The sequence below is a fragment of the Gadus chalcogrammus genome, chromosome 12, assembly GCF_026213295.1.
Source record: "Gadus chalcogrammus isolate NIFS_2021 chromosome 12, NIFS_Gcha_1.0, whole genome shotgun sequence".
Taxonomy (NCBI): Eukaryota; Metazoa; Chordata; class Actinopteri; order Gadiformes; family Gadidae; genus Gadus; species Gadus chalcogrammus.
This window is the reverse complement of record NC_079423.1, coordinates 29,303,124-29,373,323: the sequence shown is the minus strand read 5'-3', so window position 1 is coordinate 29,373,323 and position 70,200 is coordinate 29,303,124. Positions and strand designations below refer to the sequence as shown.

The following is a 70,200-nucleotide window of genomic DNA, read 5'->3' as shown; positions in this document are numbered from 1 at the left end:
ACAATACATCTATGCATTCAGTTCAATTTTACGCTGGTTTGTAAACTGCCAACTGAAGAAAAATGGATTGTCATAGCGTATTTGATAAACTACTGTGTAGCCTCTCTTTTTTCCATCTTATCGGCTGAATCGATCATAATCAATCAATAATAACCGCTCTATAATTAGCATTATCGTTGTATATAGAATTGCTGCCTAAGAATTTGCTAATGAATTATCTGATGTGCAGAAAAGCGTTTAGGTTGGTTCAGAGTAGAGGGTTCACTCTAGTTAGATTCTCTCTAAATGGCCCTGGGTTGGTTGAGTTACATTTGAGTACCTTTGGCGCCCCCTAGTGCATCAGCGACTCCTGAATTGGTTTTCCAATTAACTGATATGCCTTTTAAGAAGTGATTTAAAGTCGGGACTTCTAAAATATGTATGGTATTTCCTGTTGATTCTCTGTGCGAAAAAAGTGTGGATTATTGTGGTTGGTTCTCGCTGCAAGTTTGAATTCAGTTATTCTTGCTAAAGGACTTAGTTTTGTGCCTTGACTCCTGTTTTGTCCCAGCGCCTTGTTCTTTAGCTCTTTGTGCTAATAGATAGCTTTACTATAAAAGCAGAAAGACAAGGATTTTCTGGTCTGTGTGAGATTCTGAAGCCAGACAGTGCCTTGATAAGCTTTGCATTAAAGTACCCTATGTGGAAATGTGAAAACATTTTGCTTACAACTTTCCTGGAGCCTATTTTTAGAGATAGAGAGTGTGAGTGTGAGTGAGAGTTTGAGTGAGTGAGAGAGAGAGAGAGAGAGAGGGGTTGTATAGAGGGAAAGGAAGGGCTATCTTATATATGAAGATTTTAAATAGATTTTAAGAAAGAAACCTTTCAGATGATTAAACTAGATTCTGCCACAATCCCTGGTATCTAGTTGTCCTTTCCACTCCAATACACAGAGGTATTTGTCTACAAAATAATCCCTCTCCTTTGAAACATGAATGAGGTATAACTCTAAGCTTGAAGACAACATTACTATGTTGTTGATAGGCTTCCAACCACTCAGCATTTATGTGAATCCCCACAGTATGCATCAACAATTGTATAAATCCTTTTTTTAATGTGTCAGGCAATGTATTTTTCTTGGTTTGTTTGTCTGAATGAGGAAACAAAAGGGCTCATCAATTCCCTGTAATGTCTGAAGACTGATTAGGCAACCTTTATTTAATAAGGGAAATAACTACAAGTTTATGATGCTTTTACACGAGGGATGCCAATAAGTAACAGGTATTTTTTTTCACAAATGCACATTTGTCAAAGTTTGCTCTGTCTCTTCATCGTTGTTAATAAAGAGCTTCTTTTGAAAATTGTAAACAATGAATGTTGCTATACTTTTTTTCTTTTCCTCTCAGAGACAGCAGCTCTAGCCCATAGATTAACTCTTTCTTTTTTCATCACTGGTGATGAATCACAAAGCTTGATCCAAGAGAAAAAGGTAAATCATTACAAATATAACCTCCGCAACATGGGTGTAAAAAACAACTTGGTTCTTATGAAGGTAAGTACTTCAACTGTGCTAGAAAAAGCCTACCATCCTGAATGCTTACTGTTATTTCTCTCCCTCTTAAAATAAAGATGTTTTTTTTTTAAAGCGGACTCCAAGAATCACACAATTATTCCAATGTACCTGTACTTCTGCTGTGCAAACGACAATAAATATCTTGAATATTGAAAAGTTGTAGTCTTGTACTCATTACCTTGACTAAATTGAATTGTGTGTGAAAAACAGGGAGACATGAAAAACATTCAAGTTGGTGGCCCTTGAGGACTACAATTAGCTACTGCTTAACCGAACAAACAACCCTGAACAGGGATGAACACAGCTTCCTGCCTAGACTCAAACTGTGGTGCCCCGCTCTTCCTCATCAACCTGTAGCACAAGGCTCTCACGCTGACCTGCACTGTCAGCTTGTCTTTATCGGACACTGAATGAAATAACACATACAAATTCATCAAGCTTCAATTGTACTGGGTTACTCGCATCGTCACATCTATAACATGTTACTACATGGAAAGAAACGTTAGGTAGCTTGTTAGGGTTGTTAGTGTGTTCCTTAGCCTAGATGTTGATTTGGTGCAGTTAGATTGTTTGTCTTTTCTTGACTGACCTGAACTGCCAGCTTGCCACCCAGCTGATGCATTCCCTCAGGAGGTTCTCCTTCTCCTGGTTTCCTGAGCCTAGGGGTCGTCGCCAGGGGTTAGAATCCTTGACTGATCTGCAAGTAGTATAGTTGTAGGTAGATAGTCCTAGTTAGTGGGGTCAAGGTAGTAAATAGGGTATAGTTAGTAAGTTGTATGTTTGTAAAGTTAAGGTGCTATTTTTTTTTTTTTTTACATAAGGTACCTGGAATTTAGCACATCAAAAAGGTGATTTACTTTGGCTACACAGTCCAGCCTGTATCTTTTTGCCTCTGCTGGCAGTCTCTGCAAGGTTACCATCGCAGAAATGCCTGGATCACACAGATACGACTATTGAATAGTGGTCACAGTACTAATAATACCTTTAATTTAGAGGCGACTTTCAAGAACCCAAGGTCACCTTACAGAGCATATAGTCATCACATTTTTAAAAAACAAGACATTTGGGAAAAAATAAATAAATAACCATAAGCAATAAGAAATAATAAAACAAAAACAAGAACAAAAAAAAAAAATAAAAAAATTCAAAACAGTGATCAGTTAGACGTTTGTGTGCGAGTTTGAAGAGGTGAGTTTTGAGTAGTGTGACTGAAGGTTGTAATGGTGTCTGACTGTTTTATGGGGGAGTTCCAGAAGCCTGGGTGCTGAACAGCTGAATGACCGGGCACCCATTGTAGTGAGTCGTGATGTGGGGATACATAGGTGGGGATACATAGTAGTCCAGCAGAGGTTGAGTGGAGGGAGCGTATTCTTGGAGGAGGTCGCAGAGATAACTGGGGGCTAGGTTGTGGAGAGCTTTGTAGGTGAGGAGTAGGTTTTGTATTGGATACGGTAGTGTACTTGAGCCAGTGAAGTTGAATGAGGACAGGGGTGATGTTGGTCAGATGATTTGATGCGGGTGATGATTCCGGGCGGCTGAGTTCTGAATGATCTGCAGTCTGTTGATGAGTTTGGTGGGGAGTCCCAGCTTGGAATATTACTGTCAGATACTGTTCCCCCTCTGTTCCATAGGAAAGGAGGCTCACACATCTTTCAAATTCATACTGCTGACTTACAGTCATTATCTGACAGTAATATCCCAAGCTGTCAGGATGCGTTCCCCCTGTTCTAAATGGTCAAATTGAATGAAATCAGCCTGAAAATCACAGCACTTATCTGCTGTGGGGAAATAAGTCAGCAGTATGAATTTGAAAGATGTGTGAGCCTCCTTTCCTATGGAACCGAGGGGGAACGCATCCTGACAGTATTATTCTAAGCTGTCAGGATGCGTTCCCCCCGTTCTAAATGGTCAAATTTAGTGATATCAGCCTGAAAATCACAGGACTTATCTGTTGTGGGGAAAGAAGTTAGCAGTATGAATTTGAAAGATGTGTGAGCCTCCTTTCCTATGGAACAGAGGGGGAACAGTATTATGAATGAGCACACTTCCTTCAAAAAGTCCATAACATTCAAAATGAAAAGTCTCACAAAAATAATATTTCTTATTGATAGAAATCTACAATACAACATCTTCAGATAAAACTCACTAAAAAAAGTCAGTTTTGAACCTTAGCTCTCTCCCAAGTGCCTCTGTGGTACGAGCACAGCAGCTCGTGGGCGAGCTTTTTGTGTACGCGCGCTTCCTTCGCCCTTCCGGTAATTTCGGACGGGGGCGGGGACTAGGGGAAACACATCTCGACGGGGAAACAGATCTCGACACACCATTTTATTGGCTCTCTGGTGGATAGAAGAGGGATGCCATGTGTCCGCGCCGATTCATTCACTCCATCTGTTCTGCGCCCACCAAGTAGTTCTCCGACGAAAACTTTGAACTAGCATTTTTTTTCCATTCATTGATCAATTTTATAGCCATTTTATAGTCATGGTTTCGCCTAGGGATCAGATCTTGTTCATCATATTTCTACTTCCGGACTTGGTGCAGCCGGCCGGTGAGTAATATTTTATTGCAATATTAATAATAATTCGATCTTACGGAGCCCCTCTGGTGACATCTGGGAAAAATAAATAAATCTGTTTGCCCGATTTAGTGATCTGTTTTCCCGACTTAATAATCTGTTTTCCCGATCTAGTGATCTGTTTTCCCGATTTAGTTATTGTTTGCATGATTTAATAATCTGGTGACACAATTTAATAATTAAGGGAACGAGATAACTAATTTGTGGAACAGTTTAATAATTGTGGGAACAAGGATCATTATTTGTGGCCACAGTTTAATAATTCGTGGGAACGAGATACTTATGTGCGTTTTATGTTGTGGTTGTCTATTGTTGCAGCAGGGTTAGACGCATGTCGTTCTATTTTAACCTCGGAATGAATACATAACATTCTAAAGTCACTTGCTGTTAGGCAAGGGGTTCTAATAAGTAAGAGGCAGCGGCTGCTAAAAATGCACGGGTACAGCCGAAGATAATATGATGACCTCGGTGACGTGATAGAGGATGGACCTCGTTTTGACAGCTACACCAGCTGCGACAATAGATAACACAGCCACACTCAAATTATTAAACTGTGGCCACAAAATATACTGTGTCCTTCAAATGATTAAACTGTGGCCAACAAATGTAATTATCTTGTTCCCACAAATTATTAAACTGTGGCCACAAATTAATTATCTCGTTCCCGCAATTTATTAAATTGTGGCCACAGATTATCAAGTCATGCAAACAGATCACTAAGTCGGGCCAACAGATATATATTTTTTTCCTAGATGTCACCAGAGGGGCTCCGTACGATCTCGCTAATGACGCTCATATTTTGGGATGGGATGAGCCTTTACTGGGAGCAAACTGTGCCTGCTTTGTAAAGGCTTTAATCCGTCATTGGGACGAGTGACAGAGAGGAAAAACAACGCGTGCGTGTGTGCGTGTGCGCGTGCGCGTGCGTGCGTGTGTGTGCGTGTGTGTGTGTGTGTGTGTGTGAAGGTTCTGAATAATATACTTGGTTCTGTGGCAACCCGCCACGTTGAATCGAACCAACTCCTACCCAACAGGACACCGATTAACGTTGGATAAGCCTAAAGAAGGCAGGTTTATTACCGAACATAGTCTCTCCTAACAAAATAACTAAACCTACCTCGGGAGGAATCAGCGGTCCCCCTTCTTCGTGGGGTGGAAACCCGTCACTCCACGAGGACCGGTCCTCTCCTTGCAGGAGCTCCCGGGCTTCGGGAGAGCCCCGAAATGAGGGAGAAGCGGACTATTTAAGCCCTGCTTCTCCACTGTTCTTCAGGTGCTCTCAATCTCCTTAATTGGCCTGGCCCGGGGTTGCCACACATCCTCCACCCTTTGCTGAAGCCTCGGATGGCCTTTCGAGGGGCGGCGGCCCGGCAGCCAGCATGGCTGCTTCTGCCCGCGTGGCGTCGTTTTGCGGCCCTCCTGTCATCCCGCGACCCTCGTCTGCCCGCGGCCTCGTCTCCCGCGACCTCGTCTCGGGCCGCGTCGTCTCTGGCATAACAACAAAATTGTTATGTGCACCCCTGGCAATTTCCATGTCACAAAACAACACAGACAGAGACACAGCTGCTGCGTTAGGCTAGCCATCATGATCCAAATGCATTGTTGGAGACATAACATTACTTTTAAAAGTAGCCACGATAGCATTCAAATAAACTAATCATAGCATAGCAATGCAATGAGGTTAAGAGTAGATTTAAAGTGCCCCACTGTCATAGCTGTTCTAAGATGCATTGCTTTTGTGTTTTTCTTTTCCTAGGACAAAGAAGCAAAGAACCTTTGCCGTCCTATTCCTTGGGAAAAGAGACACAATGCACTCCACAGTAATCAGAGTAGGTAGCGTAGAAGAGGATTAAAGAGTGGTGAGGGAGGAGGGAAGTGGAGGAAAGTGGACAGTGCTATGCACACACTTTATTAGCATGTACGCTAACAGAATAGCAGTTAAGATAGTCAGTTTGATTGTGCATCCGGTTTTATGTTGAGACTTGTTGAGTTAGATCTAACTATGTTGAGTTAGATTGTGTTAAACACTCAGGAATGTCTGTACTGTGCACTGCAGTTTGTTTTTGCATTGCACTTTTTTAATATTTAGCACAGGAGAGATTTATGTTGGGACTTACACTGAAAACAGGAATTTTATATTGTGTTAAACTCAGGAATGTCTACTGTGCACTGCAGTGTTCGTGGCAATTACTAGCATACTGCTGCTAAACTTTTTGCTCATGCCGTTTTTCTTATTTTTAGGATATCATGCAGTTGGGAGCAATGTGACCCTTCGAACCGGGTATGGAGACGATGACCTCGTTAGTGTTGATTGGAAGCACGGTGACGACCTTGCTGTGACCGTGATCGAGCAGAACATTACCGCCTACCGCAACTTTAAAGGTAAGTTGCGAATCTTACCGGTCCATATGATGTAACAGACATGTCCCATGTCGTTAATCGTAAATTATAACTTGTATTTTTGTAGGTTGCATATTTCTGAACCTCACCAACGGAGATCTGACCCTCATCGGTGTGACTGAGTCAGAGAGTGGGGAGTACACCGTATACCTCAACGGCAAAGACCGCAACACTAAGCAGCACTTTATCAAAGTCATCCGTAAGTATGGGCCATGCGCGTATAGCATTGGATGACTTTCTATAGTACAATTTAGCAGTTTCGGGTTGGCTGGTAACCGAAAGGTTGCTAGTTCGATTCCCGTGGCTCCTCCTCCTAGCTGAGTGTAGAGGTGTCCCTGAGCAAGGCACCTCTCCCTAAAGGAAGGTTGCTGGTTCGATCCCCGGCTCCTAGCTGATTGTCAAGGTGACCCTGAGCAGGGCACCTCACCCTAACTGCCACCTTAGGGAAGAAATGCTAGTTCGATCCCCGGCTCCTCCTAGCTGACGGCGGAGTCGACCCCTCAGGGCGACAACCAGCTCGTCAGGAGCAGTCAGGGTGAGACGCCTCGCTCAGGAACACCTCGACACCCAGCTAGGAGGAGCCGGGGATCCAACTAGCAAACTTCGGGTTACCAGCCAACTCGCCTCTACCTCCTGATCGACTGCCGCCCTGTGACTAACGACTAACTGCCAACGTGTCTCTGTGTACAGAGCGCGTGTCCGTCCCCACGGTGACGGTGAACTGTTCGTCCGAAGGTGAACTCATGAGGTTCTGTCTCTACACCTGCGCCGGCGACACCAGTCAATCAGAGCCTGTCAGCTACGAGTGGAGCCTCCCCAACGGCGCCCTCCTCTCGGCCTCCAACAAGACCATCAAAGTCACCATGGTAACCGGGTGTCAGTGCGTCGCCGTTAGGGGTGGGACTAAATATCGTCACGGCGATAAATCGTTGCCCTTCTACCTGTGATACGAGAATCAACACACTGGGGCCAAATATCGATATAATATTAAATAAATTATATTTATTTTTTGGTATTTTTAGGCTGTATTCCTGAAGAGTTATACCTGGCCCGCGATACGATAATATCGCGATACAGCGATCCTGCGATAATCGATGTATTGTTAGACAATTCGATAACGATACATCACGATGCATGCCTAACGATGAATACAGAATGACTGTGAAAGGGTAAAGTGCTGATTTCCGTCTTTATTCACGGTCCAAACTGAGTTTTTAAGTTAAGAGTTTCCTTCATTCATGTGTAGAGCGCCACATGGAGGAGCAGGGAAATATGTTTAGAGCGCCTTATTTTATACATTTTAATATCGATATTTCCTGTCGATCTCTAAAGGAATAAAGCATATAAGTGTGTATATATATATATATATATATATATATATATATATATATATATATATAATTAAAAATAGGAAAATATTAGATATTTGGCACCAGTGTATCGATTCTCATATCGCACGAAGTAGGGCGACGATATATCACTGTATCAATATTTTGTCCCAGCCCTAGTCAGTTGGGCTCCGTTCCAACTATGGCTCCCTCGCCACAACCCTTCCTCTTGGGTAGGGCTCCATTCCAACTGTGGCTCTTCTTTTTCCCCCCACTCTCCTTGTAGTCTCTGACCGGCCTCCCTGACGAGTTGTTCTGTACCATGAAGAACCCTGTGAGCAACGCCACGTCCACCTTCACGCCCCCCCCCAGAAGCACGGCCCTGGCCACCACCACCACGGCCCCCCCCACCACCACCACGGCCCCGCCCACCACCACCACGGCCCCACCCACCAGCACAGCCCCACCCACCACCACCACCACCACCACCACCACCACACCCCACCCCACCACCACTTCACCCCCCAGCACGGCCCCCCCCAGCCCTTCTGCGGAGTGCAACGATTGTATGTACACTTTCCTCCTCCTTCTTCCTAATGTGAGCGATGCTGTTTTAGCTTGTTTAGCTTTATAACCTGTGCTGCACTTTCGGGTGTCCCTGAGCGAGACGCCTCACCCTGACGGCTCCTGACGAGTTAGCTGTTGCCCTGAGGGGTCGACTCCACCGTCTGTGTGGGTGTGGGTGTGGGTGTGTGTGTGTGTGGCAGTATTGTCAAGCGCTTTGAGTAGCCACTGGTTAGAACAGAGCTGTATAAATGCAGTCCATTTAGCATTTTAGAAACGTGCTTTGCATGCAATTTATATTTTTCTTTGTCGGATGTCTTGTCTATCCATAGATTTTGTTGCCACCGTGACCTTGGCGGTGATCTTGGCGGTGATCTTGGCGATAATTGCAGTTATCTGCGTTCACAAGCACATGACAGGTGCGTATTGCACGTGGTTTTATTCATGGAGTGTTCTTTGAGTTGTTTTGTATCTCCCATTCGTTTGAACTCTTGATTGTTTGTGCCAAATGAAATTGTTTTATGAGATTTGTTCTTGTCTTCAAGGGGTCTGGATCCGGAAAAAAGGTCAGAAACTTAAATACCACTTAAATCCTATTGCATTTACATTCAGGGCGTTTAGCAGACGCTTTCATCCAAAGGGACTTACAATAAGTACATTTGTCAGAAGAAAGAAACAACAATATCTCGCTGTCGGAACAGTAAGGATGTTCATAGAACCCAGTGCCAATCACTTACAATCACTAGGTTAACCCATTCCCCTTACACAACAAAGCTAGGATACGATGCTAAGTACTATTTTTAAGTAACATACAATAAGTGCGTACATAAAGTGCCAGGACGTACAAACATACAATAAGTGCGTACAAGTACAACAATAATAGTACCACTGAAATTATCATTATGATGAACCATGTCTGACTATGTACCAACCGTTTCACCTACTGCATTTGAGTTGCTATGAAGTCAACTAAAACCGCTCTCACATTTGCATATCCTTGTGTTTAAAGATCAGTTCACTCTTTCCAAATTTATTATTTGTACATCTTTCATTAGTTTGCTTTAAGGTGAGATTGAGTATCAGTTTTATGTATCGCATCTCTTAATTTGTATCATGACCAAGACTATAATACATTATTAGGCGAGCTCTCTCTCCCTCCCTCCCCCCCCCCCCCCCCCCCCCCCTCTCCCTCCCTCTCCCTCCCCCCCAACCGTTTATCGTCGTTCAAACCATTTAACACACTTGTATCTTCCATAATATCTAAATGGAATTTCGATATCATTTAAACTTTCTTCTGAATCACAGTTTTAGATTCATACCGCTTCGTTTAACTGTTTTCATTGAAGACGTCTGCCCATTCTGATACACCTACTTCTTATGACATCGTAACTAAATCCTTTTTCAACCGTTTACCATAGTTCAAACCATTAAACAAATCCACACAAACTGAATTTCGATAGCGTTTATACTTTTTTCAGAATCAGTTTTAGTTTCAAACCGGCATCATTTTCAGTTGCTTATAATAATTTTGGTAACCATAGCAACGCCGGTAAACAAACACCGCGAAGCACAATCCCTACAGAGCTCCCTGCGCTACGGCCATCCGGAGGCGCAAAGCTTTTGGCCGTGATATATTTAAGCAATAGATCACGAAAGGCTGTGGTATGTGCTCATTATACAACTGTTAGGGGCGTTGTCCGGCCCCGACGCGCAGCGGAGGGCCGGCGACCCCCTTCAAAAACCAAGAAAGTCAAAGTAGCCGTTTTATTAAAGAAGACAAAAAAGTAGTCCCTCCTGGCTGCCTTCAAAATGCACGACGGTCGCTATGCAACACACTTTAGCGTCCCTCCGAGAGAAGGCTAGAGCGGTTCGCCGGCAATTTATCCTATGGAGCAGTTCACTCGCCGTGTGCCTAAGCCTTCGTTAGTCTCTCCATCGCCTTGCTCACTCCCGGAGTAACAACATTTACACCCTCTCCATCATTCAACATATTTTTTACTTTGTAACTGTTTCTACTTCCAGGCGCGGAGTGATATGCAAACTTTCACAAAATGATCGGGCGTCATAGCAGTTATGTATACGCTCATTATACAACAGTTAAGAACCAATCAGATTGCTGGATTTAAGCCACCCGTTGTATAAATGATAATATAATACTATTATATTATCTCACACACACGCGCACGCACGAAGTGACGTTTCACAATCCCGCTGAATGCTTCGCGCTTTTCATTCAGCGGTCACTTTAATTGTTTCCAACCATTTACATTTTCTTAAATGGTGTGCATGTTAACATTGTTAACTCCATTTAGACTCGAATTCAAAGTTCAAATCCCTTCACTTGATCCCTTCACTTGCCATTTAACATCTCTTTATGTCTTAAACTATCTTTATTAAAACATATTTTCAACCTCACTTTGCACTACATGAACTCACTGCATTTTCTGCAGGAAATGCATTTTCTAGTTGTAATCGCTACTGATGCTAATTAATGTACATATACTATAAGTATAAACTACTGTTACTTTTTTTATCCATAGTTCTAGAAGTCTGGGGGAAACTAAAGGATGAAAGGAATGGTACGTCTTCATTTGAGTGATTGAACTCTATACTCATTTACACTTGAGATTTTTGCTGATGGTTTTATCCAAGACTTATCTTCACTCTGTTCCAGGGTCTTCCGAAGATGGGACCAAAGATGGAAGTCCGAAACCTCTGCTTAACCAGACTGAGTAAGTCAATGTTTAGTTTTATCCGACTTCGGGGGGACATTGCAGCTCCTTAAACAATTTGTAAAAGCCCAAAACTCTTATCAGAGTAGAACTGAATCAGGGCCACACACACACACACACACACACACACACACACACACACACACACACACACACACACACACACACACACACACACACACACCACACACACACACACACACACACACACACACACACACACACACACACACACACACACACACACACACACACACACACACACACACACCTTAATTGATACTAGCTGGATTGTGGGAATGAGCAGATGTGTCTGACAGAAAGTTCAACATTTTAACACTTCCTTCTGGTTTATCAGGAACAACGGGGCACTCATCACGGCCACGCAGGACGAGGATACTGCTGTCTGAACAACCCCAAGGATCAATTACTGTCCACTACATTAAGGCTATTGCAGTAGTGCACTTTATAAGAACACACACACAAAAATCAAACCATTTACACTTGATTCAGTTGCCAACCTGAATAATGACCTAATACTATGGCGGAAACTAGAAATCCCTTTACAAATGCCATGTGTCAGTTGAAGTCTATATATTTAAATCTATATTTATATGTAATAATTTATCAGAACTTGAGGTACGATGCCAGTATTTCCCACCAGCTCTTCTAACGTTGACAAACTCCTCAGGGACTTAAATGCACTCAATGCCTCAGGTATGAAAATGTGAATTGTCTATAGAAGCTAAGACAGACGTCAGCAACTTTTTTTACACCACAGACCTATACTACCTTAGACGATATCTTCAAAGCATTAAACTGGTTGATATTTGTAGCATACGTGCTATATTCTGCTGTTCTCTCCCCTTGCCAACATGCCTGATGCTATCCGACCCCTTCCTAGTGTGTAAGGAGGTTTTTAATCTACTGTACTCAGGATTGATTGTGCATACAAAGATTTTTTAACAAATTGTGTATTTGAATTTGCACTTTGCCTATATATGAAGTTCACTTTACAGTCTGTTACCTGGGCCAATGTCTTTTGAAAGGCCTGCTGTTAAATCTTTGTACCTTTTTTTTTTTTTTACATACTCGTTATTTTCTTATTATGATGCCTATCGTTATCAGAGCGATAAATGCTGTAAGGTGAGAAACGTGAATCGTGTGAAAATACCGTTTTGTATTTTTTTTGTACTTGTCTATGTTTGCTTTAGCTTTCTTCTAAATCTTTAAGACATTGCACTTTCTAGAATGCATATTTTTTATTTGATTTTACGTATCCATTTTATTTCCTCATTTTATTGTATGCTTGCTTTAGCTTTCTGCCAAATCTTAAATAAAAAAAGATTAATTTATTTTACATTGCCATGGCAGGTTGTCAAAGTTGTATGTAAAATAATAGGGAAACACAAAAGCTGTGTGTGTGAAAATTGATATTTGCTATTAACTTTACTTTCCAGTTGAACACTGATCAATACAACACTGAACCCTTTACAATGGTTAAGAAGTTAATTGATAAGTAGGCCCATTGCATTAACTAAGTATGACCCATTTGTTTATTGATCAACAAAGTATACGTACTGTGGTAACCCGGCTCAAGGAACAAGAGTCTCTGCTGCTCAAACTGCCAACAAGGCACGTTTATTAATTCCAAAGAACGGAAAAAAAGGGGAATCACCCGTCAATGCAAACGATACAAATAAAGAGTCTGGGTACCGTGAGCCACTGGGGACGCTGTGGTCGTGTCTCACGCGCTGTCCCGGTATCCAGGAGAGGAGGTCCTTCCGTGGTCTCCTGTGGTCTTCTCTAGACCGGGTCCTGGGGCAAAGGTCCGTGCGGGTAGGGAATCTCGCTCCGCTCTCTGCTCCTCCATGGGTCACATACCTCCCGTGTTTTAGACTTATAGACATCTCAGCTTCTCTTTTATAGCCCTCACCTGGGTCTGATTGGCCTGGTACACAGGTGTCTCCCGTTGGCGTTGAGTGGGACCTTGCCAATGCGACCCTTGGCGCCCTCTGGGGGAAAAGGGTGGTAGACAGCTCGTATTACCTGCCCTCTGGGCTTCCAGGCCCGCCGTGTCGGGGCCGGGTTGCCACAGTACGTATACAGATTGTCCAAGGGATGACAACGCCCCTGACTTCACTTATTTCAGTCAAGTATACGGGCAGAAAAGTGGCACGCACGGTATCGTAGTCTGTATAATAAGGACTTGGTATTTATTCGACTGGTGGGGCTGATTAAATATATTCACCTTTGGCGCCCTCTCCTGGTTGGTAAAGGAAACTCACCAGCGGTAGAAACACCGTCTGAATGACTCTTCTTACAATACCAAATTGGCTGGCTTCCATTCCAACAAACAGAAGAAACAAAATAATAGGTATGTTGTCTCCCTTTTGGAAATGTATGTGCGAACGACTGCTCCACTAACCTATACGAAAATGAGGTCAGCTCAAACACCCAATGCTTATTATAAAAACATTGAAGCTCTAAATAACACGCATCATAGCCCATGATTTTTTTTTAAGACTGTCTGATATTGCCGTACATTTATTTGAGAGAAATTCGAATAGTGAAATCAGCTATATGAAACACCACGTTTATAGATTATAGTGGTCAAATAGAGGTGTAGGAACCTACACATCATTAAGCATATGATAGAATGCTCGGCGATTTCATTGGTGGAAGAACCCACGTGGTATAGGTCAACTTCCGTGTCATTCTGCGAAAATGGCGGTGAGTTCGTATGCTTTTCGTTTTCATTGAAACAATTCAGTGATGTTCTACGATGTCACCCTTCCCTGTTGTTTCTTCTGCATGCGTGTCTGTTCCAAGAACCGCAAATTCAAATGAACCCCTTTTTTGCTAAATGTATCTCCATCTACGGAGTTAACAAACTGTTTCGTTTGCCTTGTTAGCCATGCAGAGCTAACCACGTTAGCATAAATGTAGTGGCATTTGTATTTTCTAAACACACTTTCCTCGTGTTTTGCAGGATAAAGAAAAGAAGAAGAAGGAAAGCATCTTTGATCTGTCAAAGTACATCGACAAACCAATTCGTGTAAAGTTTCAAGGAGGTCGAGAAGGTGTGCAACATTGTGGATAGTTCCATCAGTGCCTCACCATAACCCAATCAGCGTTAATTAAATAGATGGGAAGGCATTTCATGATTGAAGCAGTCTCCACATATTCTAACAATGTTATTTTGTGTTAACAGCGAGCGGTGTTCTAAAGGGATTCGATCCCCTATTAAACCTGGTGTTGGATGGCACGATCGAATATATGCGTGGTAAGAGCAGCGTCTTTGGTCCGAATGTTAAAATTGAATGTTAAGCGTGGTGTATCTAACCATCGTCTCACCTCTGCAGACCCCGACGACCAGTTGAAGCTGACGGAAGATACGCGGCAGTTGGGACTGGTGGTGTGCAGGGGGACCTCAGTGGTGCTCATCTGTCCCCAGGACGGCATGGAGTCTATTCCTAACCCCTTCGTCCAACAGCAGGACGGATAAAATGCAGCCCTTTTCCCTCAAGCACTCACACACAGACATGTACACATCCTCATACATCCATACATTTTATGAAACATTATTTTACAATGATTTCTCGCTCGATCATGTCTTGGCATTGATGCATGTTGCATTCAATGCTGGTTTTTGTTGTAGAAAAGGCATGTTGGTATTTGATGTGCCTGAAAGCACTTCACTTTTTCTGTTTATACCTAAATTAAATGACAAGGCAAAACATTATTAACTTGTAAAGAGCAATTTGGGCTTTTTTCTTTTTTATTCAGAATAAGTACAGTTTTAACTGTTTTCTTGGTTGTTTTTTTGATAAAATAAAATTTAAAAACAAACTTTCATTTTTTTAAGTCGTGTGGTTTCATCCAAGAGGATCAATGAATTTAATTATCTCTAGTGTATGGAGATGGAGGCTGCTGAGCTTTGAGGCACTCAAGCCTGTCTGCTCCCTGACAAAGAAGTAATTGTAGTTTTCCATGGATCCCTTCAGGACTGCTCTAAGCAGGGTGGTAGGATCAACTTATTTATTTGCGTTTGGATCGTTCCTTTGGGCGGATGATCTTAAGGAAAAAGGTTACTTCGTAGCCCACTAGGCAAGCGGTTTACTTTTAATAAAACGTGGCTTGTGTGATCGTATTATTTCGCAGATATATTCAATAAGAGTATATAAAAAGATAATATAATATTTCGTAACTGCCATAACTGGTCCATTCGCCCAGGTCTCCAAATTAGTTTTACTGTGCAGTTTAAAGTTTCTGCATTTAGAAACGGCAATCTTGGTACATTAAATTAAGTCTAGCGTTGTGTAGCAGGGGTTGCAGTCGTGTAGCCCCTCCTCTATGCAGTCTCAACGGACCACCGCAAGCTAGAACTGGGGTAGTAGTTTATGGGTCATAATGAGCCTTTATACAGCATTTAGATGTACAATCTCTACACTGGCGTTTGTATCTGTCAAATTATTTCAGTGTTATGTAAAGTTGTCTCAGGGTGTTATTGTTGACAACACAAATCCCTGTACACACCTGGGTGTAACCAAACATGATCTCGATGGATCTGGACCGGTGGGAGGGGGTAGCCATGACGGGACTTTTGAAGCTCGTTGGGCTGCCTGCGAAAAGGTGAGTCGCCCTTAGCGTTGACACGGCACGCCCCTTGGCAGGTGGAATAAATAGCTTACTTCTTTGCCCTGTCTGTTCTCTTCCATCCGTCTATTTATTCTTGTATGGGACATTTCACACCCAGAGACCTTCGACGTCCGAGAATAACTTTGAATGCGCACTGCACGGGCATCAGCGACAGAAGTGGCAAGTGAGTTTTCTGGTTGAATATCAAGTTTTAAATTTTATTTTTGCGTCTATTCTATAATGCACCTGTCGTCGACCGGAGTGAATTACTGTGACCCACGGGGTCTACAGCACCACTGGGATTTAGGGCTGTTTAAATTTGTTTTAAAGAGTTTTCTACTCGGGCTGTCAGACCCAATTTCTGTGCGGATGGTAATATGGCCTCCCTGATCTAGTTTACTCTTCCCAACCCCCCAACTATGCCAAATGAATCCTTCAGCCGCTGTTAGACTATTTTCTGCATGTTGATTATCATAGTACTACTTTATTTGATACGGGCTACATCTCTGCAAAAGATCCATTACTTTTCCACGTGAATACCAATTCATATTCTTTGCATAAAGACCACCGTTATTATTCACACTCTGTGTCGGACGATCCACCAGGCTCCCACTGGTAGTAATGCAGAAGATGCATACCTTACAGGCAATAACAGCTTCCCTTTGACCTTACTATGACTTTCTGTTAGTTTTGTATGTCCTTATCTTATATTATATGCAAAAACATATATTGTTGGCCAAAAAACTTTGATAGACTATGCTTAATTGTACACATTCTTCCAGGGCAAGTATGATATTCTGGACACTAGACTGCGACCTGTAGACTTGGTGCTGCTGTAGAGCCAATATGGCGGACAAGAAGGATGGAGGAAGCCAATGGTCCACCACAGGTGCTTCCTCTGCTCCCTCCAACCATGGGTCACACCGGACCATCCTTCTTTTCTTCATCCTCCTCTTCCTTCTCATTGGAGTCCTGGTCGGCGTGCTCGTTGGTGGGTCCAACCATATTGACACAAAAGTGTCATACTTGTTCTTGGCTTTGAGTGTTTACTATGTTACGTATCCTTTTTAATTGTTGTTTTTTTTCTACCCCACCATTGCTAGTATACCTAGTGCAGGAGCAGCATTACTTTATGGAAACGGTGGAGTTGAAGGGTCTGAAGTATAACTCCTCGCTGCAGGATGAAGGCTCTGCTTTCTCCATAGTACTCTCTACCATCCTGAAGACCAAGGTAACCGCTTAGTAGTACCATACAGGTGTCGCCATATCACCAACCGACCACTGTCCACAGTGTGTCAATTATCTTCTTTATCGTTTTTTTTTTTTTGCAGATCAAAAATGTCTTCATCGCCTCATCAGTATCCCACCACTATATTGATTGTAATATTGTTGCCTATGGGTAAGTCAGAACCAGATGGTTTCCTCCCAACAGTCCACCATCGTATTGACAACAGTTCCCCAGAGGCAGCCATGATGAGCATGTGTGTCCTTGTCGTTCCAGTAACATCAATGGAGATGTGATGGCAACGTTCCGCCTGGTTTTCAGTGTTTCCAAGGCCTGGCAGTACACCGATAACTTTGTCCAGGACTTGCTGAGGGCGGGGCTGAGTTCGGCGCTCCATGGAAGGCCCATGGAGGTGCCTTTGTTTGGCAAGATCAGTGCAATCCTCTTGCTGGGTACGGTGGTCACAGGAAGATGGTGCACTGCTTGCAGCTCTCGTGGATCCGTAGGATCGAGGTCACGATTCAATTAACATTTGTCTTTTGTCTCTTGTTAAGGGGCCAGCGGGAAGTCCTTCTACTCCATCGGAGATGAGATTAGTGGTGAGAATGAGTTATTCACTAAGTGTACTCACTGTGTACTTAACATTCTTTAACCCTTTTTAAAATATTGATCTATCTGTCTGTCTGCCCGCCCGTTACATTCATGTGTTTTGAATGGCTGCTTCTATAGGTAATCACAGCACACCTGAAACAAATCCTTGACTCTGTGTTCATCTTGTCAAATACAAATGAAAGCATTTCCCTATACAATGATTTGTGCAAATGTTTCTACTTCTGTGTATTTACCGTCTCTGTCCCCCATGGCTTTGCTCCTGTAGCCCGGTGTCCCAACCACACCTTCGCCTGCGACAACGGGGAGTGCGTCACAAAGTTTAACCCAGAGTGTGACTTCGTCTCCGACTGCTCAGACGGATCGGACGAAGCTCGATGTGGTACGTAACTATGGAAACTACAAATACAATCCGTCCAGTCAAAAGTGTAATCATTTCGATGGGTCAGTTTAAATTGTTTCTCACTTGCAGATCTATCGTCTATCTTTTGGATTAGGGTTCGATTAAGTGCACTGACGGGCACATTTGCTGCACATAATCACTCAAACTCGCATGCACATGCGACATTACGTCACATTCCATAATCCTTAATCATTGTTCAGTACAACATATAAAAGTTGAAACACGGTGAGATATATTTGCTGTCAATGCTTATGCTGCCCATTGATCACCCGCAAAACTCTGGTTCCTTTCACAGATGCATTGTGAGTATTGTAAAACACTGTAGAACTAAAAGTTCAAACTAACATAAATCAAAATAAACTATTAGTTCATACACTTGGTTTACACACTTTCATACAAATAGCAAACATAATACTGACCACTTTGCCTGCTTATCAAAAAATGAGGGGGTCAATTAAAAAATGACTCCTGAACAAGTCTTCATTAGTTAAGATCCACTATGAGCGTTCCTTAATTTGTGAATGAAACACGAAAACCGTGAAAAGTGAACAAGGCCATCCAGCAACGACCGCACCAGAAGCCAATGAGTGCGACATTATTGACAAGTGGTCAATGACTGCCATTACAATGTTAAAGGCGTGATGAACACCAAGGCTGCCAGAGACCTCAAGAGTACAATTCACGTTTTTGCAAATGCTCTGCGGAACATCTAGGCGTCATTAACCTGCCACAAATATCCCCGAGGAGGACGGTCCTGTCGGAGTACTTCCTCTTACCTCCATACCGTGGCTAACTTTCCTCTTCCTCCACTCTGGGCTCCGCTCTCCGGGGCCCCACACTCTGGGCTCTCTGTTCTCCGGGGCCCCAGCCTGCGGTACGCGCCCTGCCATGGGGACCCGCGTGGTGGGCGGCGTGGACGCCCGGCGGGGAGAGCTGCCGTGGCAGGTCAGCCTGAGGCTCCAGGGACGCCACATGTGTGGGGCCTCCATCATCAACGCCCGCTGGCTGGTCAGCGCGGCCCACTGCTTCGAGAGGTCAGTTAGCAGACGCTATAGTCTAGACTATAGTTTAGAGACTATAGAGGCTATTGCTCCAAGGTTGTCTACAGGTAGAATGTGGACGTTGCGAACAAACCTAGAATATTTTTCAGCTGGCAGCTGGCAAACACCCTAAACATTATCCTAATAAACACAAATGTATATATTAGTATTGTCAATGAATAATGATATTAATAAAACAATATATATTTATTATTTAGGTGCGTTATTTGTACATACTTGCGATTGGCTCCCAGAGGATTGTGGGAGGAGTTACAGCCCGTAGGGGGGAGTGGCCTTGGATTGGCAGCCTCCAGTACCAGAGGCTCCACCGCTGTGGAGCTACGTTAATCAATTCATGAAACAATTCCTAAGACTAAAAGTCGCAATGGCATTTGAACTAGCTCTTAGCTTATAATTGACATATCTGTAGTCAAGGCTGATTGATTGCGATTTCAATAATGTAATCAATAAAATCCCATCTATAGCTCGACCTTCCCTTTAACCCCTCCCACTCACGCCATCCACACAGCCGAGCTGTTTGTGTCACACAGATGCACCGCCAGTTAGGGTGGACAGAACACTGTTATACTGTTTTATTATATTATGAAATTATCCTGCCTTTTAACTGGGAGGGTCTCATTCGTACACATCGAATATTATGTAGCAGACGCTTTTAATTCCATTTTTTCAGAAGAAAGAGAAACAATATATTGCTGTCGGTACAGTAAGGATGTACTGTACATCGAACTGTTACATTAACCCATTCCCTTTATACAACAAAGACAGCTAGGATAAGATGCTAAGCAATGCTAAGTACTATTTTCAAGTGCAAGGAAATAAAACATGCAATAATAACACAATTAAGGGCCAGGACCTACAACATACAATAAGTGCGTACATTAAGTGCCAGGACGTACAACACAAAATGAGTGAGTACATTAAGTGCCAGGACGTACAACACACAATGAGTGCGTACATTAAGTGCCAGGACGTACAACACACAATGTTGTGTGTTGTACGTACATTAAGTGCCATTAAATGCCACTCTGCTCTCAGAGACAACGACCCCCGGGAGTGGACGGCCCTGGTGGGGGCCAGCCTGGTGAGTGGGGAGGAGCCAGAGTCCAGGACGGTGAACATCAAGTCCCTCGTGGTGTCCCCGTACTACAACCCCCAGACCACGGACAACGACGTGACGGTGCTGGAGCTGGAGACCCCGCTGTCCTTCAGCCCCTACATCCAGCCCGTGTGCCTGCCGGCCCCCTCACACGCCTTCACCCCCGGGCAGACCTGCCTGGTGTCTGGCTGGGGGACGCTGGGCCAGTTCAATAGTGAGTACAACCCCCCCCACACACACACGCTGGAACACACAACACGCACGCGCACACACACACACGCACGCACGCACGCACGCACGCACACACACAGACTCTCACATACGTACATGTACCTATTGGCAAAAGTTTGAAAATAACAAAAGATATTCACATATATTTTTTCATAATATTGATAGTATTATTCTGGCTTTCTATAACAATACTCCTTATTGTCGTCACTGATCTTGTATTTTAGCCTGTCGTAATGTGTGATTGTGTTCTATTCTTTATCCAGCTGAGGTCCCTCCTGCATTGCAGAAGGCAGTAGTGAAAGTCATCGACTCCAAGGTGTGCAACAAGTCTGCAGTCTACAGAGGAGCCGTCACTGACAACATGATGTGTGCCGGATTCCTGCAGGGCAAAGTGGACTCGTGTCAGGTTAGTTCTGGGGAAAACGGAAAGAACATTTGAATTAAAGGTACATTACTTGACAGAAGTATTGTGCATAATGTGAAAATGAATGTGAGAAGCAGACTTTTAGAGTCTAGGTTGCCTAGATTAAGCCACCATAGTTAAGTCATCGTGTGCGTGTGTGTGCGTGTGAGTGTGTGCGCATGTGTGGAAGCGCATGGCATCGCTCGTCAACCCATTGTCCATGAGATGTATCCGCTTACATGATCTGCCATACAAACAACATATTCCTTACAGGATGGCTTTCTCTTAGTACACCAAATCTGTTGGAGTTTTTCACACTTGTCCTTGCCTGAATGCAAACCTAATACATGTTGCTACCAGTATGTCACTTCAGGTGAAAGGTGGAACTAAAAGGAAGCCCAGAGGACGGATATCTTTACCTGGCTATTGTCACACCCACTCATTAGATTTTGCAACATGGGAATAGGTTGGTTTAAAGAGGATAAAATAGAGAATAGTGGAAAGGGGAAATAGCCACTAGAGAGCATCATAGCTCTTCCTGCTCCACTTTTACATTTACACTTCGCGGACAATAAGGACATTTGACACAAGAAACTCCTAATGGGTAAATCTTGGTGACCGCTTGATGCGTCTGAACCGTGCTGCGTGTGCTCTTCCAGGGGGACTCGGGAGGGCCCCTGGTGTGTGAGGAGGCTCCCGGCAGGTTCTTCCTAGCCGGGGTGGTGAGCTGGGGGGTGGGCTGTGCCCAGATCAACAGACCGGGGGTCTACTCCCGGGTCACCAGGCTCCGCAACTGGATCCTCAGCTGCATAGAGAACAACCCGGCCCACCCGCGTCCGGTCGTCAGTCACACGGTGCCCGCGGTGCCCCCAGCGCAGGAGAACCTTATCCGTCCACCACAACCAGCGGCTATAGACCTGGACGTTGCGTACCCGCTACTCACACCCGGTAACGTCCACAGTGCGTCGGCTTAACTATTGAAACATGCATTTTAGATCGGGCATTTTAGGTTGCCTTTTGAATATCTGGCCGAGGACAACAGATGTAAACTAGCCTCTGAGGCCAAGTCTGGTTCACTTACAGTTTGACTGATGATAAGTGTGTAATGTCCCTGAAATAAACCAATTAATAAAATAAAATAAATAAATGTATCATCCGATTTCAAATCTAGTTCATGTAATTCTGTGCAACATGGCAAAAAAAAGCTATTGGAAATGGAGCAGAAATATTAATAACCGGATCTATTTCTTCATCATCTTTATCGGAGGGAACGAACCAATGCAAACCAATTTATTTGAATAGCTGATGCTTAGCTTACCTCACTATCCATGTGTCTGCCAGCCTTAAACTGCAGTGGGAACTTCCGGTGCAATGCCAACTCTTGCATTAGCAAGGTCAACCCAGAGTGTGATGGAGTCTCCGACTGCCCCGACCAAAGGGATGAAAGAAACTGTGGTAGGTTAAAAACATATCATTGAACAAAATAAAAAAGGACTGTACTAACCTGTTCCTTATTTATATTGTAGGATTTTTGTTTATATTTTCTCCTTGTCAGAAAGAAAAACCCAGTAATTTCTTTTTTTTTAATGAAGTAAATAACTAAGACGTTATAGTCTCACGACTAATGTAGATGGTTAACGCAAAGAAAACAAATGCACCCCCAATTATTGAAATGATTGAACTGGGGATGGCAAGAAAACCCTATTCGAAATTATACCATTCTGCTTGTTACAGACTGCGGTCTGCGCCCTGCGATTGGCTCCCAGAGGATTGTGGGAGGGGTCACAGCCCGTAGGGGGGAGTGGCCTTGGATCGGCAGCCTCCAGTACCAGAGGCTCCACCGCTGTGGAGCTACGTTAATACACAGCAAATGGTTACTCACCGCAGCCCACTGCTTCAGAAGGTACCTCTTCACTGGAAAATCACTGAACTAAAAAATACACGAGAACACTTACGCATAAACACAACATGCATTAACAAATGACATCAATATTACCGAAAGCGAAGGTTTCCTTTGAGGTACATAAAAAAAAACTATTTTAAAAAAGCTGTGATTTCAGTAGGAGAGTAGTCTACATTCACTAATATGGAAAATGGCACAAAGGTAAAGGGGTTTCAAGAAATTATAAATCCTTGGGTGGGTTTTGTAGCGTCTGTATGTGCTTCCTACCTAAAACTGCATACTAACTTACTTTCTCATATCCCAATGTGGAAAGTGACCCCGTCCCTACGAGCTGGTCCGTCAGCCTGGGCTCGGTGCTGCGTTCAGGCGTGGGGGCCCTGGTCATCCCCGTCCAGAGGATCGTCCTTCACCCGGCCTTCAACAGCACCAACATGGACCACGACGTGGCCCTGCTGGAGCTGCAGGTGCCCGCCCCCAGGTCCTACACCATCCAGTCCGTCTGCCTCCCCTCGCCGGTCCACCACTTCCAGAAGAACACAGAGTGCTACGTCGCCGGGTGGGGGTCAATGAGGGAAGGCGGTGAGAAGACTTTGAAGTCGTACTGCCGTCGGTTGTGTGTTCTGAAGACATATGTGTCGTAACTAGCTAATTCACTAATAAACATAAACCGACTTGCAACCATGGTTGATAACATTATTGAAGGTGATTATTTTTTTTGTTACCAAGAAATAAGAGTACACTCCAAATTAGTTGACATAGAAGACTTGAACCCCTGACAATTAGAACAAACTCTTAACGTATCCCCCCCCCCCCCCCCCCCCCCTTTATTTTCACAGGTTCATTGACCAACCTGTTGCAGAAAGCTGCCGTGAACCTTATTGATCGAGCGGACTGCCTGAAGTCCTACAGCAGTGGCCTGACTCCAAGCATGATGTGTGCCGGCTTTATGGAGGGAGGCAAGGACACCTGTCTAGTGAGTTAAAATAACGCTTCTTCACAGTCTGGGGAACCACTGAGCCTCCGATGCATCTAAAAGTGGCGCGATCGAGGCAGATTATGTAATGGATGACAGGTTCGGAGTACTGTTTCCAAGGCGGATGATTAAGAGTTTTTTCTCTTGCAAGCGATGAAGACTGAGGTGTGTGTGTTTTTGATTAAGCCATAAAAATATATCTATAAATAATTGTCATACCAATAGTAGAATTTGTGTGGAAAAGAGAAAATAATTAGAGCTCAGCAATTGCAGGTTATTTCGAGAACACTGTTGCACTTAAGGGAGATGCTTATCCGACAGAAGAGAGAGACTTCTTCTTTACTTCCTCAAACTACAGAGCTCCCTTTCTCACCCTCTTCCTCTTTGTAATCTTCTTATGTAAGTTAAACCACAGGCATTCCTGTCTCGGTCAAAGCACCTGGCATCTCCCCCCTCCAATCCGTGTGACATTTCCCAAGTAGTACTCGCTCTCCCTCTTACACACACGCTCTCCCTCTCAGCCGCTGCTTTCGCTACTCTTCTCTTCCTTAAAGTAGTCACTTGCCACTGCATAGCTGTGGTGTAGAACATAGTTTGTGGTTTCGAACCCCAATTTCCACAGTCTACCGGTAGGCAGCCTAGAGCAAGATGTGCAACCTGAAACTATCTGCTCATCACGTGTATCGGAACATGTTTTCTGCTTTGGATGAAAGTGGGTCAAGATGGTACAAAACAGGTTGTCATATAGGTCGTTTGTGTGAGGAAAGAAAGTGAATAAAGTTTTTAGTGCCTGCTAACAAATGAATAAAGGACTTGCACAAAATATATATATATATATACACACACACACACACACACACACACACACACACACACACACACACACATATATATTTGTAGCTTTTCGATTTTTTTAATTCTCTATAGTTGAGTCATTTCCTTGTCCTCTTTGCACCAATGTACCAAGAAAAAAATCTTTGTTTTGGTTAATTGACTCTTTTTCCTCTCTCTACAGGGAGATTCTGGAGGTCCTCTATCTTGCCGCCATGCTGCTGGTCAGTGGTTTGTCGCCGGTATAACCAGCTGGGGTCACGGGTGTGGCCGCGTAGGCTACCCAGGAGTGTACACACGCGTGACCTCTATCAGGGAGTGGATGTCTACATACCTGCCTTTCTGAAGCGCAAACCGGGGGAGAGAGAATGATCCAAAAGCAAAGGACCAGTCATTATTTCACCGGAGGTGGTGGAATTCAACTTCATAGCATCTCCGGTGTGTTGGACTAAACAGAACTATTTCTTTCTGCAAGAACAATGCTGTGATACACCGATGTCCGCTTAAGTCGGTGATGCAGCAGGGCAGATTTCTGTTGTTCTCAATGGGCTCATATCTCTACTGGTTCAAGGGTGCTGATTCTGTTACTGTGTAATCATTTGGCCAGTGATTCATTTCTCAGAAAGGAACAAGAGCTCCAACAAGATTCCCAGGATAACATCCTCAACTGTGGTCTATGGACACTTAACTTGCACATGCACATTGTTTGTGTATTTATTTTGCAGTTATTTATTGTCCTGGCTTACACATCAACCTATGCAGATTCAGTGTGTGTTTGTGTGTGTTTGTGGGGGGTTAAAATATGTGTTTTATTCAGTTGTCTCATTTGTATTCACGGTATAATCAGGATTAAGATGGGGCAGTTTTACTGGCCATTTAGCCTGATATATATTCTTTAACAGGGTACTCGGTCGGTCAATCCATCACTACGTTGTTTTAACATTACATTGGACGTTGCGAAAACAACCAAGGCATACATTTCTGTATCATAATTTATTTTTCATGTTGGGGTGGGGGAACTCCCTACAGCTGTTGATATTTGGTGTTCACCACATCTGACCCTCCGTCAGCACCAAGGCAATCCTGACTTAAACAAGCCCACTACTGTGCAGGACAACAGATAGAGTGACAACAGGTCAGACAAAACCGTTTTGTTCCCAGAGATGTACTACGGTTATGAACTCGAGACTTCTGACCGCATCACTTTTATTAAATGACATTAAACCGGAAACCATGTTGACAAGTGTGATGAATTCGCCTTTTGACACCCATGCATGCGTGTGCTCTCATCTGCAGTTGTGCATACACAAACGTTCTAAGTGATGAGCATTGGCATGACATTTTACTAATTCTCATATGGAAAGCCGCTCAAATATACAGGTTGGGCAGGAATTCAAGAAATTATAAATCCTTGTGTGGGATTTGTAGCATCTGTATGTTAACTTTATTTCTAACATGCTGATGGGGGAGGATATATATCCAGATGATATGAGGACTGGTGATTACAATTAGGGCATTTAGCAGACGCTTTTATCCAAAGCGACTTACATCGGTTAATACACATTGACAGTCAACCATGCAAGGCGACAGCCAGCTCGTCAGGCTTAGTAAGGGTTAAGTGTCTTGCTCAGGGACACATCACTCAGCTAGGAGGAGCTGGGGGTCAAACTAGCAACCTTTCTGTTACAAGACAACTGCTATACCTCCTGCGCTAAGGCGACGCTGGTGCTGTGTTGAACAGCTGGTTTTAGGATCACATGTTCCAGCTGGACAGGTTCTCGAACAAAAGGGGCCTTCACAGTCTGTAGTTTGATACAGTCTGTAGTTTCATACTAGATAATCTTGGTTCGGCCTGATATTTTGTATGAGGCCATCATCTTTAGTAGTAGACACAAGTATAAACATTAATATTGCATCACAAAAGTAATGGCACAGACCATTTAGTAAATGACCAATTTCAATGAATACAGATCTTTTTTTAACCAGAAGGACGATATTTAATAACAAAAATTAATTAAACAATAGGAATATTTTATGCAGTTCACAGAATAAAATTCAACCGCCCACCACAACAGTTCCAAGGCTGGACTTTACAAGCGTTGATAGCCTGCCTGGGAGGTATTCTCTCAAAAGTTGGTGGTATGCTTCGGTCAATACACACAGTGCACCAATCGGAGCCTCATCCTAGAACATAGAACCATGTTCGGGTTGGTGCCAGTTGAGGTCATGGATGGAGGTCAAGGGGTGGTTGCTAGGAGACGGCTTGGGGTGAAGAGGTAGTTCAAATACGTGATCTTTCCTTCTGCAACCGGGAGTTGTAAGCACGAGACACAGTATTCCAGCAATCCATATACCGGTCCATGCACATCGCTATGCATTTCTAAAAAGACAGGAAAAGAAAAAGCAATCATAAAACATACAGAAAGGTGAAACAAAGTGAGTAAGAAGTTAAGTCAATCATGGATACCAATTTGACATGGGTCCAGGGGAAAGCATACCTGTTCAGAGTTGTCCAGGTTGCTCCCGGGTTTACCTATACACTTTTTGAAACACTTGTCTGTCATTCTCTGCAACACACGTGAAGGTGTAAACGTTAGGACCATTCATGTGAGGCCTGTGCAACTTATTACAGCATTCATTGATGGTGCTACCAGAAGGGTCGTCGTATCAAAATAAATACTACCACAACAACAACTTTATATTGGCCCACACGACGGCATAAGGAAGTTAGCGTCAACGTCATTCGCTTATTTTCATTAGATAATTGATTCGCTCACTTTACCTGCAATAGCTCCTGAGCGTTAGCCACCGCAATCTGGACCTTGACTTGCTCCATTATGGCCCCGGAATCCATTTTTCCTCCTGCTCCACCCGAGGAGAAGTCTGACCCGTACCCTTCCATGCCTTGATGTTGTTGATCAGATGTAGGTTTTCTTTCTTAATGCACGTGTGTAGTGACCGGGCAGCTGGACGCCGTAGAGTTCTGCAATGTGTTCAATGCCCTTGAAAGCGCCGGTAGTGTCATTACGTATTTCCGTAATAACACATTTTGCAAGGGAAATGTAGTTCTGTTTGTAGTTTTTTCGTCCACTCGGTCAAACTCAATTATGATTGGTTAGAAATAATAAATGATTTGTTCTGCAGGTTGGGAATACAGCCACTAGATGACGACAATATACCAACAGCCAACAGAACACTAACTATTTGCCATCCAATTTTTCTGCGGTCCTTTCGTGAAGCTGAACTCAGCTTCACAAAATGTGATAGGCTTTGGGGTGGGGAATATAAAGGAGATTATGGCAGGACGAAAAATAATAAACACATTCTTGCGTTGTTAGAGGAAGGAATGAGTGGACTGTTACATTTAAAATGACTGAACCAAAATACCTCATTATTAGGTGAGTGCTGCATACATGGACACACCATACCCATATGCCTCCAATGCCGGTGTCTAATAGTTGAAAACAAATGCGTCGTATAAAGACCAAAAATAACGATAACGTTTTTCTGGACAAAGACGTCTCATCAAAGCATGTATTTAATGTCACATGGTGGTGGAATGGTCTTTGAAATAACACCGTAAGTTAAGTAATTACTCAATACAGATGGAATGGAATAGGCATTAATACTTCAATATTATACTACATGGTTTCAATTACACACTTTAAATGACCAGAATGAACCTAATATAGTAAAGAGCTACCATATTTGTATAGCCAATAGGCCTAACTGTTGTTGTTGTTGTGGTTTTTGTTGTTGATTTTGGTCCAGACATGTAGACCATCATCAGACAAGCTTGCTTCAATCGATTATTATTCTCCTTTTCTTAGAATGACCTCACTGAGCAAACCACCTGCTGTGTGTGAATGAACGCGTACACTACAGTACAGGAAACAATGGAGGAGCCGTTGCTTTCCCGTCTGATGAGCAACACACACACACACACACACACACACACACACACACACACACACACACACACACACACACACACACACACACACACACACACACACACACACACACACACACACACACACACACACACACACACACACACACACACACACACACACACTGCATTTGGCATCTGTCTTGAAACCGGAAAGGAGATAGGCAATATGAAGTGCTAAAGTCTGTTAACCCTAGATTACAATCATGAATTCATTAAACTAATCTCCTTATATCCGTAATCTCCTTTTGGCACACTTGTGTGTGTGAAAGCATTAGGCTGTAATAAGCTGCTATGGGGCAGTTTAAGTGGACATTGCCCACCATTTTCCGGGGGAATGTGAATTGCAGTGCGCTTAGTACCAGCTTATGATGGGTTGAATTAAAATGTGTTGCATTGGAAAACCTAATCGTACCGTCCTACATGAAGCACAGGCCCTGAATGTAAACATCGTGTCAGGGACAATGGAGAATCATAAGAAAGGCTTTTGAACTCATTTGAACCAGCTTCCTCTCCTCTCACAACAACTATCTAAAAACAGCAGCCACCGTTTAGCAGTTGTTGAGAGAGAGAGAGAGAGAGAGAGAGAGAGAGAGAGAGAGAGAGAGAGAGAGAGAGAGAGAGAGAGAGAGAGAGAGAGAGAGAGAGAGAGAGAGAGAGAGAGAGCGAGAGAGAGAGAGAGAGAGAGAGAGAGAGAGCGAGAGAGAGAGAGAGAGAGAGAGAGAGAGAGAGAGAGAGAGAGAGAGAGAGAGAGAGAGAGAGAGAGAGAGAGAGAGAGAGAGAGAGAGAGAGAGAGAGAGAGAGAGAAACATGAGTGGTGTTGCATCGACCCCAGCCAGCTGGTAGTGGTGTGGTGGTGTTCATGATGTTGATTGTGGTCGCACTAGCCCTGCCGTGCTCCGCAGGGCTTTGAAGACCAGTGGTCTGGACCAGGCAGACAGCCACTGTTCTAGATGGGCTGGTCGCCGGCCTGTGGGATTGTAGACCTGTCTCCGAAGGTCGTTTCAGTATAATCGATGATGTTATTTATAGTCATGCAATAAGCATTTTGAGCCTTTTCCTCAAATGTGGCACCTGTGTTATTTTTTCCATTTTGAGGGTCAATGTCATTATAAGAACACTTTTTTGTTTGAATATTCAACATGTGAGAAACATACATTTTTAGAAGTTCTTGACTGAATAGTTAGGGTTAGGAAATTGTTTAACCATGATCTCTTGATGAACAGGCTATATGTTGCCTGTAACCACATATGATGCTTCGGTATTTGCTTATTACTTAGACCCAACAATTCAGACTAATGCTGTTAATTTTTTCGGGTACTCGCTTAGTAAAATAAGATATGGTTCTTGTTGTTGATACAATGGAGAATAAAATGGGATTAGGGGAATAAATATGTAGATTATAATTATTCTTTTATTTATTTAAAGGGACGAGGAGTCATAAAGCTTGCATCCTATTGGCCCATCCGATGTATACCACGGTTAGTGGGAGGAGCTAGAGTGAACACTAGCAGTGCCTTTGCTCTTTCTCTTTTCAAAACCTACCGTTCATCCGTGTGTCGCCGCACCACGAGTAGCTCTCCGATTGTCAACTTTGGAAACGTTTTTGTACGCGACAGCGAAGACCAGCAGGAATAGACCAATGGGCCGTCCACACTCCACGCTTTTTGTTCACGATATTATGTTAAACATTGCGTTTCGGAAAGAAGTTTCAGTGTGTTTCTGAGACAACGGGACAAAAGTTGCAGGATAAAGACTCCCCGTATCCGCTCCGTCACCACGAGACGATCCAGGTAATTAATAGTATTCCTCCTCCTTTCACAGCTATCGATTACCAACGTTAAGTGCCTGTTTAGTTTAGTGGTTTTCCGAACCCCAACTTCCGAAATGTAATGAAGTTGGTTCTAGCTCATAACCCCCGAGCCTTTGATGTCCCGCAGCAGCTGGCGCTGCTGGACGGCTGAATGTTCGCAGTCTGTCTGCTCACTGGGAAGAAAGTTGAGCGCCTGCTTTATTTCCGACCGAGGTTTACATTTAGTGGCCTAAACGAATTGGATTTCACATGCAGTTGATTTTCAGATCCCTGTATGGAAGTCCAGGGGTTAGTGTTTCGTCTGAACTGCAAATCCATTTCAAACAATGGATGTCTTGCTTTGAGAAGCTATATTCGTTGATCGCAGCACATTGGCCTGTCAAATGAACACTCTTTACGTTTCTCTGCATTTTCAGAAATATAATATGCTATATTACACAGTTATTGTTTGAATAGATTTGATTTGGTCTGAACGTCATTAAGCACTAGTTAGCGTTGCCGTCCGTATTCGGGTAGTTAAACTAAGCCTGCGGGATAGTCAAAATGTTCTGTAAATGAGGTAGTTGAGGTATTCAACATGAACTCAAAGCGGCGAGACAGTTGCATCTGTTGTACAATTCTTGCATAATTCAATCGTCCATGAGCTCTGCTTGAAGAGGTGTCGGATCTTCTGTGTGTGTCTGTGTCTGTGTGTGTGTGAGAGAAGGCAAGCAATGGAATTGATTTGCTTAAAGCTGACTCACAGGTTCAAAATGTTCATAGAGGTGGCAATAAACTCTTGTTATAACACACCCAGCTCAGAATCTGTCCTTCCATTTTTGTCAGTATTTACAGAAGGATATAGACGATAAAGCTCACACATATCCCCTGGTGTTGGTCAAGAATGGACCTGATGTGGGGGGGGGGGGTGTCTAACGATTCAGGGATTCAAACACTGGTTATGTTTCCTGTTGGCGTGGTGACCACCTTTCATCTCTGCAGTATATGGATAACACAAGTTTATGACACACTTGATTCACGATATGTGGGCAATTAATCAATCGTAATGTGCAAACATTTCTACATTAGGGGAAGCCTTGTTTTTCCGTTTGGTCAACCAATAAATCAATATCAGGAGGGAAGGTTTAAAAAAACAAAAACAGCACAGTAAAATGAATAGTTCGCCCGATAGGCTAATCTTAGCTAATCCTTTCTTCCTTACCTTCTGCCTAGGTCCGAGTCAAGATGTCCGTCAGCAACCACGAGAACCGGAAGTCCCGGTCCAGCAACGGCTCCATGAACATCCACCTGTACCACAAGACGTCCCACGCCGACAGCCTCCTCACCCAGCTCAACCTGCTGCGCAAGCGCAAGTGCTTCACCGACGTGGCGCTGCGGGCGGGCAACCGGGCCTTCCCCTGCCACCGGGCCGTGCTGGCCTCCTGCAGCCGCTACTTCGAGGCCATGTTCAGCGGCGGCCTGCGCGAGAGCCGCGACGCCGAGGTCAACTTCCACGACTCGCTGCACCCCGAGGTGCTCGAGCTGCTGCTGGACTACGCCTACTCGGCGCGGGTCATCATCAACGAGGAGAACGCAGAGTCTCTGCTGGAGGCGGGCGACATGCTGCAGTTCCACGACATCCGCGACGCGGCGGCCGAGTTCCTGGAGAAGAACCTCCACGAGTCCAACTGCCTGGGCATGATGCTGCTCTCCGACGCCCACCAGTGCCAGCGGCTCTACGAGCTCTCCTGGAGGATGTGCCTGGCCAACTTCGCCACGCTCTACAAGACGGAGGACTTCCTGAACCTGCCCCGCGACAAGGTCCAGGAGCTGATCTTCAGCGAGGAGCTGGAGGTGGAGGACGAGAGCCTGGCCTACGAGGCGGTCATCGACTGGGTCAAGGCGGACACGGAGGGCCGGCACGCCGAGCTGCCGGAGCTGCTGCGCTGCGTGCGCCTGGCGCTGCTCCCCGAGTCGTACCTGCTGAAGAACGTGGCGTCGGAGGAGCTGGTCATGGGGCACAAGGTGGGCCGGGAGATCGTGGAGGACGCCGTGCGCTGCAAGATGCGCATCCTGCAGAACGACGGCATCGTGACGGGCTTCTGCGCGCGGCCCAGGAAGGTGAACCAGGCGCTGCTGCTGCTGGGGGGGCAGACGTTCATGTGCGACAAGGTGTACATGATCGACAACAAGACCAAGGAGATCACGCCCAAGACGGACATACCCAGCCCCAGGAAGGAGTGCAGCGCCTGCGCCATCGGTTGCAAGGTGGGTGGCAGATGTGCTATTTGCTGCGTGGTGATATTTTTTAGCACTTTATTTTATAAAATAATTTAAGCAAACATTTTTACTTAAATTACTTTAAATTGGCACTTGATGTACGCAATTATTGTATGTTTGTTTGTCCGTGCACTTAAAATAGTACTTAGCATTGTGTAGCATCTTTTCCTAGCTGTCTTTGTTGTACACGGGGAATGGGTTAACCTAGCAATTGTTACTGCTTGGCACTTGGTTTTATGAACATCCCTACTGTACCGACCGCGATGCATTGAATAAAAGCGTCTGCTAAATGCAAATGTCAAATGAATCACAGTCTGATAAGGAAATTAATGCATTGATATTGAAGAATGAAAAATCAATCAACCTCCAAACCTTTTGGCGCCAGGTCTACGTCACCGGGGGGCGCGGCTCGGAGAACGGCGCCTCCAAGGACGTCTGGGTGTACGACACGCTGCACGACGAGTGGTCCAAGGCGGCGCCGATGCTGGTCGCCCGCTTCGGCCACGGCTCGGCCGAGCTGGACCACATCCTGTACGCGGTGGGCGGGCACACGTCGCTGGCCGGCTCCTTCCCGGCCTCGCCGTCCGTGTCCCTGAAGCAGGTGGAGCAGTACGACCCGCAGACCAACAAGTGGACGCTGGTGGCGCCGCTCCGCGAGGGCGTGAGCAACGCCGCCGTGGTCGGCGCCAAGAACAAGCTGTTTGCCTTCGGCGGCACCAGCGTCAACCGGGACAAGTTCCCCAAGGTGCAGTGCTTCGACCCCGTGCAGAATCGCTGGACGGTGCCGGCCAACTGCCCGCAGCTCTGGCGCTACACGGCGGCGGCGGTGGTGGGCGCCCACGTGGTGGTCATCGGCGGCGACACAGAGTTCTCGGCCAGCTCGGCGTACCGCTTCAACAGCGAGACGTTCCAGTGGTCCAAGTTCGGCGACATGGCGGCCAAGCGCATCAGCTGCCACGCGGTGGCGTCGGGGAACCGGCTGTACGTGGTCGGCGGCTACGGCGCGCAGCGGTGCAAGACGCTGGACTGCTACGACCCCTCCACGGACTCCTGGGACAGCGTCACCAGCGTGCCGTACTCGCTCATCCCCACCGCCTTCGTCAGCACGTGGAAGTACCTGTCTGCGTAGGGACGGCGCCCTCTCTGACGTCTCACTGGTGAGTGTCGCTTGTTCACGCGTGTCGTCCCCCGGCTCTCGCTGTAGTTATTTCTCGAGGGGTGGTGGCTTGGATGCGCTCTCGTGGGCTAAGTGCTCGATCACTCGGAACCCGGACAAGGCCGGTTTAAATCACCTCACCGTCGCCAGTGGTTACACTCACACGGTATCTCGCCGTTGCGGCGGCCGGGTGTCGGGGAAACGCGGGGAGGTGTCTCGGTTTAAGGAGCAGGAGGAATGTGGCGGCGCGCTGGGTAATTACAGAGCGTGAGCCACAAACACCAGGCCTCTTGTCAGCGACGGGAGAGTGGCAGGTGGCAGGTCTGCATCGCAGGGGCTTGGACGCGAGCTGGGTCTTATGGGATGAAATAAGTCTCTCTCACGCGTTGCATAGTGTCTCAGAGGTCATGCACACACTATGGTTAAGTTCCAGGTCGTAGCTTGTTCCATATAGCCGTCTTGTCTGTCTGAATAGGAATCGTGTCCAAACTCTCCCGACAAAGCAACATCTTTTTCCCGATGATTGACAGAACCAGTATTTTTTTATCAGCTAGTCGGTATGACGAAATGAAACGTATCTACGGTATCTATGGTATGTACCGACGACAGCCCTGCTACTTTTAATATACCAAACGGACGGCGAGACTGTTGGAACACGCTGGGGGCAACGACAGGTGGCTGGTGTCACTGATTTGCGCTTGGATACGGGATTCAATCTTATATCCTGAAAAACCGGTTGGATAGAGGAAGAGGAAGCCCAACGTGTGACTGGTGGTGGTGGTGGTGTGGTGGTGACGGAGCTGGTTTAGGTTTCATGACTCCAGGCCATTAGAAGGGAAAATACAGTTATTTGATCAGATAATGACACATCTCTGTGAAGTAGCACACACTCACTCCTGTGCTACATATTTGATCAGATTTTGTGTATAACTTTTCCCCTGAACTGAACACAGTCTTGCGTGTCAGACGCCGTCTCCTTTCTATGAATGGATCCCACAGAGGTTTTATTAGGAGCAATTACCCCCTGTGTTTATTTGCCGAGCCGTATGTACTACGAGTCTAAAGGGCAGCTGGGCAGCATGTGATAACACACACAGCGCCAGTCATTCACTTTTAGAAGACAAATACCGGCGCAGACATTTTTGCTGGCCGTGCAGCCTCAGACTTTTTAACCAGGTTAACCTCTGATCATTGGCAACGTGAGCTTTACGACCTCAGGGCCCTGGGGAATGAGGGTCGTATAAACTGTGAGACGTTTGCACGAGGGGACTACAGTGGATGCCAGCGCCGGATCCGGTATCAGACAATGGTAGTTGCGTTTAAAATGCAAAAATGACATTATCAAATGGACCTTCTTGAGGGATTTGCGTCTGTCGGTAAGGTTTCTATAGTACTCTAGCCACCACCAGGTAGTCTAGAGAGAAGCCACGACTAGGTGCTAAATAAATCAACATGATCTTGGTTAATATAGTTTTGACAAATGCCAGTTTCTGCATGATATACTTGATACGCAATGATATTCAATCAAGGCACCTAGGATGCATTTGAAACTAAATGATTTCGGCCCTGCAGGACAAAAACTGAGCAGAAGCAAAACCAAAGTGTTGTGTTTGTTGTCCGGTGAATTCCGGCTAAACGGTGAATCCCGAGGCGACCGGCACAGTGAAGACTCTGTGACTTGGTTTTGGCTGCGTTCCTTTTTGTCATGTTTGTTTTGGGCTTCCGAGGGGAAGGAGACAGACAGGCTGGCGAGGCAAAACATCAAGGTCCCCCTCGGAATCCTCAATGCTTACTGCTGCTACCGTCGCGCTGCCCTAGCCCTTTATGTTTAATTACAGTCGAGATGGAAAAAGCTCAGATTTCCAGAAGCCCTGCTCGTTAAGCAGGCATCAGTCTCATGCCCCTCTAGACGCCACAGCGGGAGATGCATGTCTCGCTCTCGCCCGTGACCGACGGCTGGAGGGTAGAGGAGATGGAGCAGGAGTGCAGTCCGTGTAAAAGAGGGGAGGAGGTGGCTGTTTTGGTAGAGAAGGGTGGCACGGGTGCGAGAGAAGTGCGTTCCGCAGACGTGGACACATAAAGGGGAGGAGAAGAGCGTACGAGAGGGAGAGACAGAGTTGTGTTTTGCAGTGTTTGGCAGGCGTGACTAGCGGCTAACTAAAAATACACTCCACTGTCAACTTTCAACTGGGGTCAAGCAAAGAAATAATATGGCGTGTGTGTGTGTTGTGCATGTTGTGTGTTTAGAGAGTGCCTTTGTATGCGTGTGTGTAAATGCTCCTTTTATGTTTTACGAGGGGCTGAGTGAGTGGGTCCACGGTTAGTCAGCTGCCTTCCCTTCACTAGCCTCGTGTGTTTTTTACACTCTTGTGAAACTACTCCTGTTTTCGGCTCGTCCTACCAGAGTGAATGCACACACACACACACACACACACACACACACACACACACACACACACACACACACACACACACACACACACACACACACACACACACACACACACACACACACACACACACACACACACACACACACACTGGTGTCGCATTACTGGCAACATCGCCATGTTTTTTAAAAGCCAACCATGCGTCTTCTAATTTGGGAGGAATGAAGGAGTGGTTTTGGGTGCCCATTAGTAACCATTTGTTAATGACGCGTGAGGGGTTTGGCCATCACTAGTTGCCCGGGCGGTTTGGGTTTTGCTGTGTGGCGTTACCAGCTAGGCCTGCCCGGCGTCGGCGCTCAGAACCCAGCTCTCAGCACCCACTCCAACCCCCAGACGTGACCCACCACAGTCTCCAGAGCCGTCCTGAAGACCACTGCTGATGGAAAACTATTCGAAAATGTCTGGTGGGGGGGGGGGGGTCGTGGTTGTGGGGGATGCAAAACAAGGGAGACGACATCATGGGAACATTTTTGTTTACCAAGCTTGGCCAATTGGAGGTGCACAGCCCAATGCTTTGGGTTAGGCCGTCGGTCTTTAATGGGGGCTTTTGTTCACGATTGTAGCGTCTTATTATGCCGCATAGCACATGGAAATGGACGGTAAAGTATCCCTCAACAAACTAAATAGTGTGTCGGGGACAACGGAAGCAGTTACTGTCCGAACATATATTTCACGAGTAGGGCTGCTGAACGATTAGTCAAATTCAAATCGAAATCGCGATGTAATAGAATGTGGTATGCAAATCGCAAAGGCTGCGATTAAAAATGATAAAAGAAAAAAAAAAAGTGATTTGTTACCATTACTGATTGGAAATCAGTACGATTCATTTATTTTCATTTTTATTTTACAATCCAATAGTTAAATAAAGAAGTTTATAATTTAAATTAATCTCAGCACAGCCTGGCGTAAAGGAAAGAGCAGTTTTTATGTTGACTGCTTCCAATGTTGTGTTGGTCATACTAAACTTTAAGAATGATTTATTTATTTTTTAGTGAATAATACACAACATAAGGAACTTAATAAATGATAAACGCACATGAAATCGCAATCGCAATATTGGTCAAAATAATCGCAATTAATTATTAAATAATTACGATTATTTCCCCAAATCGTTCAGAAGTATGTGGTAGCAAGTCATTCCCACCCCCATCCTATGTTTTGGTTCCTTTTCATCACAACAGTAGGGCTGGAGCCCCTATGAGCCGGGGGTGTTGACGGGGTCCACCTGGGCCAGTAAACGGTCACTTTGAGGAGGAGGAGGAGGAGCAGCAGGAAGGGGATGAGGGGGCTGGGGGGGGGGGGGGGGGGGGGTGTTGTTCGCTGGGCACCCGCCACCCCCAGACAGCTGCCGTGAATAGGAAAGGTCACATTGGGATCAGTGTTGCCAGATTGGGCCCGATTTCCCGCCCAATATGGAGACCCTGGCTGCAGCATGCTGCAGCCAGAGTCTCCAGATTGGGCATGAAATCTGGCCCAATCTGGCAACACGGATTGGGATCTCTGGAGGAGAGCACGGGCCACACACAAACGCACGACGCAAACACGCGCACATCTAATGTTTTATTAATGCGTGGCTGACTGTGAGGGCCACCAGGAACGCACGCTGAATGGGCCTTTTATTGTGGCATCTGTGTACGACACACACACACACACACACACACACACACACACACACACACACACACACACACACACACACACACACACACACACACACACACACACACACACACACACACAACCACAAATACGACACACACACAGCACAAATACGACACGCACGCATAAACACACACATTGCCTTTTCTGAGCTCAAACCCACACCCCCGTCTTTCTAAAACACAGACAGGCACACACACAGAGAGCGCACGTGGCCACCCTCTCCCGGTCCCCTGAGTAATCAATCCGCCACATTACAGCCCTCTGCACGCAGGCGTTCATTTGCATAAACCCTAATGGAGTTTTTATTGGACCTTTCTCCACGCTGTGAGCGACAAAAAGGAAAGGCAAAAAAAAAAAGGGAAAAGGTACTTAAAGAGGGACTGAATAATCGCCCAGACTAATTTGATTAGGTCCCTCGGAAGGAGACGGCCTGTCATACAGTGGCCAGGGGTCCGTTCTGCGGGCCAGCTGGGCATCTCCGCCCGCTAATTAATCCGCATTACGCAACGTTCAGCCGCCTCTGAAGTGGCAGCCGAGTGGCTCGGCCTCAATCAAACACAGACACTCTTTTGTCCCCGCCGACAACGCACCAGAATAATGTTTTCACTGGGCTTTCCGCAGGGACGCGACGCAGACAGGACTTTGTGTGTGTGTGTGTGTGTGTGTGTGTGTGTGTGTGTGTGTGTGTGTGTGTGTGTGTGTGTGTGTGTGTGTGTGTGTGTGTGTGTGTGTGTGTGTGTGTGTGTGTGTGTGTGTGTGTGTGTGTGTGTGTGTGTGTGTGTGTGCGTGCGTGTGCGTCAGTTGATTTTACATTTACAGTCATTAGTAAACACGGTACAACAAGCCGTTTGTAAAGACACCTCAAAACATATACAAAGACAAGAGGGGATTGAGGGTGGGTCTGGTGCATTGTGGGTAATTGGTATTTATCTCCCGGAGGATGCTAGTGAGCAGATGCAGTCTGAGGTACGAGGAGAGTGCAGACGAAGCACTTGTGGTGGGGGGGGCCAGGGTTGGGCTTGCTAAACCCTCAGGTGTGTGTGAGGACGTGATATCACATCAAGGCTATATTCTGCTGTGTTGTGTCCTGGAGGAGGTATTCGTTAATCTTCAAACACACGCCTTTGGGTTTGGTAATCGCGCTCAAGTGGTGCAACGTAATTAAAGAACTCAAGCTGACACAAGCTGACGCCGTGTTCCCGTGCGCTGCAGGAAGATGCTGGCTGTTTTGAAAAGGTCAAAGTCTGTCAGTCTGCAGCCTCAACCCTTCCTCCGTATCTGCCAGCCTGCCCATGTTTGATCAGTTACCTTTTTATCTTTAGCTTAGTAACTCCCAATTTAGCTTTGAACGTCCTCCGGCCTCCCTTAAGAGTCCCCTTTTGGATAGGAGCGTCTGCTGAATGTAAATGTGAAATGCATTCGAAGGCGAGTCTGTGTTTTTGCTATCTGTGGTTGTTCTCCAGCAATCTGCCCCCCTTTCAGTCTCTGGGTCTTGAGGCTGAGATGGTGGCGGAGATGTGGAGGGCTTTGATGGTCGCTCAGTGGAGTTGACCTTGGCATGACGGGAAATGGCCCAGGGGCCGTGAGACGGGCCAGAGCTAATTCCTGGTGACAGCGGGCTCCTTGTTTTGTCGTGGCGGTCTGGTTGAAGGTTTGATAAGGGACCAGGCTTTCTCTCCCGGCATCAAAAGATGGCCAAGCGCATGTAAGCACGGGCTTCTTTGTTCTTCATGCAGAAAGCGATGCAATCCGGTGCAATGCTGCCGAAGCGATTGCCGAATCAAATACACAGCCCGACACAAAGTATTCTAGAGCTTTATACTGTTCTGTCACACTTTTCTCCCAGACTTCTTTCCTTTGATGCGTGTTGGATGGAGCTTCATTTTTCATATGCCTGCAATATGAAAGGCTCCCTACGGCAGTGTGGGGATGTGTTCCTGGATTAACACACTGGCACCGAGAAATAATCACATCGTGGCAGAGTGTAAAATAATCTATTTTAGATGGAGCTGGTTCGCTCTACATCCTCTGTACTGGAGACACACGCACAGACACAGACGGATACATACACACACGCACACACCATTTGGCGTGCTCCATTCCATGCGATGTGTGCCGCTGCCTTGCCTCTCTTTGATCAGAGGGATGGAGGAGGCTGCCTCCCTGTAACTCGGTTGGGCCCGGTTAACAAAGGAATGCCAGCAAGCTTCCTTTGCAGTTGTTGCGTAGACTGCATCCTAGACACGAACGGCGCAGTCAAGTATTCAGAAATCAATTTAGCCTCTTATCTTTCCTGCTTGACTACACTGCAAGAATGTCTCTTTTTGTTTCCATCAGGCGTCAGTGCAAGCTTGATCAGGAGTTCATTCCGTAGTGTTTCAGGGTGACTTATTATACGGCATTCTAGTGGGGAGTTCACCCCTGAGCTGGAGGCCTTGTAAGCTAGCGCCACAACACACAATGTCGCTGCTTCAGGCTGAATAGGTACGGTAGGATTGACCTGCTTTGGCTGACGTGCTAATGAGAGCGCATCAGGCTAGCCAACCACACCTCAAGCGATGACTCTGGTAAAACGTCAGTTTGGTTTTTCATTAGGCCCGAAACACACGCGGCAAAATACACACACACACACACACACACCCTTCATCTAGCGTGCCAGAATTGCATTATTGCTGTATGGTGAAAAACACGCAAGCCAGAGTTCAATATTGCGTCTCCTACAGCCAAATGATCAGATGCATTCCATACCGGCAGCGCGGGGAAAAGAGACGCACACTATCCCTCCACGGAAAAATACAGGGATGAGAGGGAGGCGGTGCTACCCTGGAACCCAAAGAATTCACCACGTGTGTGTAATTTAACTAGTGCCCATTCAACACATTTCGGGAACGCCACGTCAAGCCACTAACCGCAAGAGGAGGCGACCACAGTGCTTAAATAGATTAGCGCAGAGTTGAATATCAATGTATTGGAACCGACGGCCAATACTGGGCTTGTGATCTATCCGCGGACCTCTCATCTGATCGGTCCATTGGCCGCCCTGCAAAATGTGATGAAATGACTGTAGCTGCCAATCCCTGAACGCCCGTCCCGTTCCAAGTTCTCATGAATGCCCTGCAGGACGTGTAGCTGGAACGGCACACAGGGCGATAAGCCGCTCATCTGCTGCTGAGCCCCCGGTACACACACGCATACCTCTCTGCCCCCCCCCGCCCCCCCCGGGAAAGATCCACGCTGCCCTGTGGTCATGGGGCAGAAGTCTGATCATGAAGCGCCTTATCGGGAGTTCTTCGGATGCCTAAACTAATATCCCCCCCCCCTCTCTCTCTCTCTCTCTCTCTCTCTCTCTGCAGATCAGCAATGGTGTCTGGAATGCGGGGCGTACGTCTGTCTCCCTGCGAGCGCCCGCGGAATGCTGGGGAGGGGGCGTGGCCGGCGGACGGAGGAGGAAGAGGGAGGAGTAGTGCGTGGCCGGGTGTCGGTCGTTGTGATCCATCCCACGGCGACCGCAGCGGAGGAGGACCAAAGCTGTCTGGGCTGAGGGAGGCTAGATGGGGCCTGACGAGCCTCACGGACTCAGACCTCCTACCAGGACGCCCCCCCCCCCCCACCAACCAGGAGGCCCCCCCTCCTACCAGGGCGCCCCTCTTGGGCTACCACCTGATCTGTTTACCCCGGGGGGCTCCTGTGTAACTTTCCCATGTAGTGACCGTGTAACCATGCCTACCGCTGAGTGCCGACGGAACACCAGCCGACTCTCAAGCAGCACGGTGACAGCAGATGGCACCGACGTGTGTGTGTGTGTGTGTGCGCGTCCGGGCATTATGGTGTGTTCCTGATACCTCGGACGCCAGACTTCCGAGGCGAAAGTCGAAGATCTCCCAGCTTTCTTGCGGCATTGCTCGAAGGCACGCCCCCTTTTTGTCTTCATCTTTCGAAAATCTGAGATTAGACCGAGAGCAGTGATGACGCTCTCATTAAATGGCTGCGCCGTTTTTTCAGGAACACACCATTAGGACGGGGGCCTGTTGACCGCGCGCTGGTACGTGTCAAGGACTAAAAGGGAAGTGTCCCTCTCTCTCTATCTCTCTCGCCCTCTTTCTTACCTCTGTTTTGCGAGGGTATAGACCTGGGGTCACCAACCAGGCACCAGGGCGCCCGCAAGGACCATATGAGGCGCCTGCAGGCCTGCTAGCACAACTCATCCTTGAACAACTCTTTCCCACCAACTTTAAGTAATTGTTGATAATTATTGTGAGCAATCATTAACATGATCAATGTCTTCACATAGATGATTATCATTAAACATTAATAATAATATATAACTAAAGGCAAACTGAGCCAATTTGTTATTTCAGAAGGGTATCAAACTGGGTGCCCCTTCGTATGAATCAGTACCCATGAAGTAGCTCTCAGGTTCAAAAAGGTTGGTGACCCCTGGTGTAGACGATGTGGGGAAGTTCTCACTGCGGGGCCCCAGTCTACTGCTGAACCAACAGACTACCCCCCCCCCATTGTGTCCACTTCCTCTCGACTGTGCCAGTTCCCCCCCCCCCCCCCTCGCTCACCCTGGGAAGACTGGGCTCAAAGTGTGCACCAGTGCTCACCTCACGCATGTTTTAGTGTTTTTATTACCTGTTTGGTGGCACATGCGACCAGGAAGTGCTTTCGTTTGTTCTTGCACACCGGGCTGTTACTGGAACAAAGCGCTGACCTCGTTGCATCGTCTCGGCATCTTCATCTGACTCCGGGACAGTCTCTCGTTACTCAGGTGCAAAGGGCTGTGCTGAAACTGCTGACGGGAGCTGAGCATGGCCACGGCAGGGCTGAGAATAGAACCAGGACCAAGAAGTGGATGCATTTTTTTTTTTTGGGGGGGGCGACGAAAAAAGGAGCAATCTTCCTCCTTCCGCTTTATTTTTAGACGGTTGGACTCCGGCTTCCTTCAATTTTGGTCAGCCTAAGTGTGCGTCTTCTTCCTCGACATAAAACACGCTTGGCACAGGGGAGAGTGTGGGGGTTCGAGTCCCGCTCGGACCGGAACGCTAAGTGATGTTCTTGACCGCCATGTTTTTAATGTTTAAAGTGTCTCAGGGTTCTGTATAGTTGTTGTTTTGTCCGTTTGTCTTGTTTTTGCTGAAGGTCGCCTAACTTGTGTCTGTTTTTGTATAATACGAGTCATTTTGACGATACTTTTTTATGAATGTACTTTGTAAATAGAAAACGAGAGGCATTTTTTTTGTCCAAGCCTTGTTCCACTATTTTATTCCAGTTTAAATATATGTATATGTAGGGGTCCAATTTGCCAAAATATAATGTCATTTTCTGTGATTATAGTGGACATAAAGGACCAAGAAATGTGGCAAAGCTTGTGCACATTTTCTATAAGCTAGTCAATGTTGTTTTGAGTAGAGTACTTTGAATAGAAGACATTCTGTAAATAATTGTACATACCTTTTTGTAGAAGCCTATAATTTGCACATTTAGTACACTCTTAATATTTGTCTTAATTTTGTATCACTGTCTGAGAAGATTAAAAACTCAAAACCAATGTTGTAACATGTAGTTTATTTATTCACTCAATCTGGCTCAATTTGCAAAAATTGAGGACCCTTTTTTTTTTTTTTTTACAATATCGTAACACTATCTTAAGTTAAGATATGTTGTCCACATTTTACAAATTTCAACCTGTCAAATGTATGGTCAAAATACATTCCAGGTTTTTTTCTGGCGTTTACTTCATATTTCCATGGGGAAATATAGGGATTAGGCAGCACTAAAACCACATTGGAAAGTATATAATCACACAAGGTCCATGCATGCCTGAAATACCTCCAAATACACGGTGCAGGTGTGCTTGGAAGGTCCTCACCAACACCTGGGTACTACGTCATCTGTGCTCATGGAACAACCATATCTAAGGAAGGACATAATCACCTATAACAAAACTTTAGGTCAACCCGATTTTTTTGGAACGCTACTATTCATCTTCTCCATGGCAGCAGATTGCTGATTTGTAGACCAAAATATTTGATGGTATTAGATAATAAAAACTATATTTAAATGGATTCACTAACAAACCTGTGTATTCAGACAATCCTGAACACACCCACAAGCAAAGAACTAGTGCGGTTTCATGATTTTTTTTTAACACCGTCATGTGACTGGTAGTGTCTAGATCCCCTTTTATGGATTCATAAAGTTTCATATCGAATCTTCAAAACATCCCTGGTGCGTTAATCCACTCCATATGTGGTGATCTATGTTAGCTGTAGCTTAGCCGCGCCGTCCAGACACTCGCACCCTGTTGGCCCTCAAACCTCTTCTGAGAGAGCTTGTGCTAATCCCACTCCCACCTCCAGTCAGGTGCTAGGGTCCATCTCATACCTGTCATCCTCCAGCCGTCAGGGTTCAGTGAGAAAGTGCCATGACAACACACGAGAGAGAGAGAGAGAGAGAGAGAGAGAGAGAGAGAGAGAGAGAGAGAGAGAGAGAGAGAGAGAGAGAGAGAGAGAGAGAGAGAGAGAGAGAGAGAGAGAGAGAGAGAGAGAGAGAGAGAGAGAGAGAGAGAGAGAGAGAGAGAGAGAGAGAGAGAGAGAGAGAGAGAGAGAGAGCGCGTTGGGTGGCTGGCTGTCTGGTTGGCACATTCCTAAACACAGACTGGCAGAGGGAGACGGAGAGAGAGAGGAAAGCACCTAATTGGAGGGACTTGTGTCCCTGGATGGAACAAGGTAACCAGAGGGCTGTGATGTGGGGGCATACCTTCAAATGCCACGCATTCTTGTCTGTAGTTTAATTAAACACAATCACGGAAAATAAACAAAAAACATCACTTGTTGTTAACCCAGACACACTATTTATACAGGTGTTTGGTGTTCCGAAGCTGACAGTTGTTTTTTTAACAAGATGGCCGACCTAGCACTCCTAACGTGACGATATCTCTTACTTAAATAAACGTGGGTTGGTCCTTTAATCTACATCGTGGTAATTTCCTTCGACAACAGAATCTTTTCATTTTCAAATATCGTAGTATCTTTACATTTGAATAATATATTTGAAGTGATATTTTCAAATGTAGTCTCGCAACAAAGTACACAGAGTGACTGAGGTCAGAGACCGAGTTGGACACACAGGAAATAGACGAGCTGAGAAGAGATAGCTTCAGAGCAGACAAGACATTCTGAACCCATTTGATTGAGCACCTAATAAATACCACAAATGGGTGGCAACCGTAAATCAGGGCCCTGAAGTCAGCCGGTATCCCTTTACTGAGCCATGGAAATATATCCTGGGCTCCATTCCAATACCCTGCCCGCCACACCTCCTCGGCCAAACAGAGAACTGTTTATGTAGGAGAACTAGGGCCTGGTGGCATTGCTGTGTTAAAGGTGTACACAGTTGTTGTGACATTCATTTGTATGTCAAATATAAGATTGTTTGGCCATATTGTTCTCTCAACAATAGGGTTCAGTCATCGATTTTAAATACAGTATTCAATTGATTCGATTGTATTTTACAGTGATGTAACCACGAACAAGGCGCTACTGGGATTCAGGTCCAAATTGAAGCTAAAGCTTGATGTTATTTACGTGAGACTAGATTGTTGTGTGGCGATGGAAAGTGGGCTTTGTTTTTTTGCATCTTGTTTGCAAAAGCGAAAGCGCAGGATTATTTGAATATCAAATAACCTCCTCGCCCACTTGCTTTTCAGAGAAAAAAATATTCAAACCTAGATGCAATGTCTGGGTCACTTTCTACCAAATAATCGACTTCTCCTTAAATTGTGCTTAAAAATCAATTTGCCCAACAAATTACATGAAAGCTTGCGGGTCCTGGAGTACTTTCAACCAGACCGCAGCGTCACGTAACGCACCAGCGTTCGTTAAAACCCTTTCAAAGCCGACCGGCCGACTTCAAAGGCCTCTTTTGATTGGACGTAAACAGAATGCTCAGTGGCGTCCTTTTCCCTTTTCCCTTTTTTATTTTCCAGTCGCCATGACATCATGGCGTTCCCCGGGCCGCGGCCGCTCAAGCGTGCGGACAGTATGGGGACGGGAGGCCCCATCACATGTTTAATGTATGGATTTTCTTTTACACACACACACACACACACACACACACACACACACACACACACACACACACACACACACACACACACACACACACACACACACACACACACACACACACACACACACACACACACACGTACACACACACACAGGAGAGGAACCGGGCCCTGGTATACTGGGCCGCTGCTGGATGAGTGGTGCTGCTCGATGGGACTCCATTGTGATGCAAAACGGCTTCCAACCAGATCCGTCCCAGCACACAATTACACCGGGGTGCATAAATAGACGTTTGAAAAGTCGGAGGGAAACAAAGGAGACTGTGCCGCTGCCAAAATCACTGGAAACGGGAGTACGGGAGGGGGAGAGAGGGAGGGAGAGAGGGAGGGAGGGAGGGAGGAATAGACAAGAATAAAGGGAGATAGATGAAGTAGTACCAACCGGCACAAAGCACAACAATCCAGACCGAGCCAGTTGTCTGTGTGTGAACTTACAATATGTTCAGAATCAATGTGCTTCAGTGTGTGTGTGCGTGTGCGCTCGTGCGTGCGTGCGTGTGTGTGTGTGTTTGCGCTGCGCGTGTGTCTGTGCATGCGTATCCAGCGGGTGTCTACGTGTGTATGCATGCACGTCCGAGCTTGTGTCTCCTCAAGTGTATGCACGTGCACGTCTGGAAGTGTGGTGGAGGCGGGGCAGCGAGGAGGGGGTGGGGGGGGGGGGTGGGGTGGGTGCAGGGGTGAGTTACTGCTTCTTGTTAACCCATTAGAAAGGAGTCAGCGAGCCGGAACAGACGCAGGAGGGTGGATGCATCCCCCCCCCACCCTCCCCCTCCTCCTCCTCCTCCCCCCCCTCCCAGATAACGCCGTGTGTCTGCAGCCCAGAGAAGCACAGCTGGGGTCTCCGCCGTCCAGCACGACCCCGTTGATTAGAGCAGGGGGGGGGGGACCTCCAATCACCTCTCTCCCAGGGGGCCCCCCCCCCCAACCCAAACCCCCACACAAGCCTCCAGCCCCTCAATGGGGAAGAGGGCGGATCAATACACACCTTATGGCCCCAAACTGCCCAGACTTGCTCCGAACGGGCCTCTGAAAGGGCAACCATATGTTAGGTTTACTTTTATGTTAGGTGGTATTCTAAAACAACGCCCAACTCGTTTTTAGTTAACCATGACCATGAACTGATCATCCGGGATCCTTCCTGAAGGGAAGCTGATCTGAGAGCAGCCACTACTGTTTATATTAGCACTGTGCTTCTGTGTGAACGGGTGAACTATTCACTTCCTAAACAAAAAAGAAACAAAAAACCTCTCCAACAGTTACAAAAAAAATAACATTCTAAAATTGATTTATGTTGCTGTGAGCGAATGGATAGTTAATAAAGGTCTGGTTTGGGTATCTCCAGCGTACAGACCAGCAGAGGAGGGACAGGGGAGTGTTATCAGCCGACCGAAAAGGTTCCTGGGTTCGAGTCCCTGTGTGTTTCTGGAGCCCCCAGAAATAGACGTGGCGATGAAAAATTCACTCCGACGGGGTGAACTGTCGCTGACGATAAACAAAGCACAGGGAGCTGTTTATAAATGTATGATGTTGACAAAAACAGACGCCGAGCCACAACCTAACAGGAGAAGCACAACAGCGCTGGAAACCATTCAGCAGATACAAATCCTACACTGTACCAAAAATCACACACAGCCTTTGATTTAAATCTGAATATATATATATATTGGGTGGCGGGAGATACGTTTCCATTTACCCAGCTGAAAACATTCAACAACCAAGACCGCCAGCCATCTGTTGATCCAGAGATCCTGAGTTCTGATCCAAATAAATGTAAATTGTGACGTCAATGCAAACAGATGTAAAACGGGTGAGGTAATGGCTACAGCAGGAAGCTATTCAGACACTGTGAGCGGAACACAATGCATTGACACAAAACAAACTTTGTGCGTGGGTGTGTGTGTGTGTGCTTGCACGCATGTGTGCGCCTGCCTTCGTGCGTGTGTGTACATGAGCGCATTCAGAGAGGCCCCACAGACTCTTTTGACAGCCCTTGATTCTCTCTCTCTCTCTCTCTGTCTCTCTATCTCTTTCTGTCTCTGTCTCTGTCTGTCTCTCTCAAAGAGAGAGCTCAGCTTCTATTTCGTGACAGGTCGTGCGGCCGGGACACAGCAGAAGATAGATGTGCATTGTGACAGGAGGATGCTTACAGGCATGCCAGGGTTTGGTCCATAGTAATGGCTGTTTACACAATGGAATAATTACCCAGTAAATTGCAGGGGGAGAACCCAGAGCCTAGAGGAGGAGGAGGAGAGGAGAGAAGGAGAGGAGGAGGCAAGAGAAGAGAAGGAGGGAAGATGAAAGGAGAGAGAGAGGAGGAAGGGAGAGGGGAGGAGAGGAGAGGAGAGGAGAGATGAGAAGGAAGGAGGAAAGATGAAAGAAGAGAGGAGGAAGGGAGAGGGAAGGAGAGGAGAGGAGGAGAGAAGAGAACGAAGGAGGAAAGATGAAAGAAGAGAGGAGGAAGGGGGAGTGAAGGAGAGGTGAGGAGGAGAGTAGAGAAGGAAGGAGGAAAGATGAAAGAAGAGAGAGAGAGGGAAAGAGGGAAGGAGATGAGAGAAAATAAGAGAAAGAGGAGATGAAAAAAAGAGAAGATGAAAGAAGAGGTGATTAAAGAAAGAATGAGGAAATGGTAAAGAAGTACAATGAGTGGAAGGGTGTGAGCGGTGAAGGGGGGGGGGGGGGGGGGGGGGGGAGGTGGAGGAGTGTGGTGGGCCTGCTCCATCAGAGGACCAGAGTGGAGCTGGCAGGCTGACAGGAGGCTGACAGGCCCAGAGATGACGGTTCAACGGCCCGGGCCTTTGAAGAGGCGCTGCTCCTCTCTGTGTGTTTGATGCCTCGGGACTCACTGTGGCACTCTCGCTCACACACACACACACACACACACACACACTTGTTAGACATTCATACACACACACAAACAGGAAGACATATGCAAACACACATGTTAGACATTCAACCACACACAAAGACACAGACGTATATGGACACACACACACACACACACACAGGTACGATAATGACCCACGCATAGACAAAGAGGTTTGTTCCCCCCAGCCCCCGGTCAGACCTCAGCCGGGGGGGGGGGGCGGCGGTCTCGGCCGTCGGCCCGCTCTCCTTTTATTTAGAGACAACCTGCCTCTCCGCTAAAACAACGCCATTGTTCACGTCCCCCGCCGCTCCGCTGCCCGCCCCCGGCCCCTCGCCCGGAGGTGGGACCGCCGTCTGGGACGCGGACCCTCGAGACCCCCCCCCCCCCCCACGTCACGGCCCGACCGGGCCCGCCGGGTGGCGGGGGGGGGGGGACGCACCCAGCGGACATTCCAGACATGCCTCTCATACCGGCGTTCATTTGGCACAAACAGCGCCGTTACCCACAACCCCCTGCCCCCCCCCCCGCCACCCCCATCCGGCCAGGGACACATCCCCACCCCCTGGTGAGCAGGAGGTCTGAGGTCTGAGTGATCGCTGGCTGCCTCTCAGAGTCATTAATAAAACACAGAGAGGGGGGGCTGCTCCCAGGTGGGCTGGAAAGGGTCCTAACTATGGGAGGGGGGGGGAGGGGAGGGGGGATGCCTGAGGGGACAGATGCACACACACACACACACACACACACACACACACACACACACACACACACACAGTACACAGTTTTAATTTCTTCAGTCAAGAGAATACAATTTCAGAAGGATGGTGTGTGTGTGTGTGTGTGTGTGTGTGTGTGTGTGTGTGTGTTGGTGTGTTGGTGTGTGCGTGTGTGCGTGTGTGCGTGTTGGCGTGTGCGTGTGTGTGTGTGTGTGTGTTGGCGTGTGTGTGTGTGTCTGCATATATCAGGGAGAAGACCCCAGGCTGTCCTCGCCGTGCTCATCTGCTGCTCTGAGATGAGAGGTGACACCGGGATGAATAATACAATAGAGAGACACTGGGCCGTGTCCGCACCCTCTGTCTCTGGGGTCAGCGTGTGCATCCCCCACCCCCACACACCCCCACCCTCCTCCTCCTCACCAGGAAAAACACTGCAGCTCAGCATAGGGAGATGGGTGGAGCGCATGCACACACGCACGAAAACAAGCTCAATGCACAGCCACCTCATGCAATTCTTAACCAACAATATGACATCTGTGTACCCAGCAGAGGGAGCGACACACACACACACACACACACACACACAGAAAAAGTTTGAGTCTTTATACAGATTTGATCTTTGCCACCCCAAAGACCAACCATTGTCTACTATACTGAGACAATACTTCCATCAAAGTTACTTTAATCAGAAGCCTGCCTCCCCCTTTGACGACACTATACACAAAGCAACTTGTATGCCGTTGTTCAGCTCGAATGTTGTTCAGCCAATCATGAGAATGAAAGGAATGGTACATTCCCCTTTTGGGGAATGTACCATTCTGCTTGGCTGTGAAATACCTAGTCTCCCAGAAGGCCGAGTGTGAGGGAGAGAGATAACTAAACAAAAGGGAGAGTTAGATACGGCCAGGAGCCAGTGAAGAGGATTCAGTGCTGCCTGAGGAAGAGCTGAACATTCATGCAATTTCTATAGAAATGAACGAGAATGAAGAATGAGGATGCAGGAGCTTTCACCCAAGCTACATCTCCAAGACAAAAGGGGACTCATTGTAAACCAAAATACATTCAGCAGACTAAAAGCAGCAGTCTTACAGCAGTAATGGTAGAGATTGTCTAGAGGAAAATATATTGTTTCTATGATCCGACAGGTGCATATTATGGGAACGTCACGTACGTAATGGTACAGATTTGTCTTTATTATCCATGTAAAACACAATATATATATAATGTTTATACAAAGTCACTTACTGATACACCATTATAGATTTGAAATGGTACTTCCATTGGCCTATGTGTGCTAAGTCCTCCTGTCCAGCATTAGAGAGTGTTTACTGGTGCTGGTGTAATTACAATATCACCCTTTTTAATGCTGTCAGACGTTTGCCAAGATTCCCTGGCAGTGACAGGATCGGGGATTAAATCCTCATTAGAAGAAAGAAGAACTGTTGCGAAACGAAGGAGTGTGTGTGTGTGTGTGTGTGTGTGTGTGTGTGTGTGTGTGTGTGTGTGTGTGTGTGTGTGTGTGTGTGTGTGTGTGTGTGTGTGAATCAGCACAGGACGGCAGCTGGACATAACATGGTTGATGAATGAATGAGAGTTCATTACACCCGACACACAGTTCTTCAACTGAAACAGTATAAACAGCGTGCGATTGTTCTTTCCCCCCTCTTCCTCCCCTCCTTCCTCCCTCTCCTCCCTCCCCTCACCCCTTCCTCTCTCCCGCCCTCCCTTATCCGTCCCTGATTTCCTTTGTGCACATGTATAAACAAACTCCTTTCCGGCCTTATCTTGTTTTACAGTTTGCGTAGCTGCCTGTTCAGAACACACACACACACACACACACACACACACACACACACACACACACACACACACCTCGCCCCCCCAAACCCCCCCCCACACACAGACACACACAAACACACAGTTCCGGTTGGGAGCGAATACCGACAGCTCTGTTCCAGCTCCTAAATCAGAGGCTGTGTTTGCCCCCCCCCTCCGCCCCCCCCCCCCCCCACCCCAGCAGTCCTACATTGGCCATGAGCTCCAGTACTGCCCCCACCCTGACCCTCCCCCCACCCCCCAGCCCCAGACCTCCGGAGATGAAAGCAGGGCAGAACTATAGCTCCGTAGAGGAAGCCATAAGCCATTACTCACGCCCCAGTTTGTCCATTTGGAGACGGAGGTAGCCCCCCCCCCCCCTCCCAGCTCCGTGTGCAGGCAGCCTGCCCGTCCGCTGGGACCGTGAGGAAACCCGGTCCACCCTGCTGCCGGCGACACGCCTCACCGGGCTGTCCGGCTCACAGCAGACGCAAGCGAGAAACACAGGAAGTGCCCTCGCTCTGCGTTGGAGGAGCTTCCTCCTGGCCCGGCCGCTGTCACGCCGACGGGCGCCCGACCACAACAATGGAACTTTTATTTTGAAAGCAGAAGCGCCACTTGTTGGGATGTTCTGAGGGCCTGTGAGTGGTTAAGTGCCCCAGCTGCAGGCTCCCCTCGCAGGGAGATGAACAGGACACTTGGGGGATTCTTAAGATAATAGAGGTGGGTTTAAGTGGGGAATCCGGACAAAGTGTGTGTGTGCTCCACCTGATACACAGAGAGCCCATCGTAGACCAACAGAGCGTGTGCACACACACACACACACACACACACACACACACACACACACACACACACACACACACACACACACACACACACACACACACACACACACACACACACACACACACACACACACACACACACCAGATGTTTTGCTGTGGACATCCTCTTTGCTTCACAGGGCCATTCTCAAGAGTGTCCTAAGCACTCTCTCGTTCACTCCCAGCCCACTAAACCAAACCACACAATGCTTTTCCTTCTCCTGTTCCCAGAGCTATTCTGCTACACAAACACATGTTTGTCCACCTATTAAATCCTCCCTTTGGCTTGGCCTTTTTAAAAAGGAGCAACAAACAAAAATGATGATGGCCATTATGAAAAATTTAACTATACACTGCTTGCTGTTCTTTTTTTTTTTGCTTTTTCCACCGGAGCAACTTTGCAAAGTAAATGGCCCACATCTTCCCGTTGTGTGAGAGAGCGAGAGCGAAAGCGAGAGTGAGAGAGAGCGAGAGTGAGAGAGAGAGCGAGGGGTTTCCATGCTGACTGCCAGGGGCCCTGTTTGTCTTGGCGCTGGGACTCTGACTTTAAGCACCAGGGCTGTCTTTCAAATGTGTGTATGTGTGTTTGAAAGAGAGAGTGGATGAGGAGAGAATTCTTATTGCTCATTTGCCGCTTCGCAGAGACCCCCCACCCAGCCGCCGGCCCAGGGAGCTGGAGCCCCCCCCCCCCCCCCCCCCGAGGAGTACAGTGAGATTTAGTAGATGGAGCCCTGCAGAGCGACCTTACAAGCACCGAGGAGTAGGCAGCGAGAATTACATTTTACTGCATGAATCATACATGCCATGCTGAAGGGGTTCATTAATGAGGACGCGAGACGCAGACTGAGGTCGTGACGTCAATGGAAAACTATAAGCCCCTTATTTATGAGGCGTGTGTTCGTCCAAATCTAGCTTTAATAGCGCAGAGGTCGTCAACAAAACGATCGTTTTCCAACAACAAATGGAAGATTCAGCAGAATGTAAATTGATGGACTGTAGCAGTGGTTCTCAAACATTTTTCCGCCAGTGTACCCCCTTGAAGATACTTTTTCACCCGAGTACCACCCTCACTGGCACAAAACACATTTTTTCCAACATTAATAATGTCTATGCGTTCTATTTGGCAGTGTAAGCATGACAATTAAAAGGGTGCAAGTACTCAGAATTTAGTGAGAAATACGGGCCTGTGCTCCATGCAACTGTTGGCAAATTGTTCCCACAAAAGACGCACAACACCAGCGGAGGGTCAGAGCATGTAGAAGTGAATCCAATTAAAACCAGGTTCTGGATACACTCTTATTCTCCTTTCTGCTTGTTTTCAGATTTACGTTTCAACCACTTTTTTGTCTAGCTTTCAGAATTTAAACTGAAAAAAAGTAATAATTTTTTTTCCAATCAGTACCTCCTGCAGTACTCCAAAGCACACCTAGGGGGTACGTATACCACTTCCTGTCCAAGCGCCATCTCCCGCCCTCAGGTCACCGGCGGCGCCTCTTCAGGGTCAGAAGGTGGCGTGAACCCGATCGGATCTCTCTACATCTCTGCATCGTTATCCTCGGCTGCAGAGCCCGTTTCTGTCGGGGGCCCCTCACAGGGCCCACCTTTCCCCCGGGGGGGGGGGGGGGGGGGGGGGGGGAGGGGGGGGGGGGGGAGGGGGGGGAGCAGGTGAGCCGTCTGGCGGAAACAATCTGCGTCTTTCATCTATCCCTGAACTCTGAACCCAGCCCGGTGTTAGGTCGTGCCGAGGCGGCCGGTTCACCCGAGGAAACCCAATGCGGAGCGCAATCAGGTTTTTACTGGCCCCGTAAACAAGGCAACGGCAGAACAACACGGCGCCGTTGCTAGGACGACGGGCCCTGATGTAAATCTAAAGTCGAGAGAGTGAGAGAGAATAGAGGTTTGTTCGTCAGGGGAACTGCAGGGCCCCATCACACACACACACACACACACACACACACACACACACACACACACACACACACACACACACACACACACACACACACACACACACACACACACACACACACAGTAGGTCACAGACCTTTTATTGTTCTGCGTGCCTTCGGCATCTGATTAAAGATACAACATGAACATTTTATGGCATGCTTTGTCTAGATAAACTTCCCAGCACACACACAATACGGCAGTGCCAGGCCAGTTAAATAAACAGAGCCTCAGAAGGCTTAGGCTGGAAGGGACAAGGAACTTGTTTTACTGCCGGCTATCTCTTTATATTCACCTTGGGTATTAGCTGGAGGAAGGCCATTTCCAACGCCTTTGTGTGTCTTCAACAAGAAGCTCTTTGTTGGGAGTTCAAGGCAGTAAAACAACACATGCCGTCTGCTGAGGCAGAAGATAAGCTCACTGGCAGTACATTTCTGTCTGCAACATCGTGTACCAAAATAATCAGTCGCTTCCAGTGTGACCTTGGGCCGGACAGGCCTAGGATTCTCGCGCTGCCTGCAGTCGTCCAGCAGAGGCCCGGAACTAAATCTAGAAGCTCGGGGAACACCAAGGGGGCGAGAGAGGCTGAGCTTTTAAGGGAGCGAGAGAGAAACCGACAGCATCAGCAGACTGTGAAATCAAATTGGCCACGCTTATTTTACAAGACTACTGGGAGGTCTGTCCGGGCCGGACTGTCTGCGCGGCGGCGTTAGTTTGTCTAGCGTTGCGGCGGAAGGCGGAATCTCCACCGCAGCTATGGCGGGCCACACTCACCGTGCCGCAGTCGTGTTACCGCAGGCCCCGCCCTCACGCATGGAGCTTCAGTCTGGAGGCAGAGACTGGGGAGGGGACATGACAGAGAAAGAGGATGGAAGGACGACGAGAGGGAGGTGTAAACGAGAAGGAAACGCCAATGGAGAAGGCGGCATCCCTCGGCAACACTGGAAACAAATATATATAATTGTCGCTGGAGGAGACAGAAGAAAAGCCACTAATGACTGCAGACAATAAAACTCTGGGTCTCCATTGTGACCAGTAGTAGCAATAACACAGGAACTGACTGAACCACAGCTCCTTAAAATAGAGCCTTTGTCTCCATAATTTGACTGGTATTAGCCGGTCTGAACCCAAAACTCAGCCGGAACAGGGGGACGTCCATGTTCCTTTCTGAATGGGAGGCTAGGATCTTTTGGCGGACATTCATGTGGTATTATGAACACGGGAGGATGGGAGAAGGAGTCAAATCAAATTTAAATCCAAAACATTTTCCACAGGAATGCGTTCAATAAACACATAAAAACGGTTCATATTTTAAGACTTTATTTATTACTAATTTTCTGATTTCTCTAAGGCAGCACTTTGTGTCCACAGTTCACTAGCGTCTCGGTGATTGAAATAAAATGGTAAAAAATAAAAAGTAATCAATGCTCTTGCTGTGTGCTACAAAATTTAAATTAGTCGGCTCTCTGTAAAACAACTTCACAGACACAATAATGATAATAATATGCATTATAAACATTCATTTTCCCGTTCAAGTATGCTATGATCCAAAGTGACTAGTGTGAATTGGCAGAGAAAATGAAAGGTAAACACCATGGTTTACACATTGCAGGTCCACTTTGCATGTCAGTGCTTGTGTGCGCGCGTTTGTGTGTATGTGTGTGCACAAGACACACACACACACACACACACACACACACACACACACACACTTCTGAAATGTTTTGATAAAGTTGATTTGAAATGATATTGTCGTGTTGTGAAAGCAAGCAATGCAGTTTACAAAAAAATGCATACACATTTACAGCCCACCTCTTTCAAGTCACCAAGGGAAGAAATGTGCCTCTCTCTCTCTCGCTCTACAGTGCAACACACTGAAAAACATCAGATAACTTTCCTTTTCAGAAACAACGTTCCTCTGTGAAATGTTTAGAAGACGGGCGTTCCGTTGAATAGATATCTAATCGGGCCCCGACAGGGAAACCCCTGCATCAAACTAGTTCTATCCCAGGGAACGCTCTCGGAGTTTCGCCTCACGAGGAGCTGGGAATTCTGGGAGTGTGTTTACATTGCCCAAAATAACTTTCAAAGTATTATACTTATTCCCCAATGCCAAGACTCGCCGTGATCCAGGGTTGCAGACGCCACTCACAGAATATCCCATGTCATTAAGGTCTTACCTGCAAACAGTTGCGAAGCTGTTTTAAGTACCGTGTGCTTGTGTACACGGCACTTAATAGATTCCCGTTGGACTATGGTTGCTTCATCTCCGGGCCGCTTAGGAAAACTCATTAAGCCGTCACAATCTAGCATTACACTAAAAACATTTAAAAGCGCAGGAACAGATAAGTTCAGTCCAAAGGTCTCTTTGGCTACCCTTTTAACAATGACTAGACCGTTACAGGGAAAGACTGCTACACGCACGCCTCGCTGACGAGAGCAAGATGGACGAATCTGCGCCGCACAACAAGGACTTTAAATATGAGAACCGTTCAGTTTCACCTCACTGAGAACTGCTCTACGATTTGAGGGTTTCAAAAATTGCAGTTCTAAATGTACAGTAATGTACATGCACAACTGCGTGTGTATATAATTAAACATCTGTATGCACACACATAGTTTAATGTACCAAATAGCACTGGTATGTTCAACTGTCCTGGATGAACATAAAAGATGGACAATGACGCAAAGAAATAACGTATGTACAGGATAATATATACATAAGAACACGCTGATTAATCCTCCAAATCACTTCTCCGAGACGGTGAAAGTCCCACAGCTCAGATAACCACAAACTGACCGAATCTATCTGGAGAATGGTCCTGAAGGTTTGGATACAAGCCCTCCATTTCCGCTTCATGATTCATGAATATCTACACGCACCAGGCAGGGACTGGTACCTCTACGGACACATGTTACGCGCTCACTCCTCTACGGACACGCGTTACGCGCTCACTCCTCTACGGACACGCGTTACGCGCTCACTCTGCTCTCGCTCACTCTGCTCTCACTCCTCTCCTCTCACCCCAGGGTCTTCCTCATCCCTTCTCCTGCCTCGTCAGTCCAGGGGACATGATCGTCTGGACACAAAAGGTGACGCGTTTGTTATAAATCTTTCAAGATCAAAAAGATGTTCCTGCAGGTAAGAACTGAGTGGCCGAAGGCAGCCCAGCCCATGCAGTTTGAGTCTCAGCTCCACTACACGAGCCTCAAGAAAGGAAAGGGAGGAAACTGAAACCGTCCTCACTGCCTGTCAATAAAAGCACCGGGGTGCCCGTTTTAAAATGAAACATTTGCCGGGGAAACTTTCATTCTACTTCTTCTTCTTCTTCTATCACTCACACACTTAGTGTGAGTTTAAAAAGAGGCTTCAACTGTCGGCACAAAAAAACGACCTGTCACACGTGCCGAAAAGGGAAGAGAGGACCGAGAGAAAAGGCCTTACAACAAGGCCATCGCCGGGAGGGCAGACGCCGCACTGAGCCGTTGTTCACCGGCCGAGGATCACTTTCGCCTCCCGAGGGGGCTGTCACTCAGGAGGAGGGAGGAATGCGTGCGTGTGCTCCTCCTCCCTGCCGCTGGCGGATAATGCGTGGTTCCGCAGCGCCCGGGGGCCGGTGAGGTGTTCCAGGTACCAGCTGCTATCAGGACACCAGCTGGGGTGTCAGGACAACATCGTGGGCCGCTGATGTCGTCCACGTTAACAACACATGTTTGGCAGAAGCAACCGGTTATCACATCTGGATTTCGGTACGGAAATGTTGGGGGTTTAAGATGTTGGGGGTCCATCAAGGTTTAAGAATTTAAAACCAAAAAAATAAGAAGTTCTCTCAAAAAAGGAAAATAATTAAGACCGTATTCACGTTGGAATGGATGACACATTTAAAAACAGTCTGCTTTGTAGACAGAGGCCGTATTAAGAACGACAACCCTGGATGCTCTAGCTTTGTTCTCTGTAAAGTACAACTTTGTGAGGAACATAAAGAAATCAAGGTTTCTTCTCTCAGTCGATCGCTTCACTTCTCGACAGACACATGTCCTTCACCTTTCACCGAGGGGGGAGAAGGGAATGTTCCGGGGCAACAGAGCTTATCGTCCACAGTAGGGTCTTCCCCTCCTCCTCCGTCCTTCCTGCACACAGGCTCACCTCTTCTGTGGTCGTGTTGATCTGAGGATTAGCGGCTAACGGCTAGCGGCTAACGGCTAACCCCGACCCCATGGTCCCTGCTTCAGGCCGACCTCTGCCCTGAAAGTCTTTGAACATCCATGACCTCATCATCAACCACCACCTCTTAATCTACATCGGGTCCTTCCTGACACCACAGCTTTTGTGCATGTCCACATTAACCGAAAAAAGAAAAAGGACTAAAACAAAAAAACAACACATTCTTGAGGTTGCGTGAAGAGGACGTGGCGGTGAAGGAACGCGTGTTCACACACGTGACCGTGGACGCGTGTGTGTCTGGGCACATTTCAAATGTATTTTTTTGCCTCCTCCGTCTCACTGATGTGCTTCTGCTACTTACAATTTAAAAAACTATTTGGATTTAAAAAAAAACGTTTTTTTTCCCCCCAGGAACCTGCCCTAGCGTCCCTACACACTGAACCACAGAGACCAACATGAGCTTTTGTTAGTTAGGGAGTGTGTTTGGTAGTTCCTCACTCCATACTGTGTCTCAGCCAGACAGCCTGGAGGTGACTGATGGCCCCTCTAACTGGCTCTGGGATCAGTGTGGACCAGTCCGGACCGGTATGGACCGGTCTGGACCTGCAGAACACCCGTCGGTCCCACTGCAGGCGGCAGACAACCTTTAGAAGAAGATCACGTCTTCCTTGTCCTCCTTGCTGGGGAAGCCGTAGGGAGGGGACACGCCCTGGCCCTGGCCCTGGCCGTGGTGTTGCAGCGGCCCCTGGGTCTGGGGGCTGGGCGCCTGGGCCTGGCCGTGGTAGTAGGGGGAGCCGGGGCTCTGGGCGGGCTGAGGCGGGCCGGAGGGCTGATGGAGGGGCTGGGCGGGGGGCACGGGGGACTGGCAGTCAGAGAGCCCGCCGTCTGGGGGACTGACTGGATCTGGGAGAAGGGGAGAGACGGACAGACGGACGAGGTCAGAGAGCGGAGGAAACTCGTAGCCGGCAGCTCGCGGGCCGAAGTGCCCCGCGTCGTCGCAAGCTGTTGGGTGAAATGGACCCTGACGCCGGGCATGCTGGGAGTTTCATATCCAGCCCTGAGACATCTTACGTTCTTCACGGTCAACAGCGTCCCCGATGTATACACCCCGCTGCGCTAGACGTCGTTGTCCGAGGCCCTGCTGTCCGTCAGCTACGCCCACCCCCCCCACCGCCCCGTACCCTGTGAGTCTGGCCGGCTTCACACAGCCCGGTGTGAATGGAGACACTCCGGTGACACCGTGCCAAGCGGTTGTTTTGAGGGGCCGATTGTGATGGATAGGATTAAAGAGTGTTTAAGTGTGAGTCAGCGGCGCGCGGAGACATTAATGAGCGCAAAGCACGCGGAACGGAGAGAGGTGTTGACACAGGGCAGGGCTGGGAACGGAGGCCGCCTGTTGGTTTGGGTGGAAAGCCGTGCGCCCTGTGTGCGTGTGTGTGTGTCCTGTGTGTGTGTGTGTGTCCTGTGTGTGTCCTGTGTGTGTCCTGTGTGTGTGTGTGTGTGTGTGTGTGTGTGTGTGTGTGTGTGTGTGTGTGTGTGTGTGTGTGTGTGTGTGTGTGCGCGCGTCCACCTATCCCTTTGCAGCGAGAAATAAGTTCTGGGCGGAGGGTAGACTTTGTGTACCATCTTTCCGTGACTATCGGGTCATTTAGGAGAGACTTTTATCGAAATCGACCTAATCACAGCATTTAGGAGGAGGAAAAGGATCAGGGCATCTTGCTGAATGAGGCCTTGAAGAGGGTAGGCTGTGAACACCGGGGGATCGAACGCAGTACCCTTTGTTTGGGTCAAACCCCGGGCTCCCCTCTCGCTCTGCAGGTGTGTGGGGCGGGGGGTACCTGGGTGGTGCTGGGGGCCGTGGCTCGGCTGATGGGGGCTGACGGAGCGCCTGGCCTTCAGGGAACTGTCGTCCCGGGCCGACAGCTTCAGAGGCAGCATCTGCCGCGTGTCAAGGGAGGCTGAGGGGGGGGGGGGGGGGACAACATGGAGAGAGTAAAGAGAGTTTTAGGACAAAAACAAGATTGCCTTGAAATACACAATCATAAAAAGTAAAAAGCCTCTTCAGAACCCCACTCCACCATGTTGATCTCCGGGTTGAAGCTGACGTCCTGGCACTTAATGTACGCACTTATTGTTTGTTGCACGTCCTTGCACCTGAAATTACTCATCATTGTGTAGCATCTTATCCTAGCTATCTTTGTTGCCAACGGGGAATGGGTTAACCTAGAGTATTGTTAGTGCTTGGCACGAACATCCTTACTGTATAGACTAGGGGTGTGCACGGTTAGTAAATCATAACCGTTTAGGAAAAATCAGTAAATGATAACTGTAAAAAGAAAAAAAAAGATCACCGCGCCATTGTTTCAATGGGAATCACGACGGTCCATACTTTCAACATAAAGTGTACATATTTATAATTCTAAATTCGTCCCAGCCTTTATACCACAGATACTATAGGGTCTATAGCATATAACCGCGTTTTCTGATTGCAGTTTAATTTAACAGTAAGCTGACAACATCCTAATTTAACACCGCAACTGCAAATGAACCAAACAGCGATAACCATGGCAACCGGTCAAACAAATTTTCTCTTTGCGATCATTCTGCTCGCGCATCCGCCGTGTCGATAAACAAATAATCCCCCTATAGCGCGACTGCGGTCCACTTAAAAATAAATAAATCATTAATTGATAACATATTTGTAACCGTTCACACCCCTAGTGCAGACAGCGATAAATTGCTTCTCTTTCTTCTGACACATGTCGCTTTGTATGAATGCCCTAAACGTCCACACATGGAGCGACCGGGCGGGTGGGCGGGGACCCCTCACCGCTGCTGTCGCTGCGGTGGGACGCCTTCATGCTCTTGGTGTTCTTGTCCTTGCGGCTGAGCACGGCCAGCTTGGTGGGGATCTGCTGCTGGAACCCCAGCACCTTGTGCTGCTGGTTGGTGGTGCTGAACAGGTGCGGAGGCACCTCCGTCTTGGCCCCCGGCGTCCCCGCGGAGCTGGCCTCGCGCCTCAGGGACGACTCGGGTCGCTCCTGGAAGTCCGCCGGCGCCATGGACATGCTGCTCCGCCCCGGGGGCTTCTGGGCCGCGGGCGGGTCGGGGGTCGCCGAGCCGTCGCCGGACTTCAGGAGGAGCTCGCCGTTCAGGCTGCCCGACAGAGGGGCCACCTGGAGGGGGGGAGAGAGAATATATATATATAAATAAGAGAGAGAGAGAGAGAGAGAGAGACAGAGAGACCGAGAGAGAGACCGAGAGAGAGACCGAGAGAGAGAGAGACAGAGAGACAGAGACCGAGAGAGAGACCGAGAGAGAGAGAGAGACGGAGAGAGACAGAGACCGAGAGAGGGGGGAGGCAGAGAGAGGGGGGAGGCAGAGAGGGGAACAAATAGAGGGAGACAGACAGAGAGAGAGAGAGGGAGCGAGGTTAGGTCATTGGGGAACGATTCAGTTCTGGGTTCACGCGTCACGTTCAGTTATCTCAAAGGCCGTGACTTGAGGTTTCTTATTTACTGCTCCAGCGTTCCCCCACAACAGCTCACGGCCCCGACTCTGGCATTCTCCATATTTGTGGTGGGAATCGGGGCCAGGGATCGGGCTTACAGAGAGCTGTGTTTTCATGTTTGTGTTGTGCTTTTGTTTGTGTGTGTGCGAATGAGACCGTGTGTGCACGTGTTTTTTTTTCCACATGTGTTTTAATGAAAGCTTATACTGAATAAAAAACACCAACTCAGCACAGAACGGAGGTCCGTGTACGCCCACGCACGTGCACGCCACACACAAACACCAGCTATAAATCCGTGTGGGCCGCCCGCCGCGATGTTAAGAGACACCCAATCTGTCGCAGAGGAGACGTGCATTTATGGGATAAAAGAAGAATCACAAACACATGCAAACCTTTCTGCTGAGCGCGCAGTTCCCTGCAGTCGTTTGATGTGCTCCGCCGAGAGACTTCACACACACACACACACACACACACACACACACACGAACGAGTGAAACCCAATACCCCTTAATAGTCCCTGTGCAAATAAGGGCGTGTCTGCCTGAAAAGGCCGGGTGGTTAGACAAGCTGAGGAACAAGCGAGCGGAGCTTTCATGGCACCGGTGGTGAGGGACACTGCGCTGCATTGTCCCCCTCCCGATTAAGACGGAGCTTTGCTGGGACAATGTACCAGGGATCGGGGTCTAGAAATCATCCCCAGCACCGCGGCTGGCCTTTCAGTGGGAGAGCACCGGTAGCTCGCGTTTCCTATTAATGGTATGCACGGACAATGGGAGCCATGTTTACACTGCCCTGCACCACATGCAATTCATGCACAACAACGGAGACTTGGGGCTCGGGGAAAAACGTGCGCATTTACGACCGACGACGGAACAAAGGAACAGTAGGGGATCAAGTGAGGAGAGCGCTCAGACCGCCGGGTATGGGAACCATTAGCCCCTGATGAGAGCGAGGGCCGTTTGCGGTCCACCTGAAATGCGATTGATGACTGCTGGAGACTTCCTGTTGAAAATCAGGGGAACACAGAACACATGCGTGCTGTGTTGCGCGCGCGCGTGCGTGCGTGCGTGCGTGCGTGCGTGCGTGCGTGCGTGCGCTGATCGCTCCCTCTGCTGGGCACACAGATGTCATATTGTAGGTTGGGTATTGCGTGAGGTGGCTGTGCTTTGAGCTTCAGCAACAGGATTCCAGGGCCGTAAACGGTCCTGACTGACGACACATAAACAAATGAGTGTCTGGAAAGCTGCCAGAAGCATGCATTAATAACAGGCTTGGCCGCGCTAATTATACAGCCAGGTCCCTCTCTTCCTGAGGAGCTGATTGGATGGTCCCAGAGCTTCTTGGAGCACATGGTGGACACTGTGAGCCCTTGTGCATCGCACAGTCACACGAATGGTGCTAGAAGTTAAATTCCAAGACATGAAAGAGAAACACAGCGGCATTTGTTGCATTAACTACTGTCGGTCACTTATTCCATTCCTTTGCAGACTGTGTGAATGCAAGAGAAGGCAGGGATCAAAGTTTTGGACAACAGCCCATTTTACGCTCACTTTCAAATATGGACGATTGGGATTCAGGGTGATGCAAAGAAATAACAATAATATAATCAAGGCTGCATGAATTACAAAGCCTCGAAAGCCAACGACCCGGCAGTGAACAACGAATTGGAAAGGCTCAAGTTCCAGCCTTTCCATATGGCTTAACCGTCAACGTTTGCAGGTAAACTCAGGTGAGTCATGTGCCAGTGAGTCAGGGAATCAGCGAGAGAAGGCTGGAGAAGGATCGAGAAGGAGCGGTCTGCATCATTGTGTAAGGCCAAAGGGAAGGGGATAATTGGTGTACCAACTCCTTGGACGACTCCTCCCCCCCCTGCAGGCTAGCTGTTCGGCCTCATACAGCTCGGCTGGCTGCAGAGGAAGTGAGTCACAGGGCCAGCTAGGTGTTGGTGACCAAAGGAACAACAGCCAGAACACTGAGTCACAATACATCACCAGGAGACAGAGAGAGAGCGAGAGCGAGAGCGAGACAGGTTAAGAGAGAGACTCAGGGAGAAACCAAGAGAGGGAGAGTCAGGGAGAGACCAAGAGAGATAGACAAAGGAAGTGACCAAGAGAGAGACTAAGGGAGGTACAGAGAGAGAGAGACAGAGATTAAGGGGCGGACAGAGAGACCAATCGAGGGACCCTTAAACTTATCTCTGACCCTTGTACAGCCTGACCTACTTGTTCTGCATGGCCATGCTTTATCTTTATGGAGTTACCTGAACTCGCACGCGGGAACCGTCAACAAAGAACCGCTGATGACGCGGTTACCAGGGAAACGGCGTGCACTCAATCAGGTTGACCCTGATGGCCCTGTGGTGGTGGTTGCTGCCGAGAGGTTAACCAGTTAATCCACCCACCTGGTTGAGTCAGTGGAGCAGGAGGATGCAAATAAGACATCCTACGGTCTACAGTTTGGTGCTATTGTATTTGAGCTTTAGTTTCAGGGTCATTACAATAGAACCTAGCGCTCTTTTATAAACCATGACTTGCTTTACATGCTGCACGAATACTTTATGACCTGAAATTCACAGTCCCAGTACTTTGCCATTCGTCAAGTCCTGTCCAGATCAAGGGCGAGAGAGAGAGAGAGAGCGAGTGACAGGGATTGAGGGAGCGTGAGAGAGACCCCCAAGCCCCAAAACATTCATTATGAGGGGTTGGCAGACACATTGTCAGGTGTGCTCCTTTAGGAAACAGCAGATACCAGTCACACTCGACCCCAGTGAATCATTACTTAACACGCGGGGCTGACATAACTCACAAGTCAAACGGCCTCCTTTGAAGTCAGAACAAGCCCTGACCGGCAATTCCTTTGCACAAACACACACACCTAATCACTGCTCCATGGCCTCGCTGATGGGCCGAGTGATGGGTGGTGCTTATTAAACGGCTGCTGATATCAGCTAAGCCTGGAGGCCCATTTATTTTTTATTGAGAGAACACGAACACACACACACACACGGTGGAATGGCACTTAATGGTCCGCCCTGCATGCGTTGGAGCGCCAAAGTCGGAAGACATTGATGCTCAAGCTACAAGAATAAAAATGTATTATTCTAATTATAGAATGTAAATGTAATTATGTGATAATAAACGACAGTAAGTGAACAGACTATACATTGCCGTCATCCTAAGAGAACCCTTCAATAAGAACAAGTGCTGTTATTAGTTACAACGCCAGATGCTTTAGTGGTATATATACTCTGTATTGGCCGATACTCAAGTTCAGGAATCTGAATATGTATCAGGAAGGAAAAAATAACTATCGGAACATCTCTACTACCGCGTAATCTCTTGATGACGCAACGGAATTGAAATTGATGAATATTTTTCTTCACCTTGTTGGTGTGCTGGTCGTATTAAGGACAGCCAACGAGAGGAGGAACAACGGTCTAATTGACCAATGAGGTTCAAGTATAGCACTACCCCGTGCATCCCACTCCGTTTGAAACCCTCACGACAAGTGGTGAGTAAAAAAAGGCCATTCACTAGAGAGGTGTGGAAGGTGTTCCATAGCCAAACTCTCTGCTCCTGCCGTTCTCTCTCCCGTATGGCTGAGAGAGCCATAACAGTGACTTGTTGATGTTATTAAACGCCTGTCTAAACACTAAAGGAGCGATATTGGGTAACCGTACTGGAAGTGCTTGACAGAGCGCGCTCACACAGGGCATGAAATTACAGTCAGTCGATTCTCCCTCTCCCATGAAACTGACAAACAATGCCCCACATTGTGCCGACGGAGGGGGGAGGAGGGTGAAAGGAGGGAGTTGGAGCGGGGGAGGAGAGCGAGAGGGAGAGAGAGGGATAAAAAGACAGGTAGAGACTATTCAATAGAAAAATTGGTTGGCGTCTCGGTGGTTTCCAGGCTGAGTGGAGAGTGAGCAATTGTATCAGCATTCAGGGGTGTGTGTGTGTGTGTGTGTGTGTGTGTGTGTGTGTGTGTGTGTGTGTGTGTGTGTGTGTGTGTGTGTGTGTGTGTGTGTGTGTGTGTGTGTGTTGATATGAGGTAAGGGTTGATGCGGGCGCCGGCGCCGGCGTTGGGAGGGGAAGCCCAGGCAGTGGACGCATGGAAGGGGGAGGGCAGAGGAAGTACAGATCCATTCGTCTCCACCTGTAACTACTGTATGGAAATGAACAATTCTCTCATCTTTGTTGGTTTCTGGGTCTCCCTTAACTTTGTCGACGGTCTAATGTCGTTTTTTGGGCAAAGATTTACTTCCAGTTTTGTTCTGGTTTTTGTGTTACTTGAGTGGATGATGCATTTTAAACGGGTCGGTTCCTATATCAGCAGGGCCCCGCCCCATATCGGCAGGGCCCCGCCCCATATCAGCAGGGCCCCGCCCCATATCAACAGGGCCCCGCCCCATATCAACAGGGCCCCGCCCCCATATCAGCAGGGCCCCGCCCCCATATCAGCAGGGCCCCGCCCCCATATCAGCAGGGCCCCGCCCCCATATCAACGTGGCCCCGCCCCTATATCAACGTGGCCCCGCCCCTATATCAACGTGGCCCCGCCCCTATATCAACGTGGCCCCGCCCCTATATCAACGTGGCCCCGCCCCTATATCAACGTGGCCCCGCCTCTATATCAACATGGCCCCGCCTCTATATCGGCCCCGCCCTATATCGGCATGGCCCCGCCTATATCGCCGTGGCTCCGTCATGGCTCCGTCCTATATCGGCGTGGCCCCGCCCCTATATCAGCATGGCCCCGCCCCTATATCAGCAGGGCCCCGCCCCTATATCAGCATGGCCCCGCCCCGTAGCGACGCGGCCCCAGGGTGCCAGTCACCTCGATGGTCTTCCTCTTGATCTTCCTCTGGTGCTCCAGCCGCTCCTTCTCCCGCTCCACGGTGCGGGTGGACTCCCGCAGCCGCTCAAGGTCCTGCTGGTACGTCTTCCTCTGCAGCTCCAGCTCCTCCCGCTCCTCCCGCAGACGCTCCTGCAGGGGCGACACAACGTCGTCTTGTGACACACCGCCGGGATCGCAGGGGGTAACACGCCACACCTGGTGTGTACCGTCGCCGATGGCGACCGCACAGTGCCAAGAAGTGTTGCTTTACAGACGTGCGATGAGACAACTCGATGTGTCAGAGGGGACAGCTGTGTTTATCCTGCTCGGACGCCTGTTTGAAAAGAGTGCTGTGATGAGGAGGAGGAGGAGGAGGAGGAGGAGGAGATAGCAGTGGTGGAGGAGGTGGCAGTGGTGGAGGAAGAGGAGGAGGCAGTGATGGAGGAGGAGGAGATAGAAAAGGAAGAGGTGGAAGCAGCGGTGGAGGAGGAGGAGATGGCAGTGGTGGAGGAGGCAGTGATGTAGGAGGAGGAGATAGAAGAGCAAGAGATGGAGGAGAAAGAGAAAGAGAAGGAGCTGGAGAAGGAGATGGTGGCAGTGATGGAGGAGAAGGAGGAGGGGGAGATACAAGAGGAGGAGGAGCCGGAAGATGAGGAAGTCTCACCTCCAGCCGGGCGCACTCCTCCTCCCTCTGGTGGAGCCGGGCCTCGGTGGCCTCCACCTGCTGCCGGTGCCTCTGGCGCTCCTTCTCCCAGCGCTGCTGCTCCAGCCGGTGCTGGGCCTGCAGCTTGTGGAAGCTGGCCAGCTCCTCGCGCTGCAGGGCCAGCGTCCGCTGCTTCTCCTGCTCCAGCAGGATGTTCCCCCGGTGGCGCCCGGGCAGCGAGGCGCGCTCCGTCAGCGAGGCCCGCTGCAGCTCCATGTGGCTGTCCTGCTGGGAGATGATGGCCTGGGGACCAGGGGGGGGGACGGGGGTCACACAGAGGCTGACGGGAGACGGACTCATGGGAAAGGGTGACCAACAGGGTTGCCCACACTTTTTCAGCTTGCGAGCTACTTTCACAATTACCAGGTCAAACACAGATTTATTTATATATACCGAGTACATACATATGTTGAACCAATGAGGATGCTTTATTTATTAAAAAAGGCAAATCTTTTTTTGGAATGTCAAGCGATCTACCCGCACAGCCTATGCGATCGCTCGGTCGAACGCGAACGACGTATTGGGCACCCCTGGTATACAAGGTACGTTCCGGCCGAGCGATCCGATTGATATCACTCCGCCGTTGTATTGCTGGAGCAGCATAAAGCTTTTGACTAGGAAGCTACGTAGTTCTATCATTTTGGAGCCTGGGTCTGAACCGGCCCTTTCTGTCTACAGTTCCCCGGTGTGAACGGGTGGTGTGAAGTCTTGGCCGTCGCGATTGTTTACAGTGGCCTGCGTCTCCGTGACACAGAGGGTGGTCTCTCACCTGAAGGCTGTACAGCCGTTGGGAAAGCATCAGCACTCTGTCGAAAAACTGAAAGAGAAGAGAGAGAGAGAAGGGAAAGCAAACATCATCAGCACCACCACCACCATGAACAAATACCACCAGTGCTTCGGTGGGATCTTTAGGAAAACAGCACAGTGAGTGCACTGCCCGGGCCTTGGCCCGCCCCGTGTGGATCGGGCGGGTGGGCCCCGGGGAGCCAGCATCCTAACCTCGGCCTCCGGGAAGGAGTTGGACCAGATGCGGTTCCAGCTGGCAGGGGGCGGGGAGCAGCCGTCCCTGACCTGAGAGAGAGACGAGCCACAAGCCACACAGTCAGATAGTACCGAGACCACTGCAATTATCGCACACTCGCACACACACACACACACACACACACACACACACACACACACACACACACACACACACACACACACTCGGGTCAAACAGTGTGGATCCTTTAAACAAAGGGCGTTTCGCCCTGGGGTGGGGACGGGTGTGCGCGAGGGCAGCTTATGCAGACAGGCCGGGTCACTAACGTGTTATAATGTGTTTGTCTGGAGATCCTTGAGGATCGGGAGGACTAGGGCTGTCAAGTTGCGTCATCGCACCCTGCCCTCTATTTAGGACCAAACACGGTGAGGTAAGACACGCGACAGACCAGCGTCATGTGGACGGCACACTTTCAGGACGGCCGGGCCTTGTTTACAGAAAACACTGTGGCGTTGTGACATCTCTGGCTGGTGACGGACTGCGTGTGTGTGTGTGTGTGTGTGTGTGTGTGTGTGTGTGTGTGTGTGTGTGTGTGTGTGTGTGACTGTGTGTGTGTGTGTGTGTGTGTGTGTGTGTGTGTGTGTGTGTGTGTGTGTGTGTTCCTCACCGCGTGCTCCTGGGTGTGGCTGCCAGAGAGGTCTTTGAGCTGAGGGTCTGAGCGGGCTCTCTGGCTCCTGTCTCGACTCCTGGCCTTGTTCCTCCTCACACTGCAGTCTGGCACAGGCAAACACACACACACACACACACACACACACACACACACACACACACACACACACACACACACACACACACACACACACACACACACACACACACACACACACACACACACACACATTCCAAGTCAAACAAGTGTACACATGCAAGTGGGCCTGCATGACAAGTCGTGTTGTGTTTAAATTGTGGACCATACCAACAAACAATTATTTATTTTAAAAGTGATTTCCCAAATGACCGCGATCACAAACAAAAACATGGTGGTGCCATGCTCAACGGCCAGGTCGGTGGCTGGACTCACTCTTGGGGAGGATGCTGGGGCTGCTGTCGTAGCCCCCGAACGTGCCCGCTCTCCTGGGTAGATTCCCAGAGCTGCCCCCACCCCCCAGCCGTGGGGATGAGGAACCGTCCCTCTCCTCTTCATCCTCCACCTCCTCCTCTTCGTCCTCCGGCCCCTCCTCCTCGACCTCCTCCCTCACCCCAGACTGGAGCAGATTCTGGAGGTTCTCCACTAGAGAGGATGAGATAGGGAACACGATGACGAAGGGAGCCTTAAGAGACCCGACCACTTGAAATACATCATTTGCGTTTGTTTGTGTCGTCTGTGCGTCAGGCCTTGTTTATAACAAGGTCCCCATCCCATTTATTCAATGTAGACACTCATCACATCAACTGCCAAGCTCCCATTAAAAGATGCACTTTTCCTGGAAGTTCTTGCGTCAATGTACTCTGAGATGTAAACAACCCATTTCTTCTTCAGTGCGTGCGAGTTCCCCCCCCCTACCCTCGGTGATGGCTCCCTTGAGCAGCGCTTCCCCCTGCTGGAGGTCCGAGGCGTCGCCCCGGAGCAGCAGTCTGGAGCGGGAGGCCGTGTCCTCCAGGCCCGCCGTGGTCTCCGCCATCTCGGCAAACAGCTGCAGCTTCTCGGTGAGGGCGTGGACCACCAGCGCGTCCTTCTGGTTCAGACGGTCTACGGGCGGAGGGGAGACGAGGTCGGGTGTACAAAGAGAAGGCCTTATTGATGATGCATTGGAACGGATGATACAGAAAATGTATTTCATTTAAATATCCCTGCAAAATTATAATAAACATATAGTTTTTTACA

At 47.9% G+C, this 70,200-nt stretch overlaps 6 protein-coding genes across 13 annotated transcripts in view; 4 read left to right on the top strand and 2 right to left on the bottom strand.

Moving 5' to 3' along the window:
- The window catches only part of LOC130392806 (ceramide synthase 2-like), an 11,340-nt gene extending 9,664 nt beyond the window's left edge, over positions 1–1,676 (top strand). Inside the window, exon 10 of the mRNA XM_056603299.1 lies at positions 1–1,676. This exon is cut by the window's left edge and continues 973 nt beyond it. The gene's annotated coding sequence lies outside the window, so the exon portion shown is untranslated.
- Positions 1,677–13,785: 12,109 nt separating this feature from the next.
- lsm7 (LSM7 homolog, U6 small nuclear RNA and mRNA degradation associated) lies at positions 13,786–14,908 on the top strand. Its single transcript, XM_056604221.1, has 4 exons — positions 13,786–13,884; positions 14,144–14,234; positions 14,366–14,437; positions 14,517–14,908. The coding sequence occupies exons 1-4, from the start codon at positions 13,879–13,881 to the stop codon at positions 14,657–14,659; spliced, it is 312 nt and encodes a 103-aa protein (XP_056460196.1). The 5' UTR covers positions 13,786–13,878; the 3' UTR covers positions 14,660–14,908.
- Positions 14,909–14,997: 89 nt separating this feature from the next.
- tmprss9 (transmembrane serine protease 9) lies at positions 14,998–25,762 on the top strand. 3 transcript variants are annotated; one of them, XM_056604219.1, is made up of 17 exons: positions 14,998–15,786; positions 15,911–15,976; positions 16,575–16,783; positions 16,896–17,023; positions 17,124–17,191; positions 17,294–17,469; positions 17,572–17,616; positions 17,895–18,008; positions 18,898–19,063; positions 20,126–20,400; positions 20,681–20,823; positions 21,480–21,780; positions 22,162–22,275; positions 22,555–22,723; positions 23,037–23,302; positions 23,560–23,696; positions 24,712–25,762. In XM_056604219.1, exons 3-17 carry the CDS (start codon positions 16,639–16,641, stop codon positions 24,871–24,873), a joined length of 2,409 nt encoding a protein of 802 aa, XP_056460194.1. In that variant the 5' UTR covers positions 14,998–15,786; positions 15,911–15,976; positions 16,575–16,638; the 3' UTR covers positions 24,874–25,762. The 3 variants fall into 3 exon arrangements, with proteins under 3 accessions (XP_056460194.1, XP_056460195.1, XP_056460193.1); XM_056604220.1 differs by having other exon boundaries at positions 14,998–15,976; positions 21,480–21,768; XM_056604218.1 differs by having other exon boundaries at positions 14,998–15,976.
- timm13 (translocase of inner mitochondrial membrane 13 homolog (yeast)) lies at positions 25,518–27,555 on the bottom strand. Its single transcript, XM_056604222.1, has 3 exons — positions 27,310–27,555; positions 27,026–27,094; positions 25,518–26,907 (listed from the first exon to the last, which is right to left on the bottom strand). Exons 1-3 carry the CDS (start codon positions 27,427–27,429, stop codon positions 26,809–26,811), a joined length of 288 nt encoding a protein of 95 aa, XP_056460197.1. The 5' UTR covers positions 27,430–27,555; the 3' UTR covers positions 25,518–26,808.
- A 2,460-nt stretch (positions 27,556–30,015) lies between these two features.
- On the top strand, positions 30,016–43,402 carry enc3 (ectodermal-neural cortex 3). The gene is made up of 4 exons (XM_056604062.1): positions 30,016–30,272; positions 31,505–32,539; positions 32,937–33,708; positions 41,173–43,402. The coding sequence occupies exons 2-3, from the start codon at positions 31,517–31,519 to the stop codon at positions 33,678–33,680; spliced, it is 1,767 nt and encodes a 588-aa protein (XP_056460037.1). The 5' UTR covers positions 30,016–30,272; positions 31,505–31,516; the 3' UTR covers positions 33,681–33,708; positions 41,173–43,402.
- Positions 43,403–55,198: 11,796 nt separating this feature from the next.
- Positions 55,199–70,200, bottom strand: part of LOC130392990 (rho guanine nucleotide exchange factor 18-like) — a 37,837-nt gene continuing 22,835 nt past the window's right edge. For 4 of the 6 annotated variants that reach the window (XM_056603552.1, XM_056603549.1, XM_056603551.1 and 1 more), the window contains exons 14-23: positions 69,880–70,065; positions 69,397–69,606; positions 68,983–69,089; positions 68,333–68,404; positions 68,103–68,150; positions 67,295–67,576; positions 66,631–66,780; positions 61,114–61,459; positions 60,122–60,241; positions 55,203–59,186 (exon numbers count right to left, since the gene is read on the bottom strand). In XM_056603552.1, the coding sequence (XP_056459527.1) occupies positions 58,930–59,186; positions 60,122–60,241; positions 61,114–61,459; positions 66,631–66,780; positions 67,295–67,576; positions 68,103–68,150; positions 68,333–68,404; positions 68,983–69,089; positions 69,397–69,606; positions 69,880–70,065 (1,778 nt within the window). In that variant the 3' untranslated portion in view covers positions 55,203–58,929. Of the gene's footprint in view, positions 59,187–60,121; positions 60,242–61,113; positions 61,460–66,630; positions 66,781–67,294; positions 67,577–68,102; positions 68,151–68,332; positions 68,405–68,982; positions 69,090–69,396; positions 69,607–69,879; positions 70,066–70,200 lie in introns of all 6 variants that reach the window. The other 2 variants (XM_056603547.1, XM_056603548.1) reach the window with 1 other exon arrangement.

Excerpts from the sequence above, each read along its gene's own strand:
- lsm7 (XM_056604221.1), top strand. Across the intron at positions 14,235-14,365 it reads GTTTCAAGGAGGTCGAGAAG|CGAGCGGTGTTCTAAAGGGA; the intron begins GTGTGCAACATT and ends TTGTGTTAACAG. Across the intron at positions 14,438-14,516 it reads CACGATCGAATATATGCGTG|ACCCCGACGACCAGTTGAAG; the intron begins GTAAGAGCAGCG and ends TCACCTCTGCAG.
- tmprss9 (XM_056604219.1), top strand. The coding sequence starts at position 16,639 with ATGGCGGACAAGAAGGATGGAGGAAGCCAATGGTCCACCACAGGTGCT. Across the intron at positions 22,276-22,554 it reads AAGGGATGAAAGAAACTGTG|ACTGCGGTCTGCGCCCTGCG; the intron begins GTAGGTTAAAAA and ends TGCTTGTTACAG. Across the intron at positions 23,697-24,711 it reads GAGGCAAGGACACCTGTCTA|GGAGATTCTGGAGGTCCTCT; the intron begins GTGAGTTAAAAT and ends CTCTCTCTACAG.
- timm13 (XM_056604222.1), bottom strand. The coding sequence starts at position 27,429 with ATGGAAGGGTACGGGTCAGACTTCTCCTCGGGTGGAGCAGGAGGAAAA. Across the intron at positions 27,095-27,309 it reads ACGCTCAGGAGCTATTGCAG|AGAATGACAGACAAGTGTTT; the intron begins GTAAAGTGAGCG and ends CGTGTGTTGCAG. Across the intron at positions 26,908-27,025 it reads ACCTGGACAACTCTGAACAG|AAATGCATAGCGATGTGCAT; the intron begins GTATGCTTTCCC and ends CTGTCTTTTTAG.
- enc3 (XM_056604062.1), top strand. The coding sequence starts at position 31,517 with ATGTCCGTCAGCAACCACGAGAACCGGAAGTCCCGGTCCAGCAACGGC. Across the intron at positions 32,540-32,936 it reads CCTGCGCCATCGGTTGCAAG|GTCTACGTCACCGGGGGGCG; the intron begins GTGGGTGGCAGA and ends TTTTGGCGCCAG.